The sequence below is a fragment of the Trichosurus vulpecula genome, chromosome 5 (genome assembly GCF_011100635.1).
Source record: "Trichosurus vulpecula isolate mTriVul1 chromosome 5, mTriVul1.pri, whole genome shotgun sequence".
Lineage (NCBI taxonomy): Eukaryota > Metazoa > Chordata > Mammalia > Diprotodontia > Phalangeridae > Trichosurus > Trichosurus vulpecula.
Window position 1 is genome coordinate 268645068 of NC_050577.1, and position 72089 is coordinate 268717156.

General features: G+C 36.2%; 4 protein-coding genes and 1 pseudogene across 4 annotated transcripts; all 5 read right to left on the bottom strand.

Annotated features, from left to right (window-relative positions):
- Window positions 1–5005: 5005 nt before the first annotated feature.
- Window positions 5006–5965, bottom strand: LOC118851310 (olfactory receptor 6C3-like). Its single transcript, XM_036760769.1, has one exon. The coding sequence runs from the start codon at window positions 5960–5962 to the stop codon at window positions 5006–5008; it is 957 nt and encodes a 318-aa protein (XP_036616664.1). The 5' UTR covers window positions 5963–5965.
- Window positions 5966–12871: 6906 nt separating this feature from the next.
- Window positions 12872–17922, bottom strand: LOC118850650 (olfactory receptor 6C1-like). The gene is made up of 2 exons (XM_036760211.1): window positions 17008–17922; window positions 12872–12898 (listed from the first exon to the last, which is right to left on the bottom strand). Exons 1-2 carry the CDS (start codon window positions 17920–17922, stop codon window positions 12872–12874), a joined length of 942 nt encoding a protein of 313 aa, XP_036616106.1.
- A 22616-nt stretch (window positions 17923–40538) lies between these two features.
- LOC118850624 (olfactory receptor 6C3) lies at window positions 40539–41477 on the bottom strand. Its single transcript, XM_036760178.1, has one exon. The coding sequence runs from the start codon at window positions 41475–41477 to the stop codon at window positions 40539–40541; it is 939 nt and encodes a 312-aa protein (XP_036616073.1).
- An 8423-nt stretch (window positions 41478–49900) lies between these two features.
- On the bottom strand, window positions 49901–50857 carry LOC118851311 (olfactory receptor 6C1-like). The gene has a single exon (XM_036760770.1). It carries the CDS (start codon window positions 50852–50854, stop codon window positions 49901–49903), a length of 954 nt encoding a protein of 317 aa, XP_036616665.1. The 5' UTR covers window positions 50855–50857.
- An 11416-nt stretch (window positions 50858–62273) lies between these two features.
- On the bottom strand, window positions 62274–63231 carry LOC118851312 (annotated as a pseudogene).
- Window positions 63232–72089: the final 8858 nt, after the last annotated feature.

Consider the following 72089-nt stretch of genomic DNA (forward strand, 5'->3'; position numbering starts at 1 on the left):
CAAATCTGATGAGAGTAAAGCTTATATACTACTCTTCTCCCTCCCTTCTTTCCCTCTACCATAGTGTTTTTGTACCTCTTTATGCGATTTAATTTACCCTTTTCAACTACCTCCTTACCTCTTCTCCCAGAACCCTCCATTTACATCTCTTAATTGCATTTTTTATCATTATAACAGTTATTTTATACTGACACCCACAGTCTATGTGTATCCCTTTCAATTGTCATACTAACCGTACCATTCTATTATCCTATATAAGGATGTAAACAATTTGCCCTTATTGATTAACAATATTTGTAGGTTTTTCCTGCTGTTTACCTTTTTGTGTCTCTCTTGAGTTTTGTATTTGAAGATCAAATTTTCCCTTGAGTTCTGGCCTTTTCATCAGGAAGGTCTTGAATTCTCTTAATTCATTGAATATCCATCTCCTTGGCTAAAAAAATTATGCCCTATTTTGCTGGGTAGTTCATTCTTGGTTGTAGTCCAAGCTCCTTTGCCCTTCAGAATATCATATTCTAATTTCTCCTGTCATTTAATGTAGAAGATGAAAGATCCTGCATGATCCTGACTGTAGTTCCAAGATGTTTGAATTGTTTCTTTTTGGCTGCTTGCAGTATTTTCTTCTTGACTTGATAATTCTTAAATTTTGCTATAATACTTCTTGAAGTTTTCAATTTGGGCTCTCTTTCATGGGGTGATCAGTGGATTCTTTTGGTGACTTTTTGCCCTCTGGTTCCAGGACCTCAGAACAGTTTTCCTTGCAGATTTCTTGGAAGATACTGTCCAGGCTCTTTATTTCATAGTAGCTTTATGGTAGACCAATAATTCTTAAATTGTATCTCCTCATCTATTTTCCATGCCAGTTGTTTTTCCAATCAGATATTTCACAGTTTTTTTTCTATTTTTTCATTCTTTACATTTGTTTTGACTACTTGCCTCATAGAGTCATTCGTTTTCACTTGCTCAATTCTAATTTTAATGAATTGCTGTCTTCATTTTGCTTTTGATTCTCCTTTTCCAATTTGTTGATTTTACCTTTCAGGGTGTTGTTTTTGTCTATTTAGATTCTGAATCTTCTTAGCCATTTTACCAATTTGCTTTTAAAAGATTTGATCTCATCTGTGTTTTTTTTTCCTTTTATTTCTTTTACCTCCCTAATGCAGTTTTTAAAATCCTCCTTTAACTCTTCCTGGAATGCTTTTTAGTCTTGAGACTAGTTTACATTCTCTTTTGAGGTATCAGATGTGGGTAAAGTATCAGTACTGTCCTCTTCCAAATTGGTATTTTTATCTTCCCTGTCTCTATAAAAAGAATCAATGGTCTGCATTTTTTTTGTGTTCTTCTTCATGTTGGTTAGCTTTTTCCTGGCTTTACAGTGGATTTCTGCTTTTGGGGCTCAAGGAGCTCTGTCCCAGGTTTCCTGTTCTGGGAATTGTGAGCCTAGTTACTAGCTTTGTGTCTTATGGCCTTTGATTTACTGAGGTGTGGGGGAGGGGTCATCTGGCTGCTTGAAGTCTCTTCTTCCCCTGGGGCTGCTCTTCAGCACTGGTGGTCTCCACCATGGTCTGTCCTGGTGTCTGCCACTTCACCTGCTGTGCAAAATATGTCTGGGTTCCTGGTGTTGACTCTTACTGGCTCCACCCTTCTGGGACTTAGGAATTTTCACTGTTTGGCTACTGAAGTACCATTTCTGGCTCCTATATTCCAGGGTTTTTTCCTTAGGTATTCTCTGGGTCAGAGAGGGAGGGATGAGAGCTGTTTACCTGGCCATTATGTCTCCAGAAGTTCAAGAGGATGAGTTTCAAACCTTTGGGCTGCTGGCTTCAGGAGTAGATGTCTCGGGGCTGCAGGTGCTACACTGCTGCCTCCTGTCTCTTTGACAGACTCCCATTCTGTTTTGGGAGGCCTGGGGATCTCTGCCAGTTTTGGGTGCCCAGCTTTCTCCCAGCCTGTATTGCTGGCTGATTCCCGCAGCTGCTTCTGCTTTCGTGTGGTCTGGTGCAGGTCTGCATGCTGGGTGCTTTCCCAGCCTATGGTACTGTCCTGTCGACCTTGCAGACTCTCCTGTCTTACAAATTTGCCCCAGTCAGTCTACTAGTGGCTTCTAACTCTCTTAAATCTGTTCAGATTTACTTTTTTAGAGGTATGTGATGGAGCTTGTGATGTTGTTTTCACATGGCCATCTTGGCTCCACCCCATCCTCATTGTACTAATCTTATTGACCTCCTTTGTTAGTAATGCTAAGAATTACCATCCAAGTTCTGAGTACCTTGTATTGTTATTCTCCTTACCTCTGTCCTGGCTCCTTTTGTCCCTGTTCTCTGTCTCTCTCCTTCTCTTTGTCTCTGTCTCTGTCTCTTTGTCTCTCTCTCTCTCTCTCTCACTACACACACATATATATGTATGTATGTATATATATATATATATGTATGTATACACACACACAAATATATATTTATACATATATTTATAAAATTACATGCTAAAACAATTTTTAACATTTTTTAAATGTTTTGAATTCAAATTCTATGTCTGCATCCTTTACCCACTCCCTGAAATCATAAGCAATCAAATATAGGTTATAGATATGGAATCATGTAAAACATTTCTCTACATCTTTACTTTTTTATTACAAAATTAACAAATAACATATATAAATAAACCAAAAAATAGACTTGCATATAAAACTGAAAAATTTTATTTCATGAAATACATTTTTTTAATGTTTTACTCTCTTTTTTGTCTATTTTTCTTTTTGGCTTTTCTTCTGTTCTTTTCTGAAAAATACAAAAAAAAAATCAATGATTCCATCCACTTTCTTTTGTTTTTTGGAAACTCTTTCCACAGATATGACTCAACAAGTTTTCAATTCACTCTCATTTGCCTCTTCCCTTTGATTGGCAGAGTATTACATTCCTCCAAAAGTTTTCCTTTATCCTTAATTCACAGCCTTTCAGGCAACTCCATTTTCTATCAGTAGTCCTGCTTGGCTTTGATTCCATGTAAGATCATTCCCCCTTATCCCCAAGATACTACCTTGTGATTGATACTCTCAATTTTCAGCTTCTTTTTTGGGCTGCCTTCTTCTATTACATCATAACATTCTTGAAGATATGAACTTTCTCTCTTTCTTATTTGCATCCCCAGCCATCGTGCTTAATAAATATTTAATGAACTGAATTGATAGTCTCCTATTTTACCCTTTTCAAATTGAAAAGAAACAAAAGCAAAAGCAAAATCTAATTGTAACAAGTAGTCAAGGGCAAATAAAATAAATTTAAGCGTTGGCCACACCTGAGCTTCATTTGTCTTCTGGAATCATAATAGTTGTGTGTATAGAACATTCCTCTAGTCCTCATCTTTCTCTTCAATTTTAGGCTTATTCAATAACAATGATTCACTTCAATGGATCTTTTAAAAGGAGGTGGTTCAGCTTCTTGCTGCCTTTTCCTCTGACATTTCAGGTGGCATTAAGTAACTTTGGAATGTCCTATAAACCAAAGAGTGGAGGTCCATAGACTTCTTTAGTACTGAAAGCCTGACACTGAGTGCATGGGAGAATGAAGAATAAGAAATTGACAAGCTGCAGGGCCCATTGGTCTAGTGACAATTTAAATTAATAGTCAATTTATTGTTTTGCACTTTTTGCTTTATATATTAGAAATGTTGAGATGTATCTGAATTTCCCCCAAATTACTATTTCATAAATCACACCTATCTTAGCAAAAATGTACTAGTGACCTGTAAGACTCTATAACAGTACCTGAATAACTTGTACAAAAGTTAAATGATTGAATTTTTTGATATAAAACAAGTTTTTTATATCTTTGAAAGATGTTTGATAGGCAACATACCATTTTTTTAAAGAATTTGTTTTATATAATTTTTCATTGAGTTCACAAGATTTCAATACATATTATTTCATTTTTTTATAATGAAATCACATTTTTATGACATTGGATATTAAGGACACTTGACAAATAGGCTTTTTGCTGATTCTACTATTCCAGAACTTGTATTAGAGTGCTATTTTATGATTGTTTGGAGACAAATATAAGGGAGTTGATGTGATTTACTGCTTACTCTGCCATCTTGGCTCCAGGAGATTCTGCTTCTATGTTTTATGGACTACTTCTGTGACAAAAGCAAGGGATATGAGATGTGCTATAATCATGCCTTGGTGATTTCATGAGAAAGCTAGAAAGAACTCCAGAATGTCACATGAACCCCTTCTAAAAATGTTGTGGGATAATATGGACAAGAATCCCCCAATGTGGGCAAGCCTGGATGGATTGCAAACTGCAGCAGTGGCTTAAATTCCCCAAATGATGGGATTACAAATTCATTTAAGCATTTGTGTAAGAAAAGCAGTCTTCCACTAAGCAAGCATCTGTAAAGCCTTATCTACATATGGAGGTGACATTGATATTTTAAATGCTATGCTAGTGTAACATAAGTTCTGTTAGATCTCATGTATTATGATTCTAGGTCCTGTCAAACCAGAAAGACTTTGATTAAGGTCTTCACAAGGGAGAGTTTTATCTGCAATGAGTCAGGTATAAATTTATGATTCCTTTTTGGGAGAGCACACAGCAACTCAAACATCATTTCTTTAGGCAAAGATGTGTTCCGATATAGATTACTAGAAGGAATATCAACTTTGAAAATCAACCAACCAATAATAATTTACAAAATATATGTTTTTAAAAAAGAATTTGCAATCTATCCACTTTGTGTGAGGCACCATACTATGGTCTGTGGAAATAAAGACAGAAAATTAAATCGTCCCTATCCTCAAGGAGCTTATGTTGAGCTAGACAACACACATATATAAAAGTGTATACAAACTAAATAGAAGAAAATTTGATGGATGAAGTTGATCTGTACACTAAATTTTTTTTTAAAGTATTGGCATGTCAGAAAGAAAAATATACAGAGATCATAAGAAGCTGAAAAACCTTGGACAGAGTGTCAGAAATCTGTACTAATCATAGCAACTTTTTATTCAATTCAACAAATCTTTTCCTTTTTTTGAAGAAAATACAATCTTCCGCATCATGTCCATAAAGGCTTGCTTCACTTGCTGATTCCTTAGGCTATAAATGAAGGGATTCAACATGGGGGCTACTGATACATTAAGCACAGCAACTCCCTTGGTCAAAGAGACTCTGTCCTTTGCTGAGGGTTTGAGGTACATGAAGATGCAGCTTCCGTAAGAAATGGAGATGACAATCATGTGAGAAGAGCAAGTGGAAAAAGCCTTTTTCCTCTGACTGACAGAGGGGATCCGCAGAATTGTCTGGATGATATATGTATAGGAGAGAATTATTAATGCTAGTGTAAGAAAAAGAGTCACCACAGCCCAGCAAAAAGCCATTATTTCTAAGAATTGTGTATCTGTACAAGACAGCTGTAAGAGGGGAGAAAAGTCACAGGCGAAATGGTCAATGATATTAACAGCACAGTAGTCAAGATGCTGCATTAGCATGACTAGTGGGAAAATGATTATGAATGACATAAACCATGAGCAGAACACAAGCAATGTACATATTTTGTTGCTCATGATGATTGTGTAATGTAGAGGTTTGCAAATGGCAACATAGCGGTCATAGGACATGGCTGTTAGAAGGTAAAATTCGGTTATTCCCAAGAGAATGAAGAAAAACAACTGAGCCATACAGCCATTATAAGAAATGGTCTTGTCCTCAGTAATAATGGTTCCCAAGAATCTGGGAACACTGGTAGTTGTAAATGAAATTTCTAAGAAGGAGAAATTCCGGAGGAAGAAATACATTGGAGTCTGGAGGTGGGAATCCATCAGGGTGAGGATGATGATAGTCACATTCCCAACAATGCTGAAGATGTAGGCCAGTAAGACAAAGAAGAAAATGACTATTTGAAGATCTGGGTCATCTGACAATCCCAGGAGAATGAACTCTGTCACCTGTGAATGATTTTTCATGTTTTTTTTCCTCTCTTCTTTAGTAGATCTGCAATGAAAATAAAAAGAAACACCTAAAAACATAAGAACAGAAACCTTACATATCAGCTATATTGAAATGGAGGGGCAAGAAGGTATTAGAATTAATTCACTCAATCATTCAAACTTTTAAAGTCACCATTACATTACTATAGTAGGTATGGAGGGGGTTTCAAAGATAAGTAAGGCATTGTTGATGATTTTAAGGAGCTTAACATAGTTGGGAAGATATGTGCCAAATAAATATAATGTGGATTCCACTTAAATACCAAATGCCTTTCTTTTTCTCCTTAACCAATCATTTATGGTCATCAGTAATTGTCCACCCACCTACTTTATGAAGCTTATTTTATACCATCTTTTATACATGGTACTCTCCAGCCAGGCTAGAACAGCTTAGCCTATCCTTCAGCATATGCCTCAAACTTTGCACTTTGCTCACAGTCCTTCTTCCTTGTGTATGAAATATCTGATTCCCCTCTCCCTCCTCCATCCCACCCATTCCACAATGTCTAATTTGAGTCTGCCACTTATTATATATCATCATGAATTCTATAGTTTTTTTATGTGCCATATGCATCTACTAGATTGTAAGTATGAGGTTAAGGACACACTCTCCTGTCATTCACACTTTTAATCTCCTCTTATCACCTATCCTATATTTTCAGGAATGATTGAAAAAGAAAGCTAAGTAAACCCAAAGATAATATCTGGCTAAGCTCTAGGAAGCCTAGGGAAGCTATGTATGAAGCAAAATTGAGACTGTTTGTTGGAATCATGGCAAAATATCTGGGAAGCTTATTGAAGGAACAACCTTCTTGAGATCCAAATACTGTCATCACTTTTCCCATATTACTTGCTTTTTATCCTTTCTTAAAAAAGGAAAACAATTTGAGTACAGGAATCTTTATCTATAATGACATGCACTCCAGTAAAATTCATTATAATCTGAATTTCTATTAATGGAGTATATTTTTCCAATAATTTCTATAAAGAACCCACAGGTTCATTTCTATTTGAGGAAGGATAGGCAATAAGGAAGGAAAACATTCCTAAGAGTTTATGTTTAAATGCTATATAAAAGGAATTAAAATGTTTGCCAGTGTGGGGTGTTAGATAATAGAACTTAAAGTTGGAAAGGGCCTTACAGACCTCCTGATTCATTTTCCCTTTTGAGATGAGGAAACTGAGCAAAGAGGTCTATGTATTTGTCTAAAGTCACCAAGACAGTAAGGAGTGGATATCGTTGCAAACAGTTGTTTTAGATCCAAATCTAGGGCTGTTTCTCCAATAATAAACCCCTTCTGCAGCTTGTAATTCTGGTATTAATCAGTTTATTTATTGATCTATCATCAGTCTATCTGTGTGCTCTCTCTGTCTATCTGTCTCTGTCTCTCTGTCTCTCTGTGTCTTTCTCTGTCTTTGTCTCTCTCTGTTACACACAAAGACACACACACACACACACACACACACACACACTTTCTATCAATCACCTACAAATAGGCATTTTTAAGTTCTAACCTGTGATAGGCACTGTGATTAGTGCTAAGGATACAAGGTAAAAAAACAAACAAAAAAATCCAAACTAACAAAAATCATAGCTCTTGCCCTCAAGGAGCTCACATTCTAATGGTGGTGATAATATGGAAACAAAAATGGAACATTTCTAAGGCCCTCCTTCCCTCTGCCAACCAATCTCTGGCACATATACCTAAGCATTCCTTTATTCTACACTTTCAACTTCAGAAACTGATGCTTATTTCTTTTTCTAGAGTAAGTTCCTCAACATTCTTTTTTTTCCTCTTTCACCATAGACACTTACTTGCTGTTTGACTCTAGGAAAGACATTTAATCTCAGTGTCCTCAATTATAAAAGGAGGACAATAATATTATCTACCTTGCAGGGTGTTGTGTGTCTCACAGGAGAAAGTACTCATAAAAGCACTTAGTGCATTGCCTGCCACATAGTAAATATCACATCCATGTTTATTCCTTTCCTCTCTTTATCTTATATGTATCTCTATCGAGCCTAATAACTAGGCCATCAATATCATTTAAGACTGAAAATTATTTATTCAAGTTTTATTAAATGATATTTTCTACTTCATCAGAGATATTAGTACTTCGGTAATAGTAAGTCACTACATACGTATATACAGGTATTCCTCATGTACCTGAACTTACTAGTTCTTCAATATCTTAAATCCTGTTGCCTACTCTTCTCTTCTACCTTGGTCACACACAGGGATAGTCATATTCTGGGTTTCATCCGTAGCTCAGTTTCATGACTTTCTCTAGCCCTGCTCATCAGCAGGCAAGTAGGAATGTGGGGGCAAAGGCTCAAGGGATATGAGAGTAAAACACAGGATGGAATTGAATTAGTTAAGTATTGGACTGAGATGGTAAGGATCATTACTTTTCATATCCTTATTCTGAATACTCACCTATTCTGATGAAATCTACTGACTTTCTCCATTTCTTGGACCTTCACTGCTTCCATTTCTTTTTTTCTTATTCTCCTAGTCGTGTTTATACTGTACTTTATGGGAATATTTTATAGCTTCCATAATTATTTTGAATGTTGGATTCTTTTCCCTCTCATTTATCATTGTATTGGAAATACTCTCTTCTATGATACTTCTTTAGAAAATATCAGAAAAAAATATCAAGATCAAAGAAATCTGTAAGACTCTGTGGCTATTCCTCCCTGTCATTAAATTCCCTTTCTTTCATGATATCCCCAGTGTTCAATTTCCACTTAATAAATAATAATGTTTTAGCTCTTGTGATCATTAGGGGAATGATAGAGATATATACTTACTGGGTAAATGTTGAGGGCAGTGATTTACTCCTCTGTTTTGGACAGTAGCTATTCAAGGTTAATGATAGCAATAATCACTTTAAAATTTTTATCCATTATTCTTCTTCTGATAGAAAGACAAGTTCCCAGCTGATTCTAATGAAATTTTTTATGATAGGTTTTTCACTAGTTTATTTTATAACATTCTTCATTATTACTTCATAGGGCATCTTTTTCTACATCCTCACAGAAATTGTCTTTCTCTTTCTTCCTAATAATATGGGAGTTGTTACCTTCTAGTTCATTTACATTTTATGAATTTGGCCAAAGGCTTCTATTATTTTGAACTGAAACAAAACTTTGAGATTATTTTGTCCATTATCCTCATTTCAACCATTAAGAAACAGGTCTACATATGGGAAGTCATTCATCCTGGATCATATGGCTCCTAAGTAACAGAGAAAGAACCAGCTTCTCTTATTCTCAATCCACATTATCTGACTTTCTAAGGAAAGGAGAGGAATGATCTGGTTATGTTCAAATAGCTTCTTCTGAAGGTTTTTAAATTCTTTATTTGGCATCAAGGGACTTTCATCCAAATCTTGGCTTTGTTACTGAGTATTTGTTCGACCTCAGAAAAGTTGTTTAACCTTTCCAGTTCTTCAATTTTCTCACCCACACGTTTAAGAAGACTGAACCTGATGACCTCTGGGGTTTTTCTAGGTCTAAATCTATGATCCTATGGATCAAAGGACAAAGGTAACAACTTTTAACATTCTTCCCACATATGATAGAATTAATAAATTAGCAGTTGAGAATAAAATGAGGAATTATCAATCACATATTATTTTTATTCTATTATTTTCATGAATATGATTGCTATTATGAGGACATGTAAATATCTGTGATGATGTTTAAGAAGGAACATACACATACACACATACATATTGAGAGAGTTTTGATAAAATACCAATATAAAGAAGATAAAAAGAATATTAAAAGAACAAAAATGCTTACTATTTGGACAATTCTTTCACAAGTGAATGCTTCCTCAGACATTCTCTGAGATTCCTGTTCATAGTCAGCCAGTGGGGCATGTCTTCCTACACATTCAAATATGAACTTGTCTTTTAGATTCAGAGATATGCTACTGATTTTAGTTTTGGGAATTACCTCACTCAACTCTATAGAGAATTCAAGGTTTTTCAGAAATCTCAATGCTTATTATACCTTTCTAGAAATACAGAAGATGTCTTTTCTACTATAACTGATACCTTTTCTGGAGGATTAATTCATTGAACAAGGCAAAGGTTTCATGAAGAGGTGGGTTCAGAAGGCACTAAGGAATATAAAACCTAATCTCCTTAGCATGAGTTGGAAATAGAAGCTTAGGAGGCAATGCCCAAAAAGACACAAAGAAAAACAAACAAAATACAAAAGCTTTGGCAAGGCAAATACCTAAGGAAAGATATGGTAGGTGGCCAAAGGGAAATCTCTACATATTCCCAAAATGGTCTGAGGTCTTAATTACCTAACTTATTGGATAATGTTCCTGTACACAATTCTCTAGAGCTACTTAGCTATAAGGGCAAGTCCTCTTGGTCTGTAAATTCACAAGAATACCATTCCCTGCTTCCCATAAGGCTTACTCCCCCCCAAAAAATACTCTGGTGTCAAAGAGAAAAGACTTATTCCAATTTGTAAGGGAAATCCCATAAATCCTTTTCCATAACCTATGTAGTTATTCTCATCATTCATTCTTTTTTGTTTTATTTTATTGTGTATAGTCAAAATTCTCAAAATTTATCTCCTGTGCAATCTGGAATTTCTGTAAAGGACTATTTAATTAGAGTCAAATAAGATATAATGGATGGATCAATGTAGTAATAATGATAGCAATGTTGTTAGTTCTTCATTTTTTTGAGGAGGTCCAATGAGATCACTGAGTTGATATCTTGACTTTTGTGTGAATTGTATTTAAGTGATACAGAGTTGCATAAAGTTGTCAGTCTCACTCTTTCTTCCAGTCATTGGAGCCCAACAGGAAGACAAAAATTAAAGGATTGTCAATGGTCCCAGATGCAGTGAATGACCTTGGCATCTTCCATGTCTGACCAACCTCTAATCACCTCATGGCACCTTTTTCACTGACCTTAATGGGCAATGGAACATTATTCTCATCATTTCATTCCACCAAGGCTTCATACATTCTTGGAATAAACATCCCTCTAACTCATTGATGGGTTTGAGACTATCAGTTATCTTTAACCTGGTTTAGCCCATCTGCTGAGATGGTTTTACTATGTAATGGCCACAGTGCATACTACAGCTTTGGAGCCATAGTTGAGAATTGGGTGACTTGACAGGTGCTTGAGCAGCACTGAAAAAAACTTGGCAAGACCTCACACCAGAGGTGCTAGTCCTCCTTGAACAATACATATATCCCATGATAGCAGTGATAGGAACAGCAAGGAGTAGTGGAGAGTGAGACTGGATTGGAATTAGGAACAGTATGGACTCAAACCAACTTTCTGACATAGGTTAATGGTGTTCCTGGGCCTGACTCTGACCCTTTCTCTCTGTGACTTTCTCTCTGTGCAGTTATGATCTTTGTCTGTAAAGTGAGTTTCCATTGTTGAGGACCATTCCTGTTCATATGAAAATACTAATGCTTTGCATTTGAATTAAATATTAAGTTTTCAAACCATCATTCTTTCTCTTCTAGAGGTTTTCCTGAAATCCTTCTATCATAATTCTTTTTCTAGTGTTGCACTAATCTTATTGATGTCTTTTGTAGGCAATACTAAGGATTTCCATCCAAGTTCTGAGTTCTTTGTATTGTTATTCTCCCAGCCTTTCTCCTGGCTCCTTTTGTTCCTCTTCTCTGTCTCTCTCTCTGTCTCTGTCTCTGTCTCTCTCTCTCTAAATATATGTATATATATATATATATATATATATATATGTATGTATATGTATATATATACACACATATATGTATATATACATATATATACACATCCATGTATATACAATAATACAAAGATTTATACAATTACATGTTAAAACAATTTTTAACATTTTAAAAATGTTTCAAATTTAATTTCTATCTCTTTCTCCTTTGCACTCTCCTGAGATATAAGTAATCAAATATAGGTTATATATACAGAATCATGTAAAGCATTTCTCTATATTTTTCATTTTTATTGCAAAATTAACAAATACCAAATACAAATAAACCCAAAAAGAGATTTGCATATAAAACTGCAAAATGTTATTATAAGAATATTTTTTTTAAATTTTTAACCTGTTCTTTTTATCTGGATGTTTTTACTTTTCTTCTATTTTTTTCTTAAAAAATAAAAAAATCAGTGAATCCTTCTGCTTTTTTTCCTTTTTGAAAACTCTTCCCATAGATATTGCTCAACAGATTTTTCATTCACTCTCATTTGCCTCTCACACCTGATTGACAGAGTATTACAATCCTCCAAAAGCTTTCCTTTCTCCTGCACTCACAGCCTTTCAGGTAACTCCCTGCTTGACATTGATTCCATGGAACATGATTAGCCCCCCCCTACCCCGCCACCCTCCCTCCCTGCCATTCTCCCAGATACTGCCTTGTTATTGATACTCTGTTTTCTGGTTCTTTTGTGGGTGGCCTTCTTCCATTAAATCATAAGATCCTTAAGGATATGAGTTTTATCTCTTTCTTACTTGCATCCCCAGTAGTTATCATAGTCCCTGGCAAGGTGCTTAATAAATATTTGTTGAATTGAATTTATAGTCTCCTGCTCTCCCATTTTCAAATTGAAAAGAAAAAAAAGTAAAAGAAAAACTTATTTGCAACAAATAGGCAAGGTCAAGTTAAATAAACTCACTCTTTGGATGAACTCTTCTGCAGCGAAATCACCAAACTATCTGACACTGAGCTTGGACAAGCACCAGTCAGAACCACAACCACATCATGAAGCCCTGCTTTGAATAGACTTTTTATAACTAGGCAAACTTGCTTCACTGTTGCTGTCGTGCCTCACCACAGTTACACCTTACTGCTTGATTCTTTTTTTTTTTGAAGTTATGAACTTGTCTTGCATCTAGGGTTTTTTTTTAAAGCACACATTAAAATTAACACGACAGCAAGAAGATTGCCCTGTTTCCATCTCTATTTTTTTAATTATGATTTTTATTTTGTGTTTACAACACTCAGTTCTGAATGTTTTTGAGTTGCAAATTTTCTTACCCTCCATAAGCTCCTCCTTCCCCCTCCCCCCCTTCACTTGATTCTTTGTCTAGCCATAAGCACATAAATCAAGTTTTAACTTTCCTACCTTGGGTTTCCTTGGTCCTAGAGGAGAACCCAATATGGATGTCTGGTTTCCCTCCTCCAATGCAATAAAGAAGGCTTTTTGCCTATACCTCTATGAGTGCTTTGGTGTTTTATTTTATTTTTATTTTATTTTTTGGACTTTACAGTTAGTATAATGTTTTTTGCTATATCTTTTGTGGTTCTTTGGTCATTTATTTTTCAGAGTTGACAATTAGTGTATAACCTCTGAGAACTCTTTGGTATTTTCAGAGTTAAGATACATATAGAAGTATTGTCCTTACAAAGAAGAAGGAATACCATAATGTAAGACAGGGGATAAAAGAGGAAATAGTGGGAGAAAGCATTTGGATGATGTGACATGAGGAGGGGGGAAGAGGGAGCCCTAGGCAAATGGTCTCAGTGTTTTAATAATAAGAGGCAAGGTTCTAAACTGAGACAGTAGGTGAAGGGGGAATTATGGACCCAGATGGCCCTGAAGGAGAAAGTGAGGCTGGTGACTGTGCACAGCACTGTTTTACTCAAATCAAAGTCAACAGCAGGTTGTGTCATCATTTCCCTGATGTCATGGTCATCCTTCAGAGTGAAGGAAAAACACAGTGGGAAGTTTGAGGAAGGAAGAAAAGGCTTAGAAAATTCACTATGGAGACTGGGTTAATGAATTGACAAGGCACCTATAGAAGGATTGCCTAGCAGCAGTGAGGGTCATAAATCTGTAGTTGGCCTAGTCAGACTGCTTCTTTTATTTTCTCCATTGTCAGTAGCATGTACGTAGGAAAGAAGGCAGTGAAGGGTGAGAGTGAACCAAGGCTGCATCTTAGCAGGACACAATTGATAATATGATAAGGAAGCAAGACTCAAGAGAAGAGGATGGTCTAGACAAGAAATGGTTCACCAAAGGGTCAAATGGTAATAAGAAAGAAAGTGTAGGGGCATCTAGGTGGCACAGTGAGTACAGCACTGGCCCAGGAGTTAGGAGGACCTGAGTTCAAATCCAGCCTCAGGCACTTGACACACTTACTAGCTTTGTGATCTTGGACAAGCTTCTTATCCCCAATTGTCCTGCCTTCCCCATTCCAAAAAGAAAGAAAGAAAAAATAGAGAGTGTAGGTAGTTCAAGGGTAATGGCCTGGGAGAGAACTGAGTAGTCAAGGGATTAGGTGTCAAAGTGTGGATTCAGAACAGGGTTTGAGATTGCAAAACTGAAAAAGAGGTGGAATGCCAATATTTTGTGATCAGGTGAGAGAATTTCAGAGTTTATGAGCAAGCAAGTGATGTATTTATGGATAGTAGCAAGATTACAGGGATTACCATCTTTGTTTTTGGTTAAAGAGGAGTGGAGTCATTAAAATTAGTAAGTTGAGGAACTAAGGTGTTAGAGGGATGATCAATCAAGTTAGAGGGAGGAGAAAAAGATTATGAGCCAGGTACTGAATTCATTGATGAAAAGAAAAGTGAAAGCAGTTCATATTGAGAGGCCACAATTTCATCCAGGGAGTCAAACAAGATCTCCAAATGAGTGGTGGGGAAGGAGGAGGTACAGGTGACGTGAGGAAGAAAATAAGAGAAAGAAAAATTTTGCAATAGATCATCTGGGGAGTGAGAAAGGAATCATTTAAGGAGAAATAAAAGCATTTACTGTCTTCCCAAATTGAAGTTGAATAACAAGATTTTGTAATTGTCCAGTTAAGACACTTGTGAGATTTCCTAACTAATTTCATTCAGCAGCTCATGAGAAGGAGAAGAGGCTTATGATAGGAACAATCTTGGGCTTAATTTTGGCAAGAAAAGAGCAAAGGGGCAGAGGATTCAAGAGCAAAAAACAGTGTAGTATTGAAAAGCCTAACTCTTGGGTTAAGCCTTTACAGGGTGTAAAATGAAGTCAAATGGGGGATAATGGCCTGACAAATGCTGAATGGTAGTGGAATTATGGTCAAGATGAGGAAATTAATGAGTTCAGTAGGGATGAAGCAAAAGGCACAGTTCAATAGGTGCTTATGGCTAGGAGGTTATGGTCAGGTAGGGGAATGTCAAATTTTTAATAAGGGAAATAGTGTAGTGATGGAAATTTCTAGTGTGTGATCATCCCTAAGTGTGTCTGAGGTGAGGGAGTGAAGGAGTAGGTCATGGAGCTTAAGGAAATTCATACAATAGCAGTTTAGGGGGCTTGAGGAAGAACCTACATGGATATTAAAATCTTCAAGCAAAGCAGTTGTTCACGAAAAGAAGATGGTCAGCCAAATTTTGAACTCCTTCAGAAATGAAGAAGAATAACTGGGGACCTTGTATACTACAATCACCATAATTTTGTTTGGGTGGAAAATTGTAATTAAGTGGATTTGAAAAGAATGGTGAACTGAAGGAAGCCAATGAAGTACAAAGAGTTTTCTGCCTCTCCCACTAGGACCAGAATGACAGAGTAGAGGGAGTGAAGGTAAGCCTGTGCTGGAGAGGATAATTGAGGATTCAGTGTAGTCAGAGTGGAGTCTGGTCTACATGAAGGTTAATATATGGAAAGTGTATGATAGAAAAAGGTGCTGAATGAAGAGGAATATTTTCAATGTGGAATGGGAATTGCAGAGGGCACAGTGGAAGGGGTGGCCAAAATGGGATTGGGACATGAATGGGATCAGATTGAGGGGAATGGGAATAAAAGAATATGAAGAGGGACTACAGTTTATTCTAAATTTCCACATTTGCTTTAAATGTCAACATATTATATTTGCTACAGCAGAACAGAATGGAAGTCATAGGGGTAATTCTTTGTTGCAGATGAGGAAGGAAGTTCATAGCTTCCAAGGGTTTTTGCAGAGAGTACTTGGTAAGGCCTGAGTCTTCCATAACCTGAGAGACAAGGGGAAGCAATACAAGGAATGTAATTGGGTGATATGGAATATTGGAAGTCACACACAAAAAATATGGGGCATGATGGATGTGAGCAGGCAAAAGATATAATCAGCAAGGGACTCTAAAGTTATATATGAGTAAAGAATTCCATTAAACATTTTTGTGATGGGAGCAGAAGATGGACTATTTCTGTGACAAAACCAAAGGATATAATTCGATAGTCACTGTGCTGTAATCATAGCCAAGTGCTTTCATGAGTAAGCTGGGAAGAACTCCAACATACTTGGTGAACCATTTATAGAAACAAATAAACTTTGGGGAGAATATGGAAAAGAGTCACACAAAATGCACAGGCCCAAATGTACTGTACTCTTCATCATTGGTACAAACTCCCAAATTAATGAGATTACAAATTCATTTGGTATTTGCATAAGAAAGACAATATTCCACTAAGCATCCAACTGTAAAGCCTTACTCTACAAAAGGAAGTGACATTGACAACTTATATGTTATCCTTGTGGAATACAAGCTCTGGCAGATCTTATGTTCTGTGGTCCACAATGGAGAGGGTTGACAACAGTAAGTCAAGTACAAAGTGATTATTTATTTTTGGGAGGTGCCACAGCAATTCAAAGACCATTTCATTAGGGATGGAGATTTTGTGATAGGAATTAATTCATGGAAGGCCCACTTCTAAAAATCAATCAACCAATAAGAGTTTACAATCTGCCTATTTTATGTGAGGCAGAATCCTATAATGAGTGGAAATAAAGACAGAAAACTAAATAATCTCTATCCACAAGGAGCTTATATTTTGTTGACAGAAAGAACACATGCACATACAAATGCATACAAATCAAATACAAGAGAATTTGGTGGGTGAATTTGATCTATAAATTAAAAAAAATCTTTTGAAGTATTGACATATCAGATAGAAAAAGATACAGAGATAGGAGGGAGCTGACAAAACCTTGGGCAAACTGATCAAAATCTGTACTTCTAAAGGCATTGTTCCATTCAGTTCAACAAATCTTTACCTTTGTTTGAAGAAAATACAATCTTCCGTATCATGTCCATGAAGGCTTGTTTCACTTGCTGATTCCTTAGGCTATAAATGAAGGGATTCAACATGGGGGCTACTGATGTATTAAGCACAGCAACTCCCTTGCTCAAAGAGACTCTGTCCTTTGCTGAGGGTTTGATGTACATGAAGATACAGCTACCGTAAGAAATGGAGATAACAATCATGTGAGAAGAGCAGGTGGAAAAAGCCTTTTTCCTCTGACTGACAGAGGGGATCCGCAGAATTGTCTGGATGATATATGTATAGGAGATAATTATTAATGCCAGTGTAAACATAAGAGTCACCACAGCCCAAGAAATGCCCATTGTGTCTAAGAATTGTGTATTTGTACAGGATAACTGTAAGAGGGGAGAATAGTCACAGGTGAAGTGGTCAACGATATTATCAGCACAATAGTCAAGTTGCTGAAGCAGAATGATTGCTGGGAAGATGATCATGAATGACATAAACCATGAGAAGAACACAAGCAATGTACAGACTCTGTTGCTCATGATGGTCGTGTAATGTAGGGGCTTGCAGATGGCTACATAGCGGTCATAGGACATGGCTGCTAGAAGGTAAAATTCAGTTACTCCCAAAAGAATGAAGAAGAACAACTGAGCCATACAGCCATTATAGGAAATGGTCTTGTCCTCAGTAATAATGGTTCCCAAGAATCTGGGAACACTGGTAGTTGTAAATGAAATTTCTAAGAAGGAGAAATTCCGGAGGAAGAAATACATTGGGGTCTGGAGGTGGGGATCCATCAGGGTTAGGATGATGATAGTCACATTCCCAGCAATGCTGAGGATGTAGGCCAGTAAGAGAAAGAAGAAAATGACCATTTGAAGGTCTGGGTCATCTGACAATCCCAGGAGGATGAACTCTGTCACTTGTGAATGATTTTTCATGTTTGTTTTCTCTTTTTTCTAATATGTCTACAATAAAAATATAGGGAAACAGAACTAATAAAAAGAAAGAAACAAAAACCTTATATATCGGCTATACTTGAAATGGAGCAGAAATGAACTGTTAGAATTAATTCATTCAATCATTCAAACATTTATTAAATCTTTATATTACTATAGTAGGTATGAAAGGGGTTTCAAAGATAATTGATGCTTTTAAGGAGCTTAACATAATTGGAAAGATATGTACCCAAATAAAATATAGGATAGAATGTAGTTAAGTACCATATGCCTTCAAATCAAATAACAGCTTCCTTTTTCTGCTTAACCTATCATTTAAGGTCACTGTGATTGTCCAACAATCTTCTTTTTTTAGGCTCATCTTATAATACCATCTTCTATGTATGATTTTCTCCAGGCTGGCTAGAACAATTTAGCATATATTTCAATATATGCCTCAAACTATGCACTTTGCTCATAATCCTCCTTCCGTATGTATGAAATATCCTAGTTCTCTCTCCTTACTCCATTCCAACCCATTTATTGTCATCAAATTTAAGTCTGCCTTAGTTTCCCCCCTATAAAATGGGATAATAACACTCTTCCATTCTTAGTAATAAACTTCTCTGCCTCCAACCTTAATGCAATTTGTGCATCTTTGATGCCCTCATCATGTACCATATTGAAGTATGCAGTTTTATATATTCCATTTACCTTTACTAGACTGTAACCATGCAATTAAGGACATACTCTCCTGTCATCTATACTTCTACTCTACTATTACCATGACCTATTCCATATTTCTAGTAATGATGAAAAAAAGGAATTAAGAATACCAAAGTAGAAGATCTAGCTAAGCTCTAGGTAGCGAAGGGAAGCTATTTGTGAAGTAAAGTTGAGTCTGTTTGTTGAACCTTGGCAAAATGTCCTGAAGCTTGTATTAAGAACAGCCTTCTTGACTTCCAATCACTATTATCAATTTTTCCCAAGCTATTTACTTTTTTTAGATAATGCAAAACAATTGTACTATAGGAATTTTCCCCTATAATGACCTGTACTCCAGTGAAGTTCATGATAATCTGAATTTCTGCAAAAGATGTTATTTTTCTAATGATTTATATTAAATATCACAACTGAATTTGCATGTGAGGCATAGCAGGGAAAAAGGAAGGACAAATCTCCTAATAGTTTCTTCTGAAATTTTACATAAAGGGAATTCAATTGTTTGCCAGTGTCAGATGTTAAATAATTGAACTTAAAGTTGGAAAAGGCCTTATGGATCATCTGATTCACTCCTCATTATGCAGATGGGAAAACTGAGCAAAGTGGTGAAGGGATTGCTCAGTCACAAAGACAATAAGGAGCAGATCTCTATGCAAATAGCTATTTTATATGCAAATCTAGATTTCTTTCTACTATAACATACACCTTCCATAGCCCGTATTTCTAGTATTAATACATTTTTCTATCTGTCTATCAATCTATTTATCGTTCTATCTGTCTATCTGTCTCTTTCTCCTTCTCTTTCTTGCTATCAGTTATCTATCAATAAGCATTCATTAAATGCTTAATCTGTACCCGACACTTTGTTTAGTGTGATGGATACAAAGAGAGTCAAAACAAATCTTGCCCTCAAGGAGCCCATTCTCATGGCAGTGATAACACAGACATAATACTGGAAGGTTTCTAAAACTCTCCTTGTCTCTGCCAACTAATTTCTGTGACACAAACCTAAATATCTACTACTTCCCACTTCAACTTCTGGAACTGATGATTATTCCTTTCCATAGAGTAGGTGTTTCTACTTTCTTTCTTCTCATTCTCTAAGAAACAGTGGCCCTAGCAGGGGATAAAGCACTGGGGCAGAGATCAGTAAGACCTTAATTCAAATCACACCATAGGCACTTACTAGTTGTGTGACCTTTGGCAAGACCCTTAATCTCAGTTTCCTCAACTACGAAAAGGTGACAATAACAGTAGCTACCTTGCAATTGTGTCGTGAGTCTCAATTGAGACAATACTTGTAAAAAGTGCTCAGCACAGTGCCTGCAACATAGTAATATTATATAAAATTTATTTCTTTCCTTTCTTTGTTTTGTGTGTATCTTTACTCAGCCTTTTAGTCCTAGGCTGTAATATTATAAACACTCTATTTAAAACTGAAAATTCCTTAAGGGTTTCAAATTTTATTAAATAATTTTTTCTACTTCTCAGAGATACAAGTACTTTGTCAATTATAAATCATGCCATACATACATACATATGAAGGTATTTCTCAAATACTCTGACTTCCCCGTTCCTCAGTCATCTTAAATCCCATGGCCTAGTCTTCTCTTCCAGCTTAGTCACACAGAGGGAGAGTCATGTCCCTGATCTTACCAGAAGCTCATTTTCATGAATTGCACAGATCTGTTCTGCAGCTGGCAAGTAGGAATGTAGGGCAAAGGCTCAAGGGATACAGGGGGAAAAGACAGGGTGGACTTGCATGACTAATCTATAGGACTGAGATTGTGAAGGAAAGAAAGTGAAGTTAAAGATGATGGTTGTCATGATGAACAGGTTCCATCACTCACTCGAAAGCATTCCTCTCTTACGTTCAAAAATTATTCTATTCCTCTATCTCATCATAACTTCCCTTTAATTAATTGAGGAATTGAGGAGGTACAATGGCTAGAACTCTGAATCTGGAATCAAATCTGGCCTCAGAAACTTCTTAGTTCTGTGACTCTGGGCATGAAACTTAATCACTGGAGAAGTCTGCCTCAGTATCCTCATCTATAAAATAGGAATCATAATTGCACCTACCTCCCAGAATTTTGAGGCTATTTATAAAGTACTCTGCACACTTTAACTAGTGTATAAATGCTAGCTATTAGCATATCTGTCTCATCTTACTACTCCTAAACTTCTTTTTCATCATGACTTCCAACCATAATATGACTAATTAAGAGAAAGAAGAAATGTAAGAGATCATTTAGTTCACACCTTCACATGATAATTTTTTATGTTATCATCAACGTTCAGTCATACAGATAATAAGTAACAAGATTGTACATTTCCTGGATATCACTAACCTATCATTGTTATTTTAATAGCGGCATTCTGGAAACAGTAATACTGTCATTATTCTGCAATTCAAAGGAGTGACTCTAGTGTGGGGGAATTAAGAGCATGTATACAAGGAGAAGGGCAATGCTAAGATGGGAGACTAGAGGAGATATCTTGGAGTACCCATAGTATCTGAGTCTTGCTTGCTCAAATCACTTATGTATCTTTATATTGAAATCCACTGACTTCAGCTGTTTCTTGAACCCTCACTTGTTCCATTTCATTCTTTTCTTATTCTCTTAGTCATACATTACACTAAGCTTTATTGACATTTCTTGTAGATTGCAGAATTACTTTGAATGCTAGATTCACCTTCCTCTCATATATTATAGTGAAGTCAAGACTCTCATTTATGAAGTTTCTTTAGAAAATATCAGAAAAAAATATGAAGACCAAAAACATCTACAATACTTTGTGGTTACTCCTCCATGCCACTGCCTTCCTTTTCTTTCATGATACTCCCAATATTCAATTTCAATTCAATAAACAATAATTAAGTATCTATTATGATCATTAGGAGAGGGATAAAGATATATAATTATTTTATCTGTGTTGAGTGAGGGCAGTGATTTACTTCTATATTTTGGACCATAATTATTTCAGGTTAATGATAGCCATAACCACTTTAAAGTTCTTATCCATTATTATGCATCTGACTGATAAGGTCCTAACCAATTCTGATGAAAGTTTATATGATTCATTTTTACTAGGTTGTTTTGTTGCATTCTTCATTATTACTTCAGAGAGTTCTTTTTCCTAAGTCCTTTGAGGAATTTTCTCTCTCTATCATCCTATCAAGATGGAAATTGGAAGCTCCCAGCATATGTACATTCTATATAAATTCAGTTAATGGGTTCTAGAATTTAGAGCTGCTCAGAACTTTGAGATCATTTTGTCCATTTTCCTCATTTCAACTATTAAGAAACAGTTCTGGAGAGGTGAAGTCACTTGTCCTGCACCATATGGCTCCTAAGAGACAGGACTTAAGCCCAGGCTCTCTTATTCTAACTCCACAGTATCTCTCTCTCTAAGGGGGTGTGGGTGGTGGAGTGGGGTCCACGGAATGATCTAGTCATATTTAATTAGCTTTTCTGAAGGTTTGTAATGCATTATATTAGAAACTTTGTGTTACAGTGGAAAGGGGGCTGTACTAGGGATCAAGAGACTCATCCACTAACCCTGACAGACTTTGCTCTTCTCAGCAACACAATATGCAGAGACAACTCCAAAGGATTCATGATGGAGAGTGCTATCTACATCCAGAGAAAGAACTATGAAGTATGAATGCAGATCGAGGCACACTTCATGCTTGCCTTTTTCTCCCACCCCCTTTTTTTTCTCTCTTTTGTATTTGTTGTTGGGTTCTGGTTTTTTTTTTTTTTGGTTCTGTTTCTTCTTTCTCATGATTCATTCCATTGGTCATAATTCTTCTCCACAACTTGACTAGTGTGTAAATTAATTCAATGCGAAGTTATACATGGAAGTTATATGGGATTCCATGCTGCCTTGTGGAGGGGGTTGGGGGGGAGAGGGAGGGAAGAAAATCTGGAACTCAAAATTATGTAGAACCGTGTGTTGCAAACTAAAACTAAAAAGAAAAAATACATAAAAAAAGCGACATCCAAATCTTGGCTTTGTAACTTAACATCTGTTTAACCTTAGGAAAGTCACTTAACCTCTCTGATTCTCAGTTTTCTAAACTAAACAACTAAGAATATTGAACCTGACAACCACTGAGGGCTTTCCAGTTTGAAATCTATGATCCTATGGATTAAAGGATAAACTATAAATATCTCCAACACTTTTTCCACATAGGCCAGAATTAATAAATAAGCAGTTGAGAAGAAAATGACACATTAGGGGTCATAATTGATTTTTATTCTGTGATTTTCATGAAAAAAATTGCCTTTGTGAGAACATGTCTATATGTGTGGTCATATTTAAGAAAGGAACACACAAACACACACACACACACAGACATGCACACAGAGTTTTGCTACAATACCAATGGAAAGAAGAAAAAGTGGATATTTTAAAACTACTTACGTTTTTGGTGCAGTGCTTTATAGGTTACTGCTGAAAATTTAACCAAAATATCCCACATAGTTTGCCTAAAAAGTGAGAATCAATGAGTTAATGCTGACCATGTAGCCAGGCTCACCCACTACCTCTCACACCAGTGAATGCTTTCTCAGACACTCTCTGAGACTCCTATTCATTGTCAGCCAATGGGGCATATCTGGGACCATTTGCTACCTAGACATTCAAATATGACCTTGTCTTTTAAAATAGGAGAAATCCTACCAATTCTAGCTCTGGGTAATACCTCACTCAACTCTATAGACAATGTAAGGCTCTTCAGAACTCTCAATGCTGATTATACCTTTCAAGAAATGCATAAGATGTCTCATCTACTATGACTGATACCTTCTCTGTAGGGATTAATTGATTGAACAAGGCAAAGGTGTCATGGAAAGGCAGGTTCAGAAGGCACTAATGAATATGAAACCCAATCCACCTTAGTACAAGTTGGAAATAGAAGCTTAGGGGAGAGTGCCCAAAGAGACCAAAAAAAAAATTCTTGGCAATCTAAACACCTAAGGAAAGATAAGGCAGATGGCCAAATGGGAATCTATAATAATTTCCAAAACTATTCAACTGATTATTTCTCTAATCTTATGGGATAATGTCCCTGGCCAGAATTCTCTGGAGCTACTTAAGGATCAGGGCAAGTCCTACTGTTCCTTATCACCAAAAAATGCTGTGAAGTCAGAAGAATTCCATTTCCTACTTCCCATAATGCTCATTCCCCACAAAATTGCTCCTTTACAGCAAATACAAAAGAATTTTATTCTTTTTTTAAATTTTTAAAGATTTTTTAAAATTTTATGTTTACAACACTCAGTTCCCACATGATCCTGAATTCCAGAATTTCTTTCCCCACTTCCCTCACCCTCCCCAAGATGTCATGGAATCCAATGTATCTTCTACATATAACTTCACATTGAACTTATTTACACAACAGTCAAGTTGTAAAGAAGATTTATTAGCAGTGGAATGAATCATGAGAAAGAAGAAACAAAACCGAGAGAGAGAGAGAGAGAGAGAGAGAGAGAGAGAGAGAGAGAGAGAGAGAGAGAGAGGAAGGGGGAGAGAAAACAAACAAAAAAAGAAACAAAAGGAGAGCAAACAGTTTGCTTCAATCTGCATTCAGTCTCCATAGTTTTTTTCTCTGAATCTAGATAGCTCTCTCCCTCATCAGTTCTTTGGCGTTGTCTTTGAACCTTGTTGTCTTTGAACCTGAGAAGAGCTAAGTCTATCAAGGTTAGTCATCATAGAATCCATATATCTGTGGTTGTTTATAATGTTCTCCTAGTTCTGCTCTGCTCACTCAGCATTATATCCTGCAGCTTTTTCCAGGTTATTATGAAGTCGGTATCTTCCCCATTTCATATAGCACAACAATATTCCATTAAATTCATACACCACAACTTATTCAGCCATTCCCCAGTTGATGGGCATCCCCTTGACTTCCAATTCTTTGCTACTACAAAAAGAGCCACTATAAATAATTTTATACATACAGGTCCTTTAATCACTTGTGTGATCTCTTTGGGATACAACCCTAGAAACAACCCCGGGTTAAAGGTATGAACATTTTAATAGCCCTTTGGGCATAGCAAATTGCTCTCCAAAATGGCTGGATCAGTTCACAACTCAAGCAGCAATGTAACAATGTTCTGATTTTCCTACATCCTCTCAAGCATTTATCATTTTCTGTTTTGTCATTTTAGTCAATCCGACAGGAGATATTTGGTACCTAAGAGTTGTTGTGATTTGTATTTTTCTAATCAGTAGTGATTTAGAGCATTTTTTTCATATGCCTGTAGATATCTTTAATTTCTTCCTCTGAAAATTGCCTGTTCGTATCCTTTGACCACTTCTCAGTTGGGTAATGATGTGTATTCCTATAAGTTTGGCTCAGTTCCCTGTATATTTTAGAGATGAGGCCTTTATCAGAGACACTAGTTGTAAAGATTTTCTACCAGTTTTCTGCTTCCCTCCTAATCTTTGTTGCATTGGCTGTTTTTATACAAAAACATTTCAATTCGACATAATCAAAATTATCCATTTTGCATTTTGTAATGCTCTCTATCTCTTGTTGTGTGATGAATTCTTTGCTTTTCCATAAATTTGATAGGTAAAGTATTCCTTGCTAACCCAAATTACTTATAATATCAGCCTTTATTCCTAAATTATGAACCAATTTTGACTTTATTTTGGTATATGGTGTAAGATATTGGTCCATGCCCAGTTTCTGCCCTACCATTTGCCAATTTTCCCAGCAGATTTTTGTGAAATTGTGAATTCTTAGCCTAGAAGCTGTGTTCTTTGGGTTTATCAAAGGGTAGATTGCTATAGTTATTGACTACTGCATCTTCTGTACCAAACCTATTCCACTGATCCACAACTCTATTCCTTAGCCAATACCAGGTAGTTTTAATGACTGCTGCTTTATAGTACAGCTTAATATCTGGTATGGCTAGGCCACCTTCCCTAGCATTTCTTTTCATTAATTTCCTAGATATTCTAGACCACTTGCTCTTCCAGATGAATTTTGCTATTATTTTATCCAGCTCTGTAAAATAATTGTTGGTAGTTTGATGTGTATGGTGCTGAATAAATCAATTAATTTAGGTAAAATTGTCATTTTTATTATATTAGCTCAGCCTAACCATGAGCAAATGATATTTTTCTGTTTATTTATATCCGACTTTATTTGTATGAAAAGTGTTTCATAATTATGTTCATATAGGCCCTGGGTTTGTCTTGGCAGATAGACTCCCAAATATTTTATAATGTCTACAGTGACTTTAAATGCAATTTTTCTTCCTATCTCTTCTGTTAGTAATATATATATATATATATATATATATATATATATATGAATGCAGAGTAATATATAGGAATGCAGAGGATTTATGCAGGTTTATTTTATATCCTGCAACTTTGCTAAAGTTGTTTATTACTTCAGGTAGTTATTTGCTTCATTCTCTAAGATTCTCTAAGTAAATCACCATATCATCTGCAAAAAGTGATAATTCATTTTCTTCTTTGCCTATTCTAGCTCCTTCAATTTCTTTTTCTTCTCTTAATGATAAAGCATTTCTAGTACCCAATTGAATAATAGGGGTGATAGGGGACATCCTTGTTTCACCCTTGATCTTATTGGGAATGCATCTAGCTTATTCCCATTACAAATAATACTTGCTCATGGTTTTAGGTAGATGCTATTTATAATTTTAATGAAGGCTCCATTTATTCCTCTGCTTTCTAGTGTTTTTAATAGGAATGGGTGTTGTATTTTGTCAAAGGCTTTTTTCTGCATCTATTGAGAAGAATATATGGTTTCTGCTAGTTTTGTTGTTGATATGAACAATTATTCTGATAGTTTTCCAAATATTGAACCAGTCTTGCATTCCTGGAATAAATCCTACCTTGCCATAGTGTGTTATTCTCGTGATAATTTGCTGCAGTCCTTTGGCTAATATATTTTAAAAAATTTTTCTCATCAATATTCATTATGGAAATTGTTCTACAATTTTCTTCCTTTGTTTGGACTCTTCCTGGTTTAGATATTAGTACCATATTTGTGTCATAAAAAAGAATTTGGTAGGACTCCTTCTTCACTTATTTTCCCGAATAGTCTTTAAATATAGGCATCAATTGTTCTTTGAATGTTTGATAAAATTCACATGTAAAACCATCTGGCCCTGGAGATATTTTCCTAGGCTGTTCATTGATGCCTTGCTCAATTTCTTTTTCTCATATGGGATTATTAAGGTGTTTTATTTCCTCTTCTGTTAACCTGGGCAATTTATGTTTTTGTAGATAGTCATCCATATCCTTAAGGTTTTCAAATTTATGGGCATGGAGTTGGGCAAAATAATTCTTAATTATTATTTTAATTTCCTCTTCATTGGAGGTGAATTCACCCTATTCATCTTTGATACTGGTGACTTGATTTTCTTCTTTCTTTTTTTTAATCAAATTGACCAAAAGTTTCTCAATTTTATTGTTTTTTTTCATAAAACCAGGTCTTGGTTTTATTTATTATTTTAATATTTACTTGGTTTCAAATTTATTAATCTCTCCTTTGATTTTCAGTATTTCTAATTTGGTATTTAATTGGTGATTTTCATTTTTTTTCTTTTTCTAGCTTTTTCAGTTGCATGCCCAATTTGTTGATCTCTTTTTCTTTATTTTATTCATGTAAGCATTTAGAGATGTAAAATTTCTCCTAAGAACTGCTTTTGCTGCATGCCATAAATTTTGGTGTGTTGTCTCATTATTGTCATTCTCTTGAATGAAGTTATTAATTGTTTCTGTGATTGTTCTTTTTCCCACTCATTCTTTAGAATTAGATTATTTAGTTTCCAATTAATTTTTAGCTTACTTTTCCATGGTTCTTTGTTACAAATCATTTTTATTGCATCATGACCTGAAAAGTATGCTTTAACTATTTCTGCCTTTCTGCACTGAATTGTGAGGTTTTTATGCCCTAGTACATGGTCAATTTTTGAGTATGTGCCATGAGCCCCTGAGAAAAAAAGTATATTCCTTTTTATCTCCATTCAGTTTTCTCCAGAGGTCTATGATATCTGTCTTTGCTAAAATTCTATTCACCTCCTTAACTTCTTTGTTGTTTATTTTGAGGTTAGATTCTTCAAGTTCAGAGAGGGATAGGTTGATGCCCCCCCCCCCCAGTATCGTTTTCCTGTCTATTTCTTCCTGTAACTCCCTTAACTTCTCCTCTAAGAATTTGCATGCTATACCACTTAGTGCATATATGTTAAATAATGACACTGCTTCATTGTTTATGGTGCTTTTTAGCAGGATGTAGTGTCCTTCCTTATCTCTTTTAATCAAATCTGTCTTTGCTTTTGCTTTGTCTGAGATTAGGATTGCTACCCCTGCTTTTTTTTTTTTTACTTTAGCTGAAGCACAATATATTCTACTCCAGCATTTTACCTTTACCTTGTGTGTATCCCACTGTTTCAAATGTGCTTTTTTTGTAAACAGCATACTATAAGATTATGGTTTTTAATCCATTTTGCTATCCACTTCTACTTTATGGGAGAGTTTGTCCCATTCCCATTCACAGTTACGATTACTATCTGTATCTTTGTCTCCATCCTATTGCCCCCCTATTTCTGCTTTTATTTCTCCCTTTTCCACTCCTCAACAGAGATTTGCTTCTGACTGCCACCTTCCTCAGTTTACCCTCCCTCTTGATTCACCTCCCTTATCTTACCGTTTTCCCCTTGCTACTTTTTCCCTCCCTTCCTACCACCCCCTTCCTTCTTTCCCCTTTCCCCTCCTACTGCCTTTAGGACAATTTAAATTTCTGTACTGATCAGGGTATGTTATTCCCTTCTTGAACCAAATCCTGTGAGAGTAAAGCACAAATACTGCTCTTCTCCCTCCCTTCTTTCCCTCTACTACAATGTTTTGTGCCTCTTCATGTGAAGTAATTTACCCTTTTCTACTACATTCCTGCCTCTTTTCCCAGAACCATTCCTTTATATCTCTTAATTATATTTTTATCATACTATCAGTTACTTTATACTGATGGCTACAGTCTATCAATAACCCTTTCAATTCTCATAATAGCTATACAATTCTCAAGATTGATATATATATGTATGTATACGTATACATATATGTACATACATAACAAAATAATCTTATATCACCCTGTAACTAATTAGCCTTATTGATTAGCTAGAGTGTTTAATATCTCTCTTGCATTTTGTATTTGGAGATCAAATTTGCCATTGACCTCTGGCCTTTTCATCAGGAAGGTCTGGAATTCCCTTATTTCACTGAATGTCCATCTCCTTGCCTGGAAAAGTATGCTCAGTTTTGCTGGGTAGTTGATCCTTGGTTGTAGTCCAAGCTCCTTTGCCTGTCAGAATATCATAATCCACTTTTTTCTGTCATTTAAGGTAGAAACTGAAAGATCCTGTGTGATCCTGACTGTAGTTCTGTGATATGTGAATTGTTTCTTTCTAGCTCCTTGCAGTATTTTGTCCTTGACTTGTTCGTTCTGGAATTTGGCTATAATATTTCTTGGAGTTTTCAATTTGGGATCTTTTTCAGGGGGGGATTGATGGATTCTTTCAATGATAATTTTACCCTCTGGTTCTAGGACCTCTGGGCAATTTTCCTTAAGGATTTCATGGAAAGTACTGTCCAGGATCTTTTTGTCATCATAGTTTTCAGGTAGACCAGTAATTCTTAGAATATCTCTCCTGGATCTATTTTCCATGTCAGTTGTTTTTCCTATCAGATACTTGACATTTTCTTCTATTTTTTTCATTCTTTAGATTTTGTTTGACTGATTGTTGATGTTGCATAGAGTCATTAGCTTCCATTTGCACAATTCTAATTTTTAAAGTTTTATTTTCTTCCTTTATCTTCTCTATCCCCTTTTCCATTTGGCTGATTTTAGTTTTTAATGAGACATTTTCTCCATTTATATTCTGATTTTCCTTAACCAATTCCCCAATTTTACCCTTTAAAGATTTGTTTTCCTCATTGAACTTTTCTTTTTTCACTTTTTCATTTTTTCTTTTACTTTGCTAATTTGGCAAAGTCCTCCTTGAGTTCTTTCAGGAACGCTTTTTGGTCTGGAGACCAGTTCGCTTTCCCTTCTGAGGTTTCAGGTGTGGGTGTAGTGTCCATGCTGTCCTCTTCTGACTTGGTATTTTGGTCTTCCCTGTCTCCATAATACAAATCAATCATCTTTGGCTTCTTAGCATGTTTTTTCATGGTGTTTTTTTTTCCTTCTGGCTTCTAAAGTGGCTCTCTGTTTCTGAGGCTCAAGGGGCTCTGTCCCAATTTTCTTGTGTTAGAATCTGTGGGTCTGCTCACTGACTTCATGTTCTACAGCCTTGTAATAGTAATTAAGGTGGGACTTGTTGCTGTTGACCTTTAACGATTCTGACCTTTGTTTGAATGGGGCAGATAAAGTGGAATGTTTTTGTATTTCTCAGCACGGAGACAACATGGAGTCATTGATTTGTATCTGATATGATATTGGGGGTGGGGAACTTTTCCACACCCAGCCTGGGTGAGGTCTGGGCTCTTCGGGCCCTGAGCAGGATAGTGTTCTCTCTTGGAGCTCTGTGCCACAGCAGGAACGGCATGTGACTCAGGACCAGCCATTGTACACGCTCCCCAGCTGAACACTCAGATGTTGATAACTATGAATTGTATTTGGTCTGTAATTCAGGGTGCAGGATTTTTTCACCTGAATTAAGTAAATGATATTTGCATGCTGGATTAAAGTAAGATTGTTAACCTTTAACATTGCTTTCCTTAATAAAGCAGATCGAAAGGATGTGGGCTCAAAGTGTTCTGTGAGCTGGCTGTTGTTGGTTTTACACCCTCACAGCAGCTGCTAGCCAGATTTTCGATACAAGCCTCTAGTTTCTTGTGGGAGAGAGGTGATCTGGGTGCTGGGGGGGATCTCCTCTTCCCCAGGACTGTTCCACAGAATAGGTGGTCTCAGATCTTGTCTGCCAGTCTTGGATTGTTTTCTCAGTTGGAGGAGCATCAAAGTTGCATTCAGCAGCATGATTTCCATTCACTTTTGCAAACTGGATCACTTTTAACTTGAATTTAGCACCATACAAAAATCTATTCTGAGCCATTTCTGGGCAGAATGTGGCAAAACAAAACCTAATACATCAGTAACAAATGTGAAACAATAAGCACAAAGACAACAAGTGCAAAAAAGTGGGAAATGAAAGTAAAAAAAAAAACTACAGTCACTGTATAAGATGCACCCAATTTTTAGACCCCAAATTTTTTGGAAAAACTTGTGTCTTATAAATGGGGAAATATGTTAACTCCATTTTCTATCATTAATTCTACTTGACATTGATTCCATGGAACACTATTTCCCACCAAAGCCCCAAGATAGGAAGATAGCAGCTGGAAAGCAGGGACTTGCTTAAGCTCCCCCTGCCAAGTCCCTCCAAACACCTATAAAAATGGCTCCAAACAAAGTGTAAAGCTGCAGAACCCACAAAATAGCAGAGGGAAGCAGGGCTCCATCCCAGGACAGCCTGAATGGTTCCTGGGAAGTATCTATTGCATGGAGCTGGGAGTGGAGTGGAGCAGAGCCCAGAATGGGCCTCACCAGGACCAACCAGACCAGGAGCCAGGCAGAACAGGCCATAGGGCCCTGAATCATTGAGCTGTGGCAGTTAGCAGACTTATCAACCCGCAAACGCCAAAGACAACAAAGAAGGTTAGTTGGAAAAGCTTCCAGGATAAAGTGGAAGGACTTTGTGGTTGGCCACCGCCCCTGTGGGAGATGGAGGTTTTGCAGCTCTGAGGATGCTTCCAGAGATACAGCCGCAGTTGCTTCTAGACCCAAGCCCACCTGGAGGGAGGAAATAAGTAGGGGATGAGAGTAGGAGTGCAAAGCCTGCTTTGCCCTGCCCGCTTCTGGGCCACAATCCTGGTTGGCAGTTATTGGGGGAGAAGGAGTGCTGGTGTAGCAGAGCTTGCTGTGTAGAAGTAGCTCTGAAAACAGCAGCACAGCCCCTCCAAGCTGGAGATGAAGTACTCTCTACTCAAAAAGCAGTGGCACCCCAACAAAAAACTCAAGGTTTATGTAGTTGGCCTGGAACATGAACAGGCAGCGAAAATGGCCTCAGATTCAGACTCAGACTTTGGAATATTTTTTGGTGACAAAGAATAACAATGTATACAGCCAGAAGCAGTCAACAAAGTCAAAGACCCTACATCAAAACCCTCAAAGAAAAATATTAATTGGTCTCAGGCCATGGAAAAGCTCAGAAAGGATTTGGGAAATCAAGTAAGAGAAGTAGAGGAAGAGAAATGAAAGTGATGAAAGAAAACCATGAAAAACAAGTCAATGACTTGCTAAAGGAGACCCAAAAAATACTGAAGAAAATAACACCTTAAAAAGTAGGCTAACCCAAATGGCAAAAGAGCTCCAAAAAGTCAATGAGGAGAAATATGCCTTGAAAGGCAGAATTAGCCAAATGGAAAAGGAGGTCCAAAAGACCACAGAAGATAATACTACATTAAAAATTAGATTGGAGCAAGAGACTTTATGAGAAATCAAGATATTATAAAATAGATTAAGAAATTAAGAAAGGGACATATTTTCTTTTCTTTTTTACTTTACAACACTCAGTTCCACAAGTTTTTGATTTCCACATTTTCTTCCCCTCCATCTCTTCCCTTCTCCTTCCCCCCAAGATAGCACTTAATTCAACATAGGTTCTACATATACCTTCACATCAAAATTGTTTTCACAATAGATAAGTTATAAAGAAGAATCATAACCAATGGAAAGAATGATGAGAAAGAAGAAACAGTACCAAAAGAGAGAGAGAGAGAGAGAGAGAGAGAGAGAGAGAGAGAGAGAGAGAGAGAGGGAGGGAGGGGGAGAGAGAGAGAAAAAGTAGTTTGTTTCAATTTGCATTCAGACCGGTAATTCTTTCTCTGTATGTGAATAGCTTTTTCCATCATGAGTCTTTTGGAGCTATCTTAGAACCTTTCATTGCTGAGAAGAGCCAAGTCTATCAAAGTTAGTCATCACGGATACCATATATTCATAATCATGTATAATGTTCTCCTGGTTCTGCTGCCCTCACTCAGCATCAGATCATATAAGTCTTTCCAAGTTATGTCTACTCTGGTTTGTCTACTCCAAGTCTGTCTACTCCACTATGAAGTCTGTCTGCTCCCTAATTTTTTTTTTAAAATAAGATATGATTCTGCAAAACTTAGGCTATGAAATTGACTTCAAGTATTGGGAAAAATTCTAAAGCACACCATTAAAGAGATGGTTGGAGAACATCCAGAAAGGGAAACAGCATCACAATAAGCCAGTATGACTTCATCAAGAACAGTTCCTGTTGATAGGGAAGATAAATTGGTGAATGATTGGAATATCTCATATATAGTTTACCTAGATTTTAACAAAATTTTTCATAAAGTATTAAATACAATTCTTGTTGAAAAGAAGGAATGGGGTGTATTAGATTAAATACAATTAAGTAGATTTGACTTAGGTGTCTGGACTTCAAGGACAGTAATTAGTGCTCAGTGTCAACGTGATAAGAAGTCTCTAGTGGAAAACCCCAGGGATCTGGACTTAACTCTGCGATACCGTCATTTTCACTGATGACTTGGATAAAGACAGATTATGCATGTTAGTGAAATTTGCAAGTGACATAGGAAGGACAGCTAATAGACTAAATGCAAGGATTCAAACATATTTGTAGGCTAGAGAACTGAGCTGAATTTATTCTACAACAATAAGAGAATTACATTTGGGTAGGAAAAACCCACCCCAGAAGTATGGGGGAGGGGAGAAAGAGATTATACAGCATTTGTTCTGAAATGATTTGAGAGTTTTAGTATACTACAAATTTATGATGAGTTAGCACTATGGGATGATTGCCAACAATGCTATGAAACTATTTTGCCTTCAGTAAGAGAAAAATAAATTCCAGAAACAAGAAGGTGATACTCTCTCTCTGTACTAAGTCTTCATCGATCTCATCTAGAATAGTGTGCTTCATAATGGCACCACAATTTAAAGACATTGCTAAGTATATAGCTTTCATAGGAGGTCAACCAGAAAAGTGAAAGACCTTGAGTCCATGCCACACAAAGGCCCGTTGAAGGAACTGGGAATGTCTGGCCAAAATAAGAGAACATTTTTGGAAACATGATAGCTGTCATTTGCAGGAGAGATTAGAATTGTTCTTTCTGACCCCAGAGTGGAGAACCAAGTGGAGAATTTGAAAAAAAATTAAATTTAAGATTAGTGTCAGGAAAACTTGAGGGTTGACAAAAATGAAAGAATGGGCTCTATAGAGAGGAGGCAAGTTGTCTCTCCTTGGATGTATTCAATCAGAGGCTGATTGATCACTATTAGCAGTATTAGAACAGGGATTCCTTTTGTCTGGGATTGTCTGAGACCCCTTCTAAAGCTCAAATTCCTTGACATATTCTGTTTTTCAATTCTCTTGTTTAGTTATGAATGGAAATAAGAGAAATGAACATTCTAATCCTATGCCTGACATACCATTTAGGTTATCACTACCTAAAATCCTTTGGAAATTGAAAACTCAAAACATTGGATTAAACAGCTCAAATATGGAGTCTTTTCTGAATAAAAAGGAAAAACTAATGATGCATCTTTGATATTCTCACTTATTTTCTGGTCTTATTTGTCACATTAACTTTTTGGGTTCTTCAGTACCTGTAAGGTGAGAGCTACCACTTTTCCATGAGCTAATCTGAGACTACAGGTCTCTGTGATGGCCAGATGCTTGGTGGTACAAACTCAACTCTAGACAAAGGCCTGAGGAACCATAGCAGCTCATTCTCCAGCCTTCACAAGCCTTCTACTATGCATGAACATCAATCTTCAATAAACCTCATCAAATTTTGGAAATTCTTTGTAATGAATAGGCTCCTTTCTATTGTCCCAACTATCTCTCTCTCTCTCTCTCTCTCTCTCTCTCTCTCTCTCTCTCTCTCTCTCTCACACACACACACACACACACACACACACATACACACACACCTACATTTCAGGAAATATAATAGACAGGAGAGATTTATTGCTCTCCCTTTCCAACTATGGCTGTCAGCCCTCAAAGAACACTAATTAAATCATCTTGATCAAATTTTCAGTAGTTATGGCTATAACACATGCACCAACGATGGCTAAGACCTACTGCTTTTACAGAGTTTCTAATTTTATTCTTAAAAATCTTCTACTCAAGTTAGACAAGTAAAAGAGTGACACTAAGAACCTCTCCCTTTGCTGTCCTACCAAATTTCATGCATTTCTAATGTGAAAACTTGCAAACATTTGCTATCAGAGGTAATATTAATAGTCATACTGCATCTTGAATTCATTTTTTGACTTTTCATATAAACATATCCTTTATTTTCCTAAGTAAAAATAAGTACATTGATGACTTAATTTCACTGCATTCAATAACATATATTTTAGTTCAATAATTTAAACTAATACTGGTGAGAAAGTAGTACCTTAGTATAGTGGCGAGAGAATTGGTCTTGAATCAGAAGACTCTGAGTCCAAATCCCAGCTCAGATACTACCTCTCTTAGCATGGGCAGATCATTAAGCTCCCTGTGCCTCTGGTTCTTCAACTTCATTTTAATCTTTTTTTAAGTTGATATTTTGTTTCTTCAATGAACTTTAAGTTTAACACTTTGATGCTAGTCTGTTCCTACATGCTTGCTTCCCCTTACCCCTTATAGCTTTCCTACCCTATCCAAAATTTTTTGATTTTGCTTACATTATCAGTCTCTTCCTTCTTTTATGAAAATTTCTATTTCATTTTGCCCCCTTCTCTTTATTAAATTAGTTAAATGATTAACTGAAAATTTTTTCTCCCCTTTTCACCTCCAACCTTTTTGAAAAAGAAATTTACTTTTACTGTGTCCTTTTCCAAGATGTTTTTCTCTGATTTATTCTGATCTGTACTTCTTTTCCCTTTCAGTCTATTCTGAATTTTATTTCGTGGTGTGTAGACTATATTCTTATTTGTTTTTTTTCATTATTCCTTCCTTATTCTCACGTAGTTAAAGTTTCTGAAGCATCTGATTTTCCCTCCCTTTAACATATTATTTCTATATTTGTCCTTTGTAGATTTTACCCCATCCTTGTATTTTCCTACTATATATCATTTTTAGAAATGTCAATTCATGAGGGAAACCATAGGAGGAGATTACACAGTATAAGTTGCTCTCTCGTCTCAGTTAAGAGGCTCATCCCTACTATCCACCCCCACTATGCTCAGTTTCCTTCCCAAAGGTTGTTTCTAGGTTGACATCTCTGTTTCTAGTTTCTTCACTTTCCACCTCCATCAATGTCAGTACTGGTTTCCCTTAAGAATATACATATCTCTTCTCCTGGGGTGGCATACTACCTATGAAAGCAAAATGCACTTCAGAGAATGTGGTATCACAATGTGCGAAGTCCCCACAAATAACCTTGCATGTATCTTAATGCATTGTTGGTGGATCTGTGACTTGTTCCATTCATTCTGAAAAGCAATTGGAACTTTTCCCCAAAGCCTCTGAATTATACTGTTAAACCAGTAATAGCACGACCAGGCCTACACACCAAAGAGATTAAAAAGAAAAAGTACAGATAGGGACAAAATTACTTATAGTCATCCTTTTTCTAGTGTGAAAGTAGTAGAAAGTAAGAGGGTACCCATAAATTGAGGAATTACTGAGCAAATTATGGTATGCAAACATAATGAAATACTATAATGCTGTAAGAAATTATGAAAGTGACAATTTCCAAGAAACTTGGTAAGCTCTATATGAACTAAAGCCAAATGAAGTAAGTAGAATATAGAGAATAATTGATACAGTAACCATAGCAGTATAAAGATAAATAGTTTTGAAAAAATTAACATCTCTGATCAATACAATGACCAACCATGACTCCAGATGTTGAGCAATGTGTTAAGGCAATCAGACTTTTCCTGGTTCTTCCCTTTTGGGATACTAAGACTACCAAGTCTCCCTTTTGTTGAATGGGTGGGAAGACTTTTTGCTGTCTTTGTCTTGGAATATTTCTCAGCTATTTCTCAGCATTAAGACAATCAAGAGTCTTGACTTGTGTATGATGTGATACTGGGGACAGGGAATTTTCACACACCCAGCCTGGTTAAGACCAGAGCCCTCATGGCCTCCAACAGGATGTAATTGAGGTGAGCTTGGTGTTTGGCTTTTGGGAAATACGGAAGGAGTATTGAGACACTGGGCAAGCTATAACTGCACCCCCCCGCCCCGGCTTTGCTAACCCAGACCTATTGGTTCTTCTCTGGTAACTATGTACTGTGATTTGATCAGGCAATGGTTCGTCTGTTGATGTTCATAATTTCTGTTTGTTTTTGCCTTGAAGTTCAGAGAGCTGATCTTTTCCCCCTGAACTAAGTGACTGATATATGTATGTCTAATTAAACTGAGATTGTTAACCCCTTAAAGTTGCTTTCCTTAGTAAAGCAGATCAAGGAACCTGTGTTGGCAACTTTTTGTGTGCTGGTTGTTGGTGGGTCTTACATCCCTACAGCAGCTGCTAGCAGATTGTTGCTACACCATGCTATCTATCTCCTGACAGAGAGGTGTTAAAGATGCTGATAGAGACATATTTTCAGACATGGCCGATTTTTGTTTCACTATAGATATTAGTTATAAGAATTTTGTTTTTCTTTTATATTCTCAAGGATAGAAAGTCAAAAGAAGAAAAATTATTTTTAGAATATGAATAAATTTTTTAAAAGGAAAAAAATAGACTTTCATTTCAATGAAGTCAAACTTTTTATTTTCATGAATGAAGAATACTGTTTTATTCAAATGCCAGAAAACAAATTTGTCAGGAGGTAGATAGCGTATTTCATCATCATTCCTCTGGAATCATGGTTGGTTATTTCCTTGATCAGAGATTTTAAGTGTTTTCCATGTTGTTTATCTTTACAATGTTATTGCTGATATATAAATGTATTTCATATTTATATCCTATTTGAACATCTTTCTCCTGAATATTGGCAAAATTGGTTGATTGTCAATGAAAGCAGGTCTTCAGACTGAAGCTAGGAATTTTGCTTGTGCTTCCAGGTTCAGGTACTTGAATTGAGAGAAGGGTACTTAGTGAACACTATAAGTATTCAAGTTCTCTGGTGTTTTTTTTTTCATAACATGTTTACATTGCTCGAAGGGTTACATCTTCTTATTTTATAGTTTTAGCTATAACTATTCTATATTACCATATTATTTATTCCTTTTTGAATTGAAAAAATCAAAGAAATTTACAGAAAGTGATTATTCCAATATCTTCATAGACACATGATCAAAAAAGTTTTCTCAGCCATAAAATGAGAATGATATAAATACTTACTTCCTTACAGAGCTACATAAAAAAGAGGTTTTAAAACTTAAACCAGTAAGGAAATATGTTCTATTCATTTAAGAAACATTTACCAAGCACCATTCATGGATAAGGCATTGTTCTAAACACTAGGGATATAAGGACAAAAACAGTGCCTGCCCTCATGGAGCTTACATTCTGATGGAGGCAATGCTACAGGTAAATAAGCCATCAAATACAGAGAAATTTCAAGAGGGAGGGAGTTTTAATTTCTTGTCTGGACTATTACAATGGCTCCTTAATTAGTATCCCAGCCTTAAACCTCTGCCCCCTCTGATCTATCCTACACAGAACTGCCAATGTAATATTTCTTTGGCATAGATCTGATCACATCATACTCTATTCAATAACCTCCAGTAATTGACTACTGCCTTGGAATGAAATATAAAGTCCTCTGTTAAACTTTTAAAGCCCTCCACAACATGGTCACAATCTATCTTTCCAGACTCATCTTCCCAAACTCCAAAACAACTGGCTTTTTCTCTGTTTTTCTCATGTGATACTCCACCTGCCATCTCTGTGACTTTGTAGAGGTTATCTTTCTTGATGCCTTTTCTCCTCAAGGTTGCCTAATAAAATACCTCACTTCTTTTATGATGTACCAGCTCAAACACCAACTTTTACATGAAGCCTTTACGGCTTTACATAACTACTTGTGCCCACTCTTCCTATCTTGCATTTAATTAGCTATATTTATTTTGCATTTATTGTGTATATATGTACATATTAAATGAACATATGTATATGTGAACATATACATACATAAACACGATTGTTGTTTCCTTGGTAGAATGTAAGGACTTTGAAAGAAGAGATTATTTTTTATTTGTTTTGTATTCCCAGAGTCTAACATCATTTATTGTTATTCAGTCATTCAGTCATGCCCAATTCTTCATGACTCCATGGTCCATAGCATACCAGGCCTTTCTATCTTCAACTATCTTCTGAAGTCTGTCCTAGCTCCTATTCATTACTCCTGTGACACTATCTATCCATCTTCTCCTCTCACCTCCCCTTCTCTTTTTGCCTTAGTCTTTTCCATCAGGGTCTTTTCCAATGGGTATTGTGTTCTCATTATGAGGCTTAAGTATTTGCCTGCCACATAATAAATACTTAATAAATTATTTCTAATTGATTATTGACCGATTCATAACTTGGGAGGTCAGAAATGGTCAAGTATAGGTGGCACTAGAGCTATGCTATATACAGATCTAGAAATTCTATAAGGTAAGAGGACTGGAAGAGTAGATTCCAGAAATGGGAAAATATTTGTGCAAAAGCGTTAAAGCAAGGGATGGAATGTTGTATAGGGGAATAGTTAGTAGAATGGAGAACAACATAAAATAAAACTGAAAAGATGCTATAAGCCGATGTCAAATCAGAAATTTGTATTTTGTCCTAGTGGTGACAGAAAGCCATTGAAGATTGTTAAGTCATGTTGTCAGATGTGTGTCTTAAGGATATCAGCTTGGAAGCTTTATGGAAGATGAATTAGAAAAGTAAAAGACTGGAGGCAAGAGAACAATCTAGAAGTTATTACAATAATCAAAGGGAGAGATGATAAGGTTCTGAACTAGGGTAAAGGTTGAATATTTGGAGAGGAGGAGAGGGATATATGGGATATATTTACTATTAATTACTTTGACTTATTATTAGTAATATTTCTTAATTGCCTATAAACTAATAAAGCACCATGGCAAATACTGAAGTGGGGGAGATTCAGAGCCCGTCCTCGAGTAGTTTATGCTGTAATGTTTCTAAAGTGAAGACATAGGAAGCTAGCAGAGGCAATGAATAGAGGACAGGACTTAGAGTCAGGAAGACCTGAGTTTGAATCCTGCCTAACATATTGATTAGGTGTGTGACTTTTGGCAAGTCACTTAACCTTTCCCAGCCTCTCTGTCCTCATCTGTAAAATGAAGATAATAATAGTACCTCCCTTCCAGACTGGTGATGAGAATTAAATAAGTTAAAGTATGCAAAATACTTTCCAAATTTTAAAGTGTTATAAAAATTATAGTTATATTTATTATTATTATTACTGTCCAAAAGGAACATGAAAGTATTTCTTCTTCATTTCAATTAGATAATCAGCAATTTACACTTGAACCTGTACATTAAATTATATAGTACACTAAATACCATATAGAATTTTCAATCAAAGAAAAGGATTTTCATTTGTGGACAAAATCCCAATCCCAAATTCACTTCACCCTACATGGGATGGATGGGTAAGACGTGGAAAAAAAGTTTCAAGTAGGAGACGGCCTTTCCACTGCTTCCATGAGCGGGTTTTAGTCACATAAAACAGAATGGGAAAAGATGTGATTCAAGGAAAACGGAGGAAGAAGATGCAAAATATGAAATCAACTCTAGGAGGGGAAATAATTATTTGCCAGGGGTAATCCACATCTGGAATAATATTAAACATTGCTGAACTTCAAACTCCCTCTTACTGATGACAATTGAGCATTTTACCTTCTTGAGAACAGCACTACCTTTTGAACAACATCCATGAAGGCCTGTTTTACTTGCTGGTTCCTTAGGGTGTAAATGAAAGGGTTCAACATGGGAGCAACTGAAGTATTGAGAATAGCTACTCCTTTGGTCAATGATGCTTTTTCTTTTGCTGAGGGGTTCACATACATAAAGATGCAGCTGCCATAGGAGATAGAAATGACAATCATGTGAGAGGAGCAAGTGGAAAAGGCTTTTTTCCTCTGGCTAGTAGAAGGGATCCTCAAAATTGTCCGAATGATATACATATAGGACAGAATCACTAACGCCAAAGTAAATAGCAGAGTCACCAAAGCAAAATAAAAACCAAGCACTTCTAAGTACTGTGTGTCTGAGCAAGAGAGTTGTAAGAGAGGGAAAAAGTCACAGGAAAAGTGGTCAATGATATTGGACCCACAATAATCAAGCTGTAGAAGAAGCATGAGTGGTGGGAAAATAGTCAAGAATCCTCCCAGCCAAGCACAGAAGACAAGCAAGGTGCAGACTTTATTGCTCATGATGGTTGTATAATGCAGGGGCTTGCAGATAGCAACATAACGATCATAGGACATGGCTGTAAGTAGGTAAAACTCAGTTACCCCCATAAAAATGAAAAAGAATAACTGAGCCGCACAGTCGTTAAAGGAAATGGTTTTGTTTCCAGTAACAATGGTGCTCAGGAATCGAGGAATGCAAACAGTTGTGAAAGAAACTTCTAGGAAGGCAAAATTCCGGAGGAAAAAATACATAGGCGTCTGCAGGTGGGGATCCACCAGAGTAAGGGTGATGATGGTCAGATTTCCAGTAATACTTAAGATATAGGTGATAAATAGAAAGAGAAAAATCACAACCTGCAGTTTCGGGTCATCTGAAAGTCCCAGGAGGATGAACTCTGTGATCACTGAGTGGTTTTTCATTTTTATTTCATCCTCCCAACTACAAAACCTGGTGGTGAAAATAAGAAAGCAGAATGAAGACAAGTGGAAATGAAAGATTTACCTACAACAGAACCAGCTACTAAAATTTTAAAAATTGAAAAAACCTATCACAGCAACAATCTATTCCATAACATAACAAGCAAGTAAACATTCAGTGTATATTTTGGTCAGTCTAGTAATAAGAACCTACTATATACCAAGTAAGGCAATTCCAATGTTGGACAGTTCTTAATGTTTATCAAGTTCTTCCTTGTATGAAAAAATCTGCCTTTCTGGATTTTTTATCCTTGTTTCCAGGTCATTGCCCCCTTTCCCATTCATATACCGAGAAGAACAAGTACATAATTTCTCTTTCATGTTGTTTACTTGTGTCTGACTCTTTGTGACTCCATTTGGGGCTTTCTTGGCAAAGACACTGAAGTGGTTTGCCATGTCCTTCTCCATCTCATTTTACAGATGAGGAAACTGAGGCACACAGGATTAAGGGACTTGTCCAGGGTCACACAGCTAGTATCTGAGGCCAGATTTGAAGGAAGACTCCAGGCCTGGTGTTCTATCCACTGTGCTACCTGGATGACCACATGACAGTTTCTCAAATACTTAGAGACAACTGTCCTGTACTCCTTTAAGTCTATTGCTATAGAGACTAAATATACCTATTTCCTTTAACCAGTATTCACATGGCATGATTTTAAAGCCTTTCACTTTCCTGGTCACACTCCTCTCGGTATGTAACTTAGACACCAGTTTGTGAATCATAAGTGTTGCACCCAGAATTAAACACAATAATCCAAATGTGGTCTAAATAGCACAGAGTACAGTAGCTTTCCCATCTCCCTAGTCTTCGATTAATAAAGCCTAAAATCACATGACCTTTTTGGCTACCATATCACAAACTTAAAAGTTCAGTTTGCTGTTTTCTATTCCATGCCCACCACAAACCCATTATTTTCAGAAAAAAAAAAAAAAAACTCTTGTCTGGTCACACCTTCTATTTTAAAGTTCTGAAGCTGATTTTTATAAAGTGCCTAGCACAGTATGTATCACACAGAAGTCATGTAATAAAAGCTTAATCCCTTCTCAAGAAAAAAGACTTTAACTTAATTCCTATTAATTTTAATCTTTTATAAGCTTTGGTCTCAGAATTCCAGCTAGTAAACGTTTCAAATTGCTTTTTTTACATTATGTCAACTTAACATTCAAGGACTTTTCCAAAACAACTTCTTGAAGTGTGTGGCCTATGTTGAATTGCTTGCCTTCTTAGGGAGGGTGGGTGGGAAGGGAAGAGGGGAGAGAATTTGGAAGTCAAAGTTTTAAAATCAGATGCTCAAAAGAAAAAGTTGTTTTTGCATGCATCTGAGAAATAAGATATATAGGGAATGGGGCATAAAAATCTATCCTGCCCTACAAGAAAGTAAGGGGAAAGGGAATGGGTGGGGGAGTGGGGTGACAGGAGAGAGGGCTAACTGGGGAACAGGGCAATCAAAACATATATCATCTTGGAGCGGAGGGATGGTAGAAATGGGGAGGAAATTTTTAACTCAAAATCTTGTGTAAAACAATGTTGAAAACTAAAATATTAATTAAATAATAAAATATATTTTTTACAAAATTAACTTCTTGATTTGGATAGCACAAATACTATTTTTTAGTCATTTTATGGGTGAGGAAACTGAGGCTCATAGAGGTAGTTAAATGGTAAGGATCAAAAAGCTAGTGATTAGAAGACCCTACGACTCAAAGATGGGGCCTTTTCACGAATTTATGAACAAGCTTACCATCAGTGAATATTTTGTTTATACATTTATCATTGCTTATTTTTTATAACTAAAAATTTCCTGTATAAGATGTTTTAAGAAGCTATTATTCTCTATATCTACATATATATATATATATATATATGGAGTACAATAGTCATCTTGATATTTAATAGTTTCATTTTGCCAAGTGACAGAAAAAAATCATATACAAACTATTAAAGATTGTGATGGTGAAATGAGAAACAATTCTTGAAGATTTAGCAGACAATTCATTTAACATTTAATGTTGGTGCATAAAAAATCCTCCAATTTCCTGAATAAATTGGAAAAAGTACTACAAAATTCACAATTTTTTTATAAGTGCATATACCTTCTCTTCAACCTTACACCCCTCATTTAATATGGAGCCTTAGCAATGTTTTATTTCTCTTTCAACCTTTGAATATTCCTGAATGTGTAATTATGCGAAAGTTGAAGCTGAGATAAATGTAACACTTGAATCAAATCTATATTTGTTATCTGAGACCTACTCTTCATCTGTGTGAAATATATGGCTGTCTAAAAGTATTGATAGTTGCGTTAATCACTAATATTAGAGAATAAAACTTGTTAGTTTATTTCTAATGATGTTCTAACCCTGAACAGCAATGATACCAAATATTTTTTTTTAATCTTTAACTTCAAGACTGATGGCATTGACACTTAAAATGTAGAATTTCCTTTATAGGTATCCAAATGAATAATTAGTCAACTCTTAAGTCATTCCTGACTTCCTATTTCACAAGGGTGCTCAAGAACTTCTTATGTGAAGATGGCTAGCTACCTCCTGGCAGAAACTAAAGACGGACACATGGGTGAAAGATTTCTTTCCCCCTGCCATTTACTACTTCTTCTTCCAAACAGTATTCCTCTTTTTCTCAGAATGTTACCTAAAATTGCAAGACTCCAGTTATTCCTGTGTTTTGGTCAATGATGTGTCCAAATGCCTTTCCTAGATAAAATTAATTTGCTGACTCTGCTCCATGATTGCACGGAAAGTCATTTTCCTAGGAGACACTGATTAGTTTTTATATGAATGACTTACATTTAAAATGTTTTCTTTTAAAAAATTATAGAAAAGCACTTAGCTTGAATCTAGAGAAATATCATCTTTTTCTTCCCAAGATCCGAAGTATTAACTTCCACACAGGACCTCCTCATTCTACAACTGTTACGGTCTCTTGAGAAAGGAGCTAAAACACAATCTTTTCTAACAACATAATTTTTTGAAAGTCTCAGGTAATACAGAACCACATCAGTAATGAGCACATACACTATCAAAGAGTAAAATGTTAAGCTAGAGAATCAAAGTGACAGCTCAGGGTTTACAGTTGTTTCTCACATTGTCCTTAATATGCAAGTTTGGAAAAGATTGGGTCCAAAAACCCAGGAAAAATACATATAAAGGAATAATGGTAAAAACTTTTTAAAAGTTAATCAAAAAACAAAAAAAGATGTGATATCAATTTTATTGGCAAATATTACTCACTTTTGGGCATTTTTGATGATTTCAGCCAAAAGTTGAATCCTGAATATCCTGTGTAATTTGCTTTAAAACTGAAATGAAATCCAATATTCCTCTGTAAGAGCAGACATCATTTTTTAGTTTCGTATAACTCGGTCCTGTCCCCTCTTCCCCATAGGGGTCAGTCATAGACACAGATGTTTTAGCATCAGATAAAGAACTCTCCCTCTTATTTTCCTCCCATGACAGAGAAAGGAATATTTCACAGTCCATTTTGTTGTTATCTACCCAAATAGTATCCTGAATTGCAAATCCTATTAAATTTTACTCACTGAAATTCTAAGACGTATTCTACCAAATTCTAGATAGATTTCTAAAAAATATTTTTTCCCTAAAGAAATAGAAGGTGAATTGCTTCCAACTTTTTTGAGTAATGAGCAATTCATACTTTTTTAGGAACAGGTTCATTTTAACCTATTCTATTTGCTATGGGCTCTGAGGAATTCATCCAGAAATCCAAAAAAGTCTGTCAGAAATAGACATATACAACATGAATAAATCTATGATATGGTCCTCTTATTTTTAGAAAGGTTAGGGAAAAGGGATCACAGAAACTACTGAGAAAGGCCTTATAAAGTCATGCAAATAAATATCAGGGTGATTGATTCAGAAACTGGCTTTCCAATGCGTGTTATTTCTCATATTCAAATAATATTTTCTCTGAGCTCAAGGGAGAATGTAAACTGAACTCATTAGGGAAGGGCCACATCCAGGAGACAGCACTACTATTTTACACCATGAGGGGATACTTGAATGTTCTTTGGTCTCCCAGCATCTCAATTCCTATGTTCTATAATGGATCTTTCTCATTAAACTGTGAATGAAGAAGGGATTTCAGATATAATTCCTATTTCAAAATCCATTCCTCCTTCCTCATGTTTTCTATAGATGTTTCTTAAATATTTTTTTAAGACTTCTGTATAACTATTTTTGCATTACTTTATTAATGGTCATTCTTATAAGATTGCAGATTTTAACACGGCATTATCTTTCATATTATCAAATATAAATAACAAGACTGGATTACTCTAGTAATCACTGACTCTTTCCATAATTCTTGGCCTTCACTATAGTTTTCTTATTTAACAAGTATATTTCAGGCACTGTAGTAGGTACTGGGAATATGAAGAGAGGAAAGAAAAAAAGGAGGGAGGGAAAATAGAAGGAAGGAAGGAAGGAGGAAAGGAAGACCTCCACAAGAAGCTTAGATATTATTTTAATATGTACTAAATTATATTCTTTTCTGTTCAAAGTCACCAATGCGAAGAGAATTAAATCTTAGATAATTCTTAGTTAATCCTTTGGAATGTATTTTGATAATATTTGGATAAATATGCATCTAACATTCTTGGATGCATCCAAAAGGATGAAGTGAACCTATGAGACAAAATTTAGGAGGAGCTGTGAATTTTTCTAGTTTCACCATTCTGTCCCATGTAAGTATATGTGTATACATACACACACAACATTAGGGAAAATATGTAGTTCTTGTTTTGATTATAAGAAACTGCAAAGCTTTTGCACAAAATAAAGATAACTGTGATAAGGTAAGCTCTCAACTGAGTAAACTATTACTTAGGAATGGAGAAGTTGTATTTAATTTATGGGGCTGAGTGTGTCAGGCACACTATGACCTAGACCTAAAAATATACCAAGTGTTTTTATTTTTTATAAATTTTGGTTTGCAGCAGATTCAATAACTCTTAAAAACTGGGATTTTTACCACTTCTACCAGGCAGCTTAACAAAGGCCAATGCAGATATTCTCTCGATAGAAAACTGAAGCATAAAACAATTTCAAATAATGCTTTTTGAAAACATTCTGCATAATGGGAAAAATGCTCTAAAACTTTATTTCTGTCTTGAACTCGAAAGATATTTTCCCACAAAAACAATAGGGAAAAGATCTCAGGCTAGTCTATTTAAACCCTAATATAGCTGAAGTGAAATATTAAATAAACGCTTACTGATTAATTGATTGATGTTTACTTAAATTTTTATGCAGCAATGTCCACACTCCACTCAGTATGCCTTTCTAATTTAAACTCCCCTGTTCTATAGCACATAGATTTAGAAAGCACTTCAATGGTAGTCTAAACTGGTCTGAGGCATAACTGACATGTTACCATCTACCCTCTGCTTGAAAGCATCCAATGTTGGTGGGCTCAACATACCCAAGGCATTCCTAATTTGTGTGTTCTAGGGATGAGCCAAGATAAGTCTTTCTTCTACGTAAAAGTTCTTCAAATATTTACAGACAATTGTCGTGTTTCCCTAAATCATTTTTTACTAACATATTTTCAAGGCTTCTCACCATCCTGGTTATCCTTCTTTGAATATACTCCAGGGTAAGACTTTTTTGGCCATCTAAAGTGAAAATTGATATAAAAAACTAAACTCTATCAGTCTGTCAATTAAGCATCACTTGATATTCTTTCCAAGTGACAAATATGCTAAATAAAAAATTTTACAAATATTTTCTCATTGTGTCCTTATAATGTTGGATTGCAAGATGGATATTATTATTATTCCCCCTTTACAAATGAGGACAGTGAGGCAGAGATTAAGTGACTTGTCCAAGGTCACACAGCTAATAAATATGAGGCAGATTTGAATTTAAGTTTTTCTGGCCAGGCCCAGCACACTACCCATTGTACCAACTAAGCAGTATAGGATTGCAACTTTTGAAAAGGGACAGGGTCAAGGGAGAAAATTGAATAAAGGAGGATAGGATGGGAAGGAGCAAAATATAGTTAGTCTTTCACAACATGAATATTGTGGAAGGGTTTTGCATAATGATGCACATGTGGCCTGTGCTGCATTGCTTGCCTTCTTAGGGAGGGTGGGTGGGGAGAGAATTTGGAGCTCAAAGTTTTAAAAGCAGATGTTCAAAAAAAGGTTTTACATGCAACTAAGAAATAAGATACATAGGCAATGGGGCATAGAAATCTACCTTGTCCTTCAAGAAAGTAAGGGAAAAGGGGATGGGAGGGAAGTGGGGTGACAGAATAGAGCTGACTGGGGAACAGGGCGACCAGAGTATACGCCATCTTAGAGTGGGCAGGAGGGTAGAAATGGGGAGAAAAGTTGTAATTCAAACTCTTGTGAAAATCAATGCTGAAAACTAAAAATATTAATTAAATAAATAAATAAATAAAAGAAGCCTTAAAAAGAAAGATAAACAGGAACAGGGAAAAAAAATAAAATATACCATGCAAGTGATACCAGTACTAATAACTTTCAGAGAATCCCCAAACAACTGAAGTGGAGGGATGGTGAATAGCTCAGTTTTATGCTGAGGGAGTTCTAGAGGCAGCAGCTGTCACCTAGCAGTCAGGATCACAAGATCACAGAAGTTAGAGTTGGCATGGACCTTAGAAGTGATGGAATCCAACCACCTCACCTTACAGACAAGAAAACTAAGGCACAAGAGAATTTAAGGGATTTTCTTGCCCAGGGTCACACAGCTAGTGTTTTAAAAATCATTAATATTTATCTCTTTAAAATGTGCATGACCAAATCCCTAATATGGAAATATTTTACATAATTTCATATGCATAACCTATATCTGATTATTTGCTGTCTCAGAGAAGGGGGGGAGAGGGAGGGAGGGATAGAATTTGGAAATCAAAACTTTAAATAAAAATATTTTTAAAATGTATATGATGCTACATTGGCAATAAAAATAATTTAAAAAAGAAAGGCCATGGGGAGAAACACAGATTTCAAATTAATGAGAATAAATCAAGAAATGGTGGTACCATGGACAGAAATAGTGAAATTTCAAGGAGAATGTAAATGAAAAGAAACACTATGATGAGGGACTGCAGAAAGTTTTCTCTAAAAGTCCACAGTTACTTTAAATGTCCACATGTTGTATTTGCTAAAATAGAAGAGGATAGAAGTGACAGGTGCAATATTTGGTGGCAGACTGTGAAAGAAGCTCAAAGACTGGAAGGGCTTTTGCAGAGACAGCTGGGTAGGGTCTGTGTCTTCTGTTACTTAAGAATTAGTGGGCTGGGTAAGAGGAAAGGTGATTCTGTATGCAATATTACTATATGGAACTTACACAAAGGAACAAAATGGTGCATGGTTGATGTAAGCAAGCTACAAGAGATATGCAAGCAGGAGCTTTAAAGATATAGAAGAGTAAAGGATGCCATTAAGAAATTTAATGATAGGAAGAGAAGATGGACTAGTTCTGTGACAAAAGCAAGGGATGTCAGATAGGTGGTCAGGATGCTCTAATCATGTCTTGGTGATTTCATGAAAAAGCTAGGAAGAACTCCAGCATGTTGGATGAAACCCCTCTAAAACTCTTTTGGGAGAATATGGGCAAGAATCCCCCAGTACGGGCAGACACGGATGGATTGCAAACTGCAGCATTGGCATAAACTCTCCAATTCATGAGATTACAAATTCATTTGAACATTTGAGTAAGAAAAGGAATCATTCACTTAGGAAGCAACTGTAAGCCTTATCTATATATGGAGGTGACATTGATGTCTTAAATGCTATTCTAATGTAACATAAGTTCTGGCAGATTTTATGTACTATGATTCTAGGTTCTATCAAACCAGAAATGCATCAATAAAGGCCTTCACAATGGAGAGGTTTATCAACAATCCATCAGGTATAAATTTATGATACTTTTTGGGACAGCCCACAGCAACTCAAAGATCATTTCTTTAGGCAAAGATGTGGTCTGATATAAATTACTGGAAGGAATATTAATTTTTAAAATCAATCAATAAATAATAATGTATAAAATATATCTCTTTTTTAAAAGTATTTATAATCTACCCTCTTTGTGTGAGGCACTATTCTATATATGGAGAATATAAAGACAGAAAATTGAATAGTCTCTAATGACAACAGGGTTATATTTTGTTAAGCTGTAGAACATACATATATAAGTGTATACAAATAAAAAAAATAAAATTTGATGAAGGAATTTGATCTGTAAATTTAAAAATGTTTTGAATCATTGATATATAAAAAAACATACAGAGATAGAAGGGAGCTGATAAAACCCTGGGCAAACTGTCAGAAATCTGTACTTCTCATGGCACCATTTATTCAGTTTGATAAATCTTTTCCTTTGTTTGAAGAAAATACTATCTTCCATATAGTGTCCATGAAAGCATGTTTCACTTGCTGATTTCTTAGGCTATAAATGAAGGGATTCAACACGGGAACTACTGATGTATTAAGGACAGCAACTCCCTTGCTCAAAGAGACTCTGTCCTTTGCTGAGGGTTTTATATACATGAAGATGCAGCTGCCATAAGAAATAGAGATTACAATCATGTGAGAAGAGCAAGTGGAAAAAGCCTTTTTCCTCTGACTGACAGAGGGGATCAGCAAAATTGTCCTGACGATATATATGTAGGAGACAATTAGCAATGGCAGTGTAAACATAAGAGTCACCACAGCACAGGAAATGCCCATTATCTCTAATTGTGTATTTGTACAGGAGAGCTGTAAGACGGGAGAAAAGTCACAGGTGAAATGATCAATGATATTATCAGCACAATAGTCAAGATGCTGCATCAGCATGAGTAGTGAGAAGATGATTATGAATGAAATCATCCATGAGCAGAACACAAGCAATGCACAGATTCTGTTGCTCATGATGGTTGTGTAATGTAGAGGTTTGCAGAAGGCAACATAGCGGTCATAGGACATTGCTGCTAGAAGGTAAAATTCGGTTAATCCCAAGAGAATGAAGGAAAAAAACTGAGCCATACAGCCATGATAGGAAATGATCTTGTCCTCAGTAATAATGGTGCCCAAGAATCTGGGAACACTAGCAGTCGTAAATGAAATTTCTAAGAAGGAGAAATTCCAGAGGAAGAAATACATTGGGGTCTGGAGATGAGAATCCATCAGGGTGAGGAAGGTGACAGTCACATTCCCAGCGATATTGAGGATATAGGCCACTAAGAGAAAGAAGAAAATGACCATTTGAATGTCTGGATCATCTGACAATCCCAGGAGGATGAACTCTGTCACCTGTGTGTGATTTGTCATGTTTGTTTCCACTCTTCTTTGGTAGATCTGCAATAGAAAAGAAAAGCATTTTTAAAAAAGAAAGGAACAGAAAACATATATGGGCTATACTTGAAACGAAGCCAGGAAGAAGTATTAGAATTAGTTTATTTAATCATTCAAACTTTTTAGTCACTTTATGTTACTATAGTGAGTATAATGTTGTTGCAAATATAAGTAAGACATGTCTGATGCTTCTAAGGAGCTTAACATAAAATACAAGGTGGATTTCATTTAACTATCATATGTACCATATGCCTCCAAGTGAAATATGAATTTCCTTTTTCTCCTTAACCTATAATTTAAGGTCATCTGTAATTGCCCAACAATCTACTTTTTTAAGGTTTTTCTTATACCATCTTTTGGTGTCCTCCAGCTAACCTAGAATAACTTAGCATATTTTTCAGTATACATCTCAAACTTTGCACTTTGCTCACATTCCTTCTTCCTTATATATGAAATATCCTATTCCCTTCTTCTTCCTCCATCTTACCCATTCCACAATGTCTAATTTACATCAGCCTGAGTTTGCCTGTCTCCGATATGATGATAATAATACTCTTCAAGTAAGTAATAAACTTCCCTGCCTCCAACCTAATTCTACTTAGGGCATCTTTGATGCTCTTATCATGTGTCATTTTACAGCTGTGTGTATACCATATATATCTACTAGACTATGACCATGAAGTTACGGACACACTCTCCTGTCATTCACACTTTTAATCTCCTCTTATCATCACCTATCCTATATTTTCAGGAATGATGAAAAATAGCCAAGAAAATAATATCTGGCTAAGCTCTAGGAAGCCTAGGGAAGGTAGGTATGAAGCAAAGTTGGGACTACTTGTTGGAATCTTGGCAGAATGTCCTGAAGCTTATATAAGGAACAGCCTTCTTAATGTCCAAATACTGTCGTCACTTTTCCCATGTTACTTGCTTTTTATTCTTTTTTTTAAAAAAAGGAAAACAATTTGAGTATGTGAATCTTTATCTATAATGATTTGCACTCCAGTAAAATTCACTATAATCTGAATTTCTATTAAAGGACATTATTTTTTCCAATAATTTATATAAAGAACCCACAGGTTCATTTCTATTTGAGGGAGGATAGGCAATAAGGAAGGAAAAATTTCTAACAATTTCTGTTTAAATGCTATGTTAAGGGAATTAAAATGTTTGCCACTGTTCTATGTTAGATAATAGAACTTAAAGCCGGAAAAGGCCTTAGAGACCTGATTCACTTTGCTTTTTAAGATGAGGAAACTGAGCATAGAGGTCAAGGTATTTGTCCTAAGTCATCAAGATAGTAAGGAGTGGATCTCGGTGCAAACAATTGTTTTATATCCAAATCTAGGGCTGTTTCTGCTGTAATAAAGCCCTCTGCCACCTGTAATTCTGGTATTAATCAGTTTATTTTTTGATCTATCATCAGTCTATCTGTCTGCTCTCTCTGTCTCTGTCTCTCTGTGTCTCTCTTTCTCTATCTGTCTCTCTCTGCCTCTGTCTCTCTCTGTCTCTGTCTCTCCCTCTCGGTCTCTCTCTTTCTCTGCCTCTCTATCTCTGTCTCTCTGTTTCTATCTCTGTCTCTGTCTTTCTGTCTCTGTCTCTGTCACTCGTTGTCTCTCTGTCTCTGTCTCTCTCTCTCTCACACACACACACACACACACACACACACACACACACACACACACACCTGCACACTTTCTATCAATCATCTATCAATAAGCATTTTTAAGTGGTTACTCTATGACAGGCACTGTGCTTAGTGCTATGAATACAAAGTAAAAAATATCAAACAAAAAAATCCAAACAAAGAAACAAAAAAGCATAGGTTTTGCCCTCAAGGGCCTCACCTTCTAATGAGGGTAATAATATGGAAACAACACTGGAACATTTCTGATGCCCTCCTTCCCTCTGCCAACTACCCTCTGGCACATATACCTAAGCATTCCTTTATTCTACACTTTCAACTTCAGAAACTGGTGCTTATTTCTTTCCCTAGAGTAAGTTTCTCAACATTCCTTTTTCCTCATTCTTTCACCATAGACCCTTACTTGCTGTTTGACTCCAGGCAAGACATTTAACCTCAGTGTCCTCAATTATAAAATGTTGACAATAATATTATCTACCTTGCAGGGTGCTGTGCATCTCACAAGAGAAAATACGCATAAAATGCACTTAGAGCAGTGCCTGCCACACGGTAAATATTATATCCAAGTTTATTCCTTTCCCTTTTTTATCTTACATGTATCGTTATCAAGCCTACCAAACCAGGCCATCGATATCATACACACTCTATTTAAGCCTGAAAATTCTTTATGTTTAAGGGCTTCAAGTTTTATTAAATGATATTTTCTACTTTACCAGAGATATTAGTACTTTGGTAGTGATCAGTCACTACATACATATATACAGTTATTCTTCATGTACTTTAATTCACTAGTTCCTCAATCATCTTAAATCCCATTGCCTATTCTTCTACCTTTGTCCCACACAGGGATAGTCATATTCCAGGTTTTATCAATAGCTCAGTTTCATGACTTTCACTAGCCCTGCTCATCAGCAGGCAAGTAGGAATGTAGAGCAAAGGCTCAAAGGATATGAGAGTAAAAGACAGGATGGAGTTGAATTGGTTATCTGTCAGACCAAGATGGTAAGGATCATTAATTTTCATATCCTTATTCTGAATGCTCACCTATTCTGATGAAATCAACTGACTTTCTCTGTTTCTCTGACTTTCTGTTTCTCTTGGACCTTCACTGCTTCCATTTTATTTACTCTCTTAGTCATGTTTATACTATACTTTATGGCAATCTTTTGTAGCTTCCATAATTATTTTCAGTGTTGGATTCTTTTCCTTCTCATTTATCATTGTGTTGGAAACACTCTTTTCTATGATGCTTCTTTAGAAAATATCAGAAAAAAATACCAAGATCACAGCAATCAGTAAGACTCTGTGGCTATTCCTCCCTGTCATTACCTTCCTTTTCTTTCATGATATCCCCAGTGCTCAATTTCCATTCAATAAATAACAATTAAGTAGCTCTTGTGATCACTGGGGGAATGATAGAGATATACACTTACTGTGTTAATGTTGAGGGCAGTGATTTAATTCTATATTTTGGACAGTAGCTATTTAAGGTTAATGATAGCAATAACCACTTTAAAATTTTTATCCATTATTATTCTTCTGATAGAAAGACAAGTTCCCAGCTGATTCTAATGAAATTTTATACGATTGGTTTTTCACTAGGTTGTTTTATAACATTCTTCATTATTACTTCAGAGGGTTTCTTTTTCTAAGTCCTCTGAGAAATTGTCTTTCTCTTTCTTTCTATCAAGATGGGAATTGTTAGCTTCCAGTTTATTTACATTTTTATGAATTCGGCCAAAGGATTCTAGAATTTAAAACTGAAACAGAACTTTGAGATTATTTTGTCCATTATCCTCATTTCAACCATTAAGAAACAGGTCTACATAGAGGAAATCACTTGTCCTGGATCCTATGGCTGTTACGTGACAGAGAGAGACCTTAAGGCCAGCTTCTCTTATTCTCAATCCACATTATCTGACTTTCTAAGAAAAGGAGAGGAATGATCTAGTCATGTTCAAAGAGTTTTTTCTGAAGGTTTGTGAATTCTTCATCATTGGAAGCACCATGTTATACTGGAAAGAATATTGTATTTGGGATCAAGGGACTTTCATTCAAATCTTGACTTTGTCACTGAATACCTGTTCAATCTTAGAAGAGTTGTTTAACCTCTCCAGTTCTTCTGTTTTCTCACTTAAACATTTAAGAAGACTGAACCTGATGACCTCTGAGGTTTTTCTAGCTTTACATCTACAATCCTGTGGATAAGAGGACAAAGGGTAACAATTTTTAATATTCTTCCCACACATGACAGAATTAATAAATAAGCGGTTGAGAATAAAATGACAAATTAGAGATTATATATTATTTTCATTCTATTATTTTCATGAATATAATTGCTATTATGGGGACATGTAAATATCTGTGATGATGTTTAAGAAGGAACTCACACATACGCACATACATACAGAGGAAATTTTCATAACATACCAATATAAAGAAGATAAAAAGAATATTAAAAGAACAAAAATACTTACTATTTGGGCAATTCTTGATAGTTTGCTGCTGAAAATTCATCTAAAATATCCTACATAGTTTGATCAAAAACTGGGAAGTAATGAATTCATGCGACCATATACATAGTCTTGCCACTACCTCTCAAACAATTGAATGCTTCTTCAGACATTCTCTGTGATTCCTGTTCATTGTCAGCCAATGGGGCAAGTCTGTAACCATTTTCTACTTAGTCATTCAAATGTGACCTTGTCTTTTAGATTCAGAGACATTCTACTGATTTTAGTTTTGGGAATTACCTCACTCAACTCTATAGAGAATATGAGGTTTTTCAGAAATTTCAATGCTTATTATACCTTTCTGGAAATACAGAAGATGTCTTTTCTACTATAACTGATACCTTCTCTGGAGAATTAATTCATTGAACAAGGCAAAGGTGTCATGCAGAGGAAGGTTCAGAAGGCAGTAAGGAATATAAAACCTAATCTCTTTAGCACAAGTTGAAAATAGAAAGTTGGGAGACAGTGCCCAAAAAGACAAAAACCAAAACAAACAAATAACAAAAACTTTGGCATGCTAAGTACCGAAGGAAAGATAAGATTGGTAGAAAAATGGGAATATCTACTTATTCCCAAATCTGTCTGAGGTCTTAATTATCTAATCTTATTGGATAACATCCCTGTACAGAATTCTCTAGAACTACTTAAATATGAGGGTAAGTCCTGTTGGTCTTTATCCCCAGGAATGATGTAAATTCACAAGAATACCATTCTCTGCTTCCTATAAGGCTTACCCCCCACAAAATTGCTCTCTAATGTCAAAGATAAAAAACTTTTATTCCAATTGATAAGGGAAATCCCATAAAACCTTTGCCATAACCTTTGTATTTTTTCTCATCATTCATTGTCTTTTGTTTTATTTTACTGAGTATAGACAAAAATTCTCAAAATGTATCTCCTCTGCAATCTGGAATTGCTGTAGAGGACTATTTAATTAGAGACAAATAAGATATAACGTATGAATCAATGTAGTAATAATGACAGCAATGTTGTTAGTTCTTAATTTTTTTGAGGAGGTCCAATGAGATCACTGAGTTGATATCCTGACTTTTGTGTGAATTGTATTTAAGTGATACAGAGTTGCATAAAGTTGTCAGTCTCACTCTTTCTTCCAGTCATCAGTCCAATAGGAAGAAAAAAATTAAGGGACTGTCAATGTTCCCAGATGCAGTGAATGACCTTGGCATCTTCCACGTCTGACCAAACTCTAATCGCCCCACAGCACCTTTTTCACCCACCTTCATGGGCACTGGAACATTACTCTCATCTGCCCATTCCGCCAGGGCTTCATTAATTCTTGGAATAAACATCCTTGTAACTCATTGATGGGCTTGGGACTATCAGTTATCTTTGACCTGGTTTAGCCAATCTGCTGAGATGGTTTTACCATGTAATGGCCATAGTGTATACTACAGCTTTTGGAGCCATAGGTGAGAATTAGGTAACTTGACAGGTGGTTGACCAGCCCTGAAAAAAGCTTGGCAAGCCCTCACACCAGAGGTGCTAGTCCTCCTTGAACAATACATATATCCCATGATAGCAGTAATAGGAACAGCAGGGAGTAGTGGAGAGTGAGACTGGATTGGAGTTAGGAAAAGTATGGACTCAAACCCACTCTCTGACATAGGTTAGTGGTGTTCCTGGGCCTGACTCTGAATGTTTCTCTCTGTGACTTTCACTCTGCACAGCTATGATTTTTGTCAGTAAAGTGAGTTTCCACTGTTGAAGATTGTTCCTGTTTATATGAAAATACTAATGTTTTGTGTTTGAATTAAATATTAAGTTTTCAAACCATCACTCTTTCTCCTCTAGAGGTTTTCCTGAAATCCCTGTTCCATAATTCTTTTTCTAGTGTTGCACTAATCTTATGGACCTCTTTTGTAGGTAATACTAAGAATTACCATCCAAGTTATGGGTTCTTTGTATTGTTATTCTCCTAACTTTTCTCCTGGCTCCTTTTGTCCCTCTTCTCTGTCTCTGTCCCTCTCTGTCTCTTTGTTTCTGTCTCTATCTCTGTCTCTGTCTCTCTCTCTCCATATGTGTGTGTGTGTGTGTGAGCGCACACACATGTATATACATTTATACAAAAATTTATAAAATTACAAGTTAAAATTTTTTTAACATTTTTAAAGTGTTTTTAATTTAAATTCCATTTCTTCCTCCTTTACGTACTCCCTGAGATAGTAAGTAATCAAATATAGGTTATGTATATGGAATCATGTAAATCATTTCTCTATATTTTTAATTTTTATTGCATATTAGCAAATACCAAAAACAAACCCAAAAGGAGATTTTCACATAACACTGCAAAATATTATTACATGAAATATGTTTTTTTTTTATTTTTAAGCTGTCCTTTTTATATGAGTTTCCTTTTGACTTTTCTTCCATTATTTTCTGAAAAAAATAAAAAGAAAATCAGTGACTCCCTTTGCTTTCTTTTCCTTTTTGGAAAGTCTTTCTATAGATATTACTCAATAGATTTCAATTCTTTCTCAGTTGCCTCTCCCACCTGATTGACAGAGTATTACAATCTTCCAAAAGCTGTCCTTTATCATGCACTCACACCCTTTCAGGTGACTCCATTTTCTATAAGTAGTCCTGCTTAACTTTGATTCCATGGAATATCATTCCCCCCTCTTCTCCCAGATACTGCCTTGTGATTGATACTCTCAGTTTCAGCTTGTTTTTGTGGGCTGTCTTCTTCCATTAAATCATAAGATCCTTGAGGACATGAATTTTATCTTTTTCTTATTTGCATCCCCAGTAGTTATTATAGTCCCTGGCATGGTACTTAATAAATATTTATTAAATTGAATTTATAGTCTCCTGTTCTACCAATTTCAAACTAAAAAGAAAAAAAAGTGAAAGAAAAACTTATTTGTAACAAATACTCAAGGTCAAATAAAATAAACTCACCCTTTGGATGAACTCTTCTGCAGCTAAATCACCAAACTCTCTGACACTGAGCTTGGACAAGCACCAGTCAGAACCACAACCACATCATGAAGCCCAGCTTTGAATAGACTTTTTGTCACTAGGCATCCTTGCTTCACTGTTGCTCTTGTGGCTCACCAGTGTTATACCTCACTGCTTGGTTGGTTTTTTTTTTGAAGTTTTGAACTTGTATTGCATGTAGTTTTTTATTTTTTACAGCACACATCAAAATTAATATGATAGCAAGAAAATGCCCTGTTTATCTGTTTCCCCTTCTATATTTTAATTAAGATTTTTTTGTTTTGAGTTTACAACACTCAGTTCCACATGCTTTTGAGTTCCAAATTTTCTTCCCCTCCCTCCCCACCCCCCTCCCCCCATTGCTTGATTCTTTTTCTAGCCACAAGCCTATAAATCAAGTTTTCATCTTGATATCTTGGGTTTCCTTGGTCCTAAAGGAGAACCCAATATGGATGTCTAGTTTCCCTCCTCCAAAAGAATAAAGAATGCTTTTTGCTTATACCTCTGTGAGAGCCTTGGTATTGTATTTTATTTTATTTTTTGGACTTCACAGTTAGTGTAATGCTTTTTGCTGTATTCTCTGTGGTTCTTTGGTCATTTATTTTTCAGAGTTGACAGCTAGTATATAACCTCTGAGGACTCTTTGGTATTTTCAGAGTTAATATATATATAAGGATTGTCCTTACAAAGAAGGACTACCATCATGTGAGACAGGGGTTAAAAAAGGAAATAGTGGGAGAAGGCATCTGGATGATGTGATATGAGGAGGGGGGAAGAGGGAGCCCTAGGCAAATGGTCTCAGTGTTTTAATAATAAGAGGCAAGGTTCTAAGTTGAGATAGTAGTGGAGGGGAAATTACAGACCTAGAGGCCCTGAAGGAGAAAGTGAGGCTGGCGACCTTGCACAGCACTCTTACTCAAATCAAAGTCAACTGCAAGTTGTGTCATCATTTCCTTGATGTCATGGTCATCCCAGAGAATGTAGGAAAAACACAGTGGGATGTTTGGGGAAGGAAGAAAAGGTTTAGAAAAGTCAATATGGAGACTGGGTTAGTGAGTTGACAAGGCACCTATAAAAGGATTGCCTAGCAGTAGTCATGAATCTGTAGTGGTTCTAGTCAATTTAGTTCTTCTATTTTCTCCATCTTCAGTAGCATGTATATAGGTATGAAGGCAGTGGGTGGTGAGAATTAACCAAGGCTGAGGCTTAGCAGGCACAATTGATAATATAATAAGAGAAGAGGATGGTCTAGACAAAAACTAGTTCACCAAAGGGTCAAAATGGCAATAGAAAGAGAGTGTAGGGGCAGCTAGGTGGCACAGTGAGTAGAGCACTGGCCCTGGAGTTAGGAGGACCTGAGTTCAAATACAACCTCAGACACTTGACACACTTAATAGCTGTGTGACCTTGGACAAGTCACTTAACCCCAATTGCTCTGCCTTCCCCCCTCAAAAAAAAAAGCAAAAAGAAAAACAAAAGTGAGTACAGCTAGTTCAAGGGTAATGGCCTGGGAGAGAACTGAGTAGTCAAGGGATTAGGTGTCAAAGTGGGGATTCAGAGCAGTGTTTGAGATTGGAAAACTGAGAAAGAGGTGGAATGCCAACATTTTGTGAGCAGGTAAGAGAATTTGAAGGTTTATGAATAAGAAAGTGATGTATCTATGGACAGTGACAAATTAAAGGGATTACCATCTTCGTTTTTGGTTAAGGAGGAGTGAGGTCATTAAAAATTACTAAGTTGAGGAACTAAGGTGTTAGAGGGATGATCAATATGGATGCTGAAATCCCGTAGTACCAGGGCAGTAAATGGGGAGGAGAAAAAGATTATGAGCCAAGTACTGGATCCATTGATGAAAAGAAAAAAGGAAAAAAGTTCACATTGAGAGGACACAATTTTTATCCAGGGAGTCAAGCAAGATGTTCAAATGAGTCGCAGGGAAGGAAGAGGTATGGGTGATGTGAGGAAGAATATAAGAATAAGAAAGAGAAATTTTGCAATAGATCACCTGGGGAGTGAGACAGTAATCATTTAGGGAGGAATAAAAGCATTTACTGCCTTGCCAAATTGAAGTTGGATAACAGGATTTTGTAATTGTCCAGTTAGTACACTTGTGAGATTTCTTACCAATTTTATTCAGTAGCTCATGAGGAGAAGAAGAGGCTTATGATAGGAACAATCTTGGGCTAAGTTTTGGCAAGAAAAGAGCAAAGGGACAGAGGATTCAAGAGCAGAAAACAGAATAGTGTTGAAAAGGATAACTCTTGTGTGAAGCCTTTACAGGGAGTAAAATGAAGTCAAATGGGGGATAATGGCCTGACAAATGCTGAATGGTAGAGGAATTATGGTCATAATGAGGAAATTAATATGTTCAGTAGGGATGAAGCAAAAGGAGCAGTTGAATAGGGAGTTATGGCTAAAAGGTTATGGTCAGGTAGAGGAATGCCAAGCTTTTAATTACAGAAATAGTGTATTGATGGAAAAATCTAGTGTGTGATTGTCCCTAAGTGTGTCTGAGATGGGGGAGTGAAGGAGTAGGTCCTGGGGCTTAAGGAGATTCAGACAATGGCAGTTTAGGGGGCTTGAGGAAGAACCTACATGGATACTAAAATCCTCAAGTAAAGCAGATGGTCGGGAAAAGAAGATGGTCAACCAAGTGTGAAACTCCTTCAGAAACGAAGAAGAATAACCCGGGACCTTGTATACTACAATTACCATAATTTTGATTGGGTAGAAAATTTTAATTAAGTGTATTTGAAAAGAATGGTGAACTGAAGGAAGCCAATGAAGTGCAAAGAGTTTTCTGCTCTAGGACCAGAGTGATGGAGTAGAGAGATTGAAGGTAAACCCATGCTGGAGAGGATTATCAAGAATTCCATGTAGTCAGAGTGGATCCGGGTCTACATGAAGGCTGATAGATGGAAAGTATATGAAAGAAAAAGGTCCTGAATGAAAAGGAGTATGTTCAATGTGGAATAGGAATTGCAGAGGGCACAGTGGAATGGGTGGCCAAAATAGGATTGGGACATGAATGGGGTCAGATTGAGGGGAATGGGAATAAAAGAATATGAAGAGGGACTACAGTTTTCTCTAAATTTCCACAATTTGCTTTAAACGTCAACATACTATATTTACTATAGCAGAACAGAATGGAAGTCATAGGGGCAATAGTTTGCTGCACATGAGGAAGAAAGTTCATAGACTCCAAGGGCTGTTGCAGAGAGAACTTGGTAAGGCCTGAGTCTTCCATGACATGAGAAATGAGGGGAAGCAATAACAAGGAATGTAATTGGGTGATTGTGAATATTGAAAGTCACACACAAAAAATATGGGGCATGGTGGATGTGAGCAGGCAAAAGATATAATCAGCAAGGGACTTTAAGTTATATAGGAGTAAAGAATTCCATTAAACATTTTTGTGATGGAAGGAGAAAATGGTCCAGTTCTGTGACAAAACCAAAGGATGTCATTCGATAGTCACTGTTCTCTAATCATACCCTAGTGCTTTCATGAGTAGGCTGGGAAGAACTCCAACATACTTGGTGAACCATTAGTTAAAAAAGAAAACTTTTAGGAAAATATGGAAAAGAATCACACAAAATGGACAGGCCCAGATGTATTGCACTCATCATCATTGGTACAAACTCCCCTATCAAAGAGATTACAAATTCACTTGGTATTTGCATAAGAAAGCAATATTCCACTAAGCATCCAACTCTAAAGCCTTATCTACAAATGGAGGTGACATTGACAAGTTATATGTTGTACTTGTGGGACATGAGTTCTGGCAAATCTTATGTTCTGTGGTTCTAGATCCGCAATGGAGAGGCTTGACAACAGTGAGTCAGGTACAAAGTGATTATTCATTTTTGGGAGGTGCCACAGCAATTCAAAGACCGTTTCTTTAGGCATGGAGGTTTTGTGATATGGATTAATTTATGGAATGCCCCCTTCTAAAAATCAATCAACCAATAAGAGTCTCTATAATCTACCTATTTTATGTGAGGCAGTATCCTATGATCTGGGGAAATAAAGACAGAAAATCAAATAGTCTCTGTCCTCAAGGAGCTTGTATTCTGTTGAGAGAGAGAGAACATATGCACATACAAATGCATAGAAATCAAATACAAGAGAATTTGGTGGGTGAACTTGATCTATAAATTAAAAAAAAATCTTTTGAAGTATTGACATATCAAAAAGAAAAAGATACAGAGAGAGGAGGGAGCTGACAAAAAATTGGGCAAACTGTCTGAACTCTGTACTTCTCATGGCACCTTTTCATTCAGTTCAACAAATCTTTCCCTTTATTTGAAGAAAATACAATCTTCCGTATCATGGCCATGAAGGCTTGTTTCACTTGCTGATTCCTTAGGCTATAAATGAAGGGATTCAACATTGGAGCTACTGATACATTAAGCACAGCAACTCCCTTGCTCAAAGAGACTCTGTCCTTTGCTGAGGGTTTGATGTACATGAAGATGCAGCTGCCATAAGAAATGGAGATGACAATCATGTGAGAAGAGCAAGTGGAAAAAGCTTTTTTCCTCTGACTGACAGAGGGGATTCGCAGAATTGTCTGGATGATATATGTATAGGACAGAATTATTAATGCCAGTGTGAACATAAGAGTCACCACAGCCCAGGAAATGCCCATTGTCTCGAAGAATTGTGTATCTGTACAGGATAGCTGTAAGAGGGGAGAATAGTCACAGGTGAAGTGGTCAATGATATCAGCACAATAGTCAAGCTGCTGAAGCATAATGATTGCTGGGAAGGTGATGATGAATGACATAAACCACGAGCAGAACACAAGCAATGTACATATTCTGTTGCTCATGATGGTTGTGTAATGTAGAGGTTTGCAGATGGCGACATAGCGGTCATAGGACATGGCTGCTAGAAGGTAAAACTCTGTTACTCCCAAGAGAATGAAGAAAAACAACTGAGCCATACAGCCATTGTAGGAAATGGTCTTGTCCTCTGTAATAATGGTTCCCAAGAATCTGGGAACACTGGCAGTTGTAAATGAAATTTCTAAGAAGGAGAAATTCCAGAGGAAGAAATACATTGGGGTCTGGAGGTGGGGGATCCATTATGGTGAGGATGATGATAGTCACATTCCCAGCAATGCTGAGGATGTAGGCCATTAAGAGAAAGAAGAAAATGACCATTTGAAGGTCTGGATCATCTGACAATCCCAGGAGAATGAACGCTGTCACCGGTGTGTGATTTTTCATTTTTGTTTTCTCTTTTTTCTAATACGTCTACAATAAAAATGAAAGTAAACCAAACTAATAAAAAGAAAAGAACAGAAAATGTGTATATTGGCTATACTTGAAATGGAGCAGAGAAGAATTGTTATAATTAATTCATTCAGTCCTTCAAACATTTATTAAGTCATTATGTTACTATAGCAGGTGTGAAGGCGGTTTCAAAAATAAGTGAGACATGTTTGATGCTTTTAAGGAGCTTAACATAATTGGGAAGATATGTACCCAAATAAAATATAAGATAGAATGTTAAATAATTGAACTTAAAGTTGGAAAAGGCCTTATGGATCATCTGATTCCTTCCTCATTATGAAGTTGGGCAAGCTGAGGAAAGTGGTGAAGGGATTCTTCAGTCACAAAGACAATAAGGAGCAGATTTCTATGCAAATAGCTATTTTATATGCAAATCTATGGCTCTTTCTACTATAACACACACCTTCTGCAGCCAGTACTTGTAGTATTAATTCATTTGTCCATCTATCTACCTATCTATCTATCTATCTATCTATCTATCTATCTATCTATCTATTTCTTTCTCCTTCTCTTTCTTGCTACCTGTCAGTTATCTATCAATAAGCATTTATTAAGTTCTTAATCTGTATCCGATACTTTGTTTAGTGTGATGGATACAAAGAAAGTCAAAACAAGTCTTGCCCTCAAGGAGCCCATTCTCATGGCAGTGATAACATAGACATAATACTGGAACATTTCTAAAACTCTCCTTCTCTCTCCCACTAATCTCTGGGACATATACCTAAGCACCCATTACTTCACACTTTCACCTTCAGGAACTGATGATTATTCCTTTCCATAGAGTAGGTGTTTCTACTTTCTTTCTTCTCATTCTGTGAAAAGCAGCTGATCTAGCAGTGGATACAGCACTGGGGCTGAGATCAGTAAGACCTTAATTCAAATCCCACCATAGGCACTTACTAGTTGTGTGAACTTTGGCAAGACCCTTAATCTCAGTTTCCTCAACTATAAAATTGTGACAATAATAGTAGCTACCTTGCAATGCTGTTGAGAGTCTCAACTGAGAAAATACTTGTAAAAAGTGCTCAGCACAGTGCCTGCCACATAATCATATTATGTTAAAATTTTATTTCTTTCCTTCCTTTGACTTGTGTGTACCTTTGCTAAGCCTATTAGACCTAGGCTGCAATATTACAACCCCTCTATTTAAGCCTGAATATTCCTTAAAGGGATCAAATTTTATTAAATAATTTTTTCTACTTCTCAGAGATACAAGTACTTTGTTAATTATAAATCATGCCATACATACATACATACATACAGGTATTCCTCAAATGCTGTAGCTTCCCAGTTCCTCAATCATCTTAAATCCAAAGGCCTGGTCTTCTCTTCCAGCCTGGTCACACAGAGGGATAGTCATATCCCAGATCTTACCAGCAGTTCAGTTTCATGAGTTCCACAGATCTGTTTTGCAGCAGGCAAGTAGGAATGTAGGGCAAAGGCTCAAGGAACATGATGGGAAAAGACAGTATGGAATCACGTTAATAATCTATAGGACTGAGATTGTGAAGGGAGGTAAGTGACATTAAAGAGAATGGTTGTCATGATGATCAGGTTCCATCACTCACTCAAAAGTAATTCCTAAAACTTATTCTATTCCTCTATCTCATCATAACTTGCTGTTAACTAATTGAGGAATTGAGGAGGTACAATGGATAGAACTGGCCTCAGAAATTTCTTAATTCTGTGACTCTAGGTAAGCAACTTAGTCACTGGGTAAGTCTGCCTCAGTATCCTCATCTATAAAATAGGAATCATAATTGCACCTACCTCCCAGAATTTTGAGGCTATTCATAAAGTACTCTGCATGCTTTAACTAGTATATAAATCCTAGGTATTAGCCTATCTGTCTCATCTTACTACTCCTAAACTTCTTTCTCATCATGACTTCCAATCATAAGATGACTGATTAAGAGAAAGAAGAAACTTAGATCATTTAGTTCACACCTTCACATGATATTTTTTATGTTATTATCAACATTCAGCCATACAGATAATAAGAAACAAGATTGTACATTTCCTGGATATCATTAAGCTATTATTGTTATTTTACCAGTGGCATTTTGGAAACAGAAATACTGTCATTATTCTGCAGTTCAAAGGAGTGACTCTAGCGTGGGGGCATTAAGAGCATGTATACAAGGAGAAGGGCAATGCTAAGATGGGAGACTGGAGGAGATATCTTGGAGTACCCATAGTATCTGAGTCTTGCTTGCTCAAATCACTTACGTATCTTTATATTGCCTCTATGATTTTGGGTGAGTCATGTAACCCACTGGGTATCACTTTCCTCATCTGTAAAAGAAGGGGATAGGATTAAATTACCCGACATTCACTTCTTCTCTTAAATCTATGGTTCTACTGTTTCTCTTAATAAATTCTGAACACTGGTCTTAAGTTTCCTTGTTGTTATTCCTTTAGTTTTCCTGGCCTTTCTCTGAATGCTCACTTATCTTGATGAAATCAACTGACTTCAGCTGTTTCTTGAACCCTCACTGGTTCCATTTCATTCTTTTCTTATACCCTTAGTCATACTTTATGCTAAGCTATACGGACATTTCTTATGGACTCCATAATTACTTTGAATGCTAGATTCACTTTCCTCTCATATATTTATGGTGTAGTCAAGACTCTCTTCTATGAAGCTTTTTGAAAATATCAGAAAAAAATATGAAAACCAAAGAAATCTTCAAGACTTTGTGGTTACTCCTCCACGCCATTGCCTTCCTTTTCTTTCATGATACCGCCAATATCCACTTTCAATTAAATAAACAATAATTAAGTATGTATTATGATCATTAGGAGATGGATAGAGATATATACTTATTTTTTCTTTGTTGAAGGCAGTGATTTATTTCTATATTTTGGACAGTAATTATTCCAGGATAATGATAGCAATAACCACTTTAAAATTTTTATCCATTATTATTCATATGACAGATAAGTTCCTAGCCAATTCTACTGAAATTTTATATGATTTGTTTATACTAGGTTGTTTGATTGCATTCTTCATTATTACTTCAGAGAGTTCCTTTTCCTAAGTCCTTTGAGGAATTTTCTTTCTCTTTCTTGCTATCAAGATGGAAATTGGAAGCTCCCAGTATATGTGCACTCCATTTAAATTCAGTCAAGGGGTTCTAGAATTTAGAGCTGCTCAGAACTTTGAGATCATTTTGTCCATTTTCCTCATTTCAACTATTAAGAAACAGTTCTGGAGAGGTGAAGTCACTTGTCCTGCCCCATATGGCTCCTAAGAGACAGGACTTAAGGCCAGGCTTTCTTATTCTAAATCCACAGTATCTCTCTCTCTAAGGGGGGGGGGGTGGAGTGGGGTCCACAGAATGATCTAGTCATATTTAATTAGCTTTTTCTGAAGGTTTCAAATTTTTTATATTACAAGCTTTACCTTGGAGTGGAAAGAATGCTGTCAGGAGACTTTCATCCAAATCTTGGCTTTGTCACTTAATATCTATTTAGCCTTACAAAAGTCATTTAACCTCTCTGTTTCTTAGTTTTCTAAACCAAACAACTAAGAATATTGAACCTGATGACCTCTGAGGGCTCACCAGTTCTAAATCTATGATCTTATGGATTAAAGGACAAACAATAACAATCTCCAACACTTTTCCCACATAGGCCAGAATTAATAAATAGGCAGTTAAGAAGAAAATGACACATTAGAGGTCATAATTGATTTTATTTTGACTTTCATGAATAAAATTGCCTTTGAGAGAACATGTCTATGTATGTGGTCATATTTAAGAAGGGAACACACATGCACGCATGCGCGCGCGCGCACACACACACACACACACACACACACACAGAGTTTTGCTACAATACCCATGGAAAGAACAAAAAGTGGATATTTTAAAACTACTTACTTTTTTGGGCAGTCCTTGATAGGTTACTGCTGAAAATTTAACCAAAATATCCCACATAGTTTGCCTAAAAAGTGAGAATCAATGAGTTAATGCTGATCATATAGCCGGGCTTATGCACTACCTCTCACACCAGTGAATGCTTCCTCAAACACTCTCTATGACTCCTGTTCCTTGTCAACCAATGGGGCATGTTTGGAACCATTTTCTACCTAGCCATTCAAATATGACCTTGTCTTTTAAATTTGGAGACATTCTACTGATTCTAGCTCTCAGAAATTCCTCATTCAACTCTATAGAGAACTCTCAATACTGATTATACCTTTCAAGAAATGCACAAGATGTCTCATCTGCTGAGACTGATACCTTCTCTGTAGGATTAATTCATTGAACAAGGCAAAGGTGTCATGGAGAGACAGGTTCAGAAAGCACTAATGAATATAAAACCCAATCTGCCTTAGTACAAGTTGGAAATGAAAGCTTAGGGGACAGTGCCCAAAGAGAAAAAAAAATATTCTTGGCAATCTAAATACCTAAGGACAGAGAAGGCAGATGGCCAAATAGGAATCTATAGGTATTTCCAAAACTATTCAACAAGTTACAAATATCAACAGACAGACCCAATATAATTCATAGTTACCAACATCTGGGCTCAGCCCAAGAGCAAGGACTGGCCCAGAGTCACGCTCCTCATTGCTCCCACACCAACCAGAAAAGGAAAGAGAGAACTTCAAGCTGTCCTCTCCCCTCTTATAGAGTTTTTGATATCATCAAGCGCCGCCTGAATGACCAGGGCTAATTGGTTCTTGACTTGGCCCCTCCCCCTAGCGTAGACCGGGTTCTGGAGCTAACACCTCCCCTCAGCCAGCCCCATGACTCATCACACAGGAAGTTCTGATTCTTGGTATGGTCGCTGGACTTCCTGCCCCAGAAGAGCAAGCCACAGCGTCCAGAGGCTCAATGAGGTAAGCTGAGTCACTCAAAGAAAACAAAGGCCATTCCGCTTACAAGTGGTAAGATGAAAACTGAGGGACTGGCAATGGCCCAGGATACAGTTGATGATGTTGGAATCTTCCATGTTTGACCAAGCTCTAAGTATTCCACAGAACCTGCTTCAGACACCTTCATGACCATTGAAGCACATTCTCATCCATCCATTCCACCAGGGGAAATCTTCACATGCATGGAATAGACATTTTCCTAACTCACAGAGGGGCTTAAGGCCTGTCTGTTACCCATATTCTGAGATAGTTTTGCCATGGTATGGCCACAGGGCATGCTATAGCTTTTGGAGCCAGAGGTAAGAGTTGGGTGATGAGTGGGCACAAAAGGTGGATGAGCAGACCTGGGAAAAGCTTGTCATGCCCTTACACCAGAGGTGCTAATCATCTCTGAACACTCCCACATGTGCTTTGATAGCAATAATATAGACAGCAAGAAGTTATTTGAGAGAAGGACTGGAGAGGAGTGAGAAATGTGTGGAGTCAAACCCACTCTCTTAGTAGGTTAGTGGTGTGCCTGGGACTGACTCTGAACCCTTATCTTTGTACCTCAGTTAGCTCCTTAGGAATCAAATGCAAAGCAAAAAATGAGTTACAATCTTTGTTGGTAGAGGGAATTTCCAATGTTGAGGATCATTTATATTCATATAAAGATAATATTGTTTTACATTTGAATTAAATGATTTTTCAAACCCTAATGCTTTCTTTTCTAAGGATTTTCCTGAAATTTCTCTTTCATGATTCTTTTTCTATCTGTTGCATTAATCTTATTGACCTCCTTTGTAGATAATACTATGGATTACTGTCCAAGTACTGAACTCTTTCTATGGGATTCTCCAAGCCTCAGCCCTTGTTCTTTCCTTCTCTCTTCTCTTTATTTTTTTTTAACTTTTTAAAACAAAGTTAACAAACAACAAATAATATAAACATCAAAAGTTGACCAAAATAAAAAAGACCACACAGAGCTGCAAAACTTTATTACAGGAAACATTTTTATTTTTTAAGCTTTGTTTTTTATGTTTCTTTTTGGCTTTGCTTCTATTCTCTTCTGAAAACTAAAAAAAAAAAACAACATAATAATAATTCAGTAACTCCTGCTTTCTTTTTTTTAATTCTATAGATAATATGTTACTTAACAATTTTTCAACTCACTTTCAGTTGCCTCTCACCTCTGATTAGCAGAGTAAAAAATGCCTCCTAAAGCTTTCCTTCATAGTAGACTCACAACCTTTACAGGTAATTCTATTTTCTATCATTAGCTCTACTTGGCTTTGATTTCATGGAACACTGTTCCCCACCAAAGTCTCAAGATACTCCCTTGTTCTTGATACCCCAGTTTTCAGCTTCTTTTTGTGTGTTGTCTTCTTCCATTAAATTGTTAAGATCCTTGAGGATATAATCTGTCCCCTTTTCTAATTCCATCCCTAGCAATTACCACACTCCTTGGCACAAAGTTAGTGCTTCATAAAAGAAAAAAAAAGAAAGGAAATGCAAAACCTATTTGTAACAAATAAGCGTAGCCAAGCAAAATAAATTTTAACACTGGCCTTGCCTGAAAATGTATGTCTTATTCTTCCCCTTGAGTTTCATTGGTCTTTTGGAATCATAGTAGTTGTTTGCATAGAACATTCCTCTAGCCTTCATTTCTCTCTTCACTTTTAGGCTTATTCAAGACCAGTGATTCAAGATCAATGGATCTTTCCAATGTCAGTGGTCCAGCTTCTTGCTGTCTCTTCCACATTCAATGTGGCATTAAATAACCTTGGAATTTCCTATAAACCAAAGAGTGAAGGTCCATAGACTTCTTTAGTACTGAAAGCCTGAAACTGAGTGCATGAATATGGAGCAAATAAAATAACAGGATGCCATGCTGCATGTCCCATGGATCTAGTGACAATTCTAATTAGTAGGCAATGTATGGTTTTGTACTATTTGCTTTCTATATCAAAACTGTTGAATTCTTTCTGCATTTCTTCCCAAATTACTATTTCACAAATCATACCCATCTTAGCAAAAATGGACTAGTCATTTGTAAGACTCTACCATCATGCATTAATTATGTGTGGAAAAGTAAAACAATCGAGTTTATCAATATACAGTAAATCAGAACTTTTCACATCTTTGAAAGATGTAATTTTATTTTCTCTCTTTGGGGGATAAGCCTAGTCATGATATAATTGGGTCAAAGGGTATGAATAGTTTGGCGATGTTTTGGGCTTGATTCCAAATGGCTTTCTGTAATGGATGAACCAATTCATGGCTCCCCAATAGTTGTACTAAGTGTCTATATTCCCATATCACTTCCAACTTTTGTCATTTTCTGCCTTTATCAACTTTGCCAATCTAATAAGTATCTAATGAGAGTTACTTTAATTTTAATTTTATAATAATTGGTTGTTTGGGTAATTTTTCCATGATTATTGAAGTCTTTTCTTGGGAACTCTCTCTTCATACATTTTGGCCACCTATTAATTGAAGAATGGCTATTTTAATGCATTCCTTATATATATATTGGGTAAGAGATCGTCTAGAGAAACTTACTGCTAATATTTCCCCAGATGCCTGGTTCCACTCTGATTTTAAATTTATTGGTTTTGTTTGCATAAAAAATTTAATTTGATACCATCAAAATTGTCTACTTCATTTTCTGTGATACTATCTATTCCTTGTTTTGTTTTGTTTTTTATGAACTCTTCCATTAGCCATAGATCCACAGGATTAATCTGTTTCTTGCTCTTCTAGTTTGCTTATGATGTCACCTTTCATGTCTAAGTTATATATCTAATTTGAATGTATTTTTCTATACAGCATGAGATGTTGGTCTACAACTAATTTCTGCCATACTGTTTTCGCAGCTTTCTAACAGTTTTAATCAAATAATGAATCTTTAGTAGGTGGGGTCTTTGGGTTTATCAAACACTGTGTGTGTTTGCTTCTGTATATCGTGTTATCTCTTTTACTGATTGACCTTTCTATTTTTGAACCAGTACCAAATCATTTGGATGATAATTATTGGTACTATACCTTGAGATCCACCACTGCTAGGCCCTCTTATTTCCCAATATTATTGCTACTTCCTTTTGTGTTCTTGATCTTTGTTCACGCAAATGAATTTTATTCTTTTTCTAGCTCTGTAAAACAATTATTTAGTAGTTGAATTGGCATAACACTGAATGAGTCAACTGATTTATTATATTAGAAGGACCTACCCCTCAACAATGAAAATTTCTCTAACTATTTGTCTGTCTATTTTTATAGAATACTTTCTAGTTGCATTGCTATGGTTACTGGGCATGTCTTAATAGAAGTTTTATACATTTGTAATTATATCAAATGGAGTTTCTCTTTCTAAATCTTTCTATTGTTTCATTTTTTTTAGGTACAGGAAGGTTGATGATTTATTTTATACCTCAAAATTTTGTTGAATATGTTGTTTCTTTCAATTTTAGCTCAATCAACATGGTTTTCTTGATAGACTATTGTGTCATCTGCGACACCTTTAGCTTTGTTTCTTATCTGCCTATATTTAGTCTCTCAATTTCTTTTTCTTCTCTTATTACTATACTTAGCATATCTAGTATTAGCAATGACAATAATGAACATCCTTGCTTTACCCTGATCTTATTAGAAAGTCCTTTAACTTTTCTTCATTACATATAATATTTAATTTGGCCTTAGATAAATATTATTTTTTCATACTAAAGTTCATTTATTACTATAGTATTTTTAACAGAAACAGATACTTAACTTTGTCAAAATCCTTTAAATATATATATTTTGTTATTATCATACTTTTATTATTTATTATATCAAAAAAGTTTACTAATCTTCTTATGGTATTGTTGCACATTTGTTAATATTTTATTTTAAAATCCTGTATCAATGTTCATTATGAATATTGGTCTAGAGTTTT

What these genes read in the sequence shown, in the direction of transcription:
- LOC118851310 (XM_036760769.1), bottom strand. Translation starts at nt 5,962, where the DNA reads ATGAAAAATCATTCACAGGTGACAGAGTTCATTCTCCTGGGATTGTCA.
- LOC118850650 (XM_036760211.1), bottom strand. Translation starts at nt 17,922, where the DNA reads ATGAAAAATCATTCACAAGTGACAGAGTTCATCCTCCTGGGATTGTCA. An exon ending in TCATGGACATGATACGGAAG is followed by an intron (nt 12,899 to 17,007) that starts ATTGTATTTTCT and finishes CGTGTTAATTTT; the next exon opens with AATGTGTGCTTTAAAAAAAA.
- LOC118850624 (XM_036760178.1), bottom strand. Translation starts at nt 41,477, where the DNA reads ATGAAAAACCACTCAGTGATCACAGAGTTCATCCTCCTGGGACTTTCA.
- LOC118851311 (XM_036760770.1), bottom strand. Translation starts at nt 50,854, where the DNA reads ATGACAAATCACACACAGGTGACAGAGTTCATCCTCCTGGGATTGTCA.